At 35.8% G+C, this 72,089-nt stretch overlaps 1 protein-coding gene across 1 annotated transcript; it reads right to left on the bottom strand.

Moving 5' to 3' along the window:
• Nucleotides 1–47,362: 47,362 nt before the first annotated feature.
• LOC149532712 (protein translation factor SUI1 homolog 1-like) lies at nucleotides 47,363–50,120 on the bottom strand. Its single transcript, XM_089806465.1, has 3 exons — nucleotides 49,935–50,120; nucleotides 48,769–49,022; nucleotides 47,363–47,668 (listed from the first exon to the last, which is right to left on the bottom strand). Exons 1-3 carry the CDS (start codon nucleotides 49,969–49,971, stop codon nucleotides 47,624–47,626), a joined length of 336 nt encoding a protein of 111 aa, XP_089662591.1. The 5' UTR covers nucleotides 49,972–50,120; the 3' UTR covers nucleotides 47,363–47,623.
• Between the last annotated feature and the right edge of the window lie 21,969 nt (nucleotides 50,121–72,089).

Here is a 72,089-nt window from a genome sequence, read left to right on the forward strand (position 1 = left end):
TTCTTGCAACATGGTGCAGGATAGTCATGTGAACATAAGCAATACAAGTAGGACGGATTCTTGTAGTTCCATTCCTATAGAAGCTTAATTACTGAAGGTTGCATTAAGAAACATGGTGAAGACCAAGATAAAAGAAATATGTGGATGATTTTATCAAGGTATGCATGTAGCTAGATAGCTACAACACATCAACTTTTTCTTTAAAAAAAACATGATCTGGGATTCTGGTACAAGAAATACAAGAGAATTTCTACATGCTTTTGAAGAAGCCAAGGTGTGGTAGAATACTGGTGGCTATGAGCAAGGTGTTAAGATCCCTGAAATGAGCTACCCAAGAACACCAAAATTCATTAATTTCCAAATTCTAACAGTCGTCCAAATAGCGAGGTTCAAGAAGATGGTCACCTACAGTCTTTTAAGCTTGGATGGATATGTATTGCTATTTTTCATGCTTACTATTCAGTATAGAAATTCTTTCCTACTTCTGGTTTAATATAATAAATATGATATGATTGTGCACTTTTTTTTAACACTTTAACAGTTAGTGAAACTACCATGATAAGTGCTAGGCACTTAATGTGATGCATGATTGACAAACTACAATGGATGGTCCATAGAAAAGTTCATTGCTTACAGATTTTCATTAATGACAGACATGACTGGAATTATTCTGAGTATAAATAAAATCCAAAATCAAAAGAACTAGAGAAAGCAAACATCACCACAAGAGCTTACACACATATACTGAGCAAAAACTTATGTATGGGTGAGAACTCTAGCAAAAGGTGATCTATGACTTAGATCCCAATTCCAATGGTAATTTATAGGTCTATCCTTCTAGGGTTTACTATAAGCTTAAATCACACTCTGATAGCCCCTACAACCTCTACAATGGTCTTACAAGCTCAATCCCCTGTGACTTGTTCAGACAGTCAATTCTGGAACTCACTAAAATTCAAAAATAGCTACTCTAGGTCCCATTTTGTACCCTTAGATTGCCTAGCATTCCCAACTTGGGTGTAAAATTACAACAATGAAAAAAAGTTGAAGTCATATGAATTGAGAGAAAAAAAAGAGAAATGAGATGCCATGGGTTGTTTAGGTTGCTTAAACAAATACTATGAAAACAAAACAATTAATCATTTGCACTGTTCTCAAACTCCAAATCTTAATTAGCTTTCCTTGATGCAACAATTCATCCTAACTACTAAATTCAAAATTGCAGACCTTATCTGTAGCCAAATTCAATCCTATAAAATTCCAAGAATGTCATCCTCCCAATACAAGTGATACCTAATTCCAATATTGACAACAAAAGATGACAATCTGCATTAGAGAAATCTATACATGGGATAATCTGCAAATTCAATGTCATTTCTTGGAGCTTTTCTTATATAGTATAATTTTTTATATAAGACCAATGCATTCATTACACAAATCATGCTTCAAAACCATAAGAAAGTAAAGATTCAATAATGCAAACTTACTCTTTGTCTCCTAGTTTGATTTCACTACCACCATATTCAGGTAGAAGAACATGATCACCTTCCTTCAAGCTAACAGGAATGATGTTGCCTTCCTTACTGCAAGCCCCTGGTCCAACTGCTACAACCCTTTTCCTAAATGAACCAAACCTTGAGCAATGTGGACCTACAATATATCTATTTATGTCAGATTTCCTGAATTAATATTTGGTAGACATTGTTAAACTTAGAAAATAAAATTGCAACATCAACATTAATAATTGGCAATATAGCATACACTGAATAGAAGGCTGGGATCTTTGTAATAATAGATCGATAGATTTCATAGCATGCCAGCTATTTGGGCATTATTTGTTCTAGCACCAATTAATCCTAGAAAGATTACAAAGAAATATTATAACAAATACCACTCACCATAGCAACTTCTAAATTGGTATCATGACTAAGCCTACTCAAATTATCCATCACATTGACCTAATATAGATGTTTACATGTCAGATTTCAACAATAAACTTCTATCACATAAATAATCAAGCAAAATAAGGGGCCAAGAATTAAGTATTTAAGCAAATGGAATGACAAAACAATGAACATTACTTTTGGATTTGATATTGACAATAGGCCTAGAGCCAATGGGATTTCTCTTATAATATTCTTCTCTCCATACTGCAGGAGATACTGCAAAGAATGAATGGCCATTTCAAGTCCTAGTTCTTCAGCCATTGCAACTAATGCAATTCCAATTACAGCTGGTGCCTGATGACTTTCACCCTTCTCGAGGTGTTCTTCGCATTCCTAAAAGACTTTGTACCTAATGGGAGAAAAATAGTTTACAAGATAATTAAAACTTAAATTGAAATGCGGGAAATATGGGTATACTACATACAGTATTTTATCTTGCCAAGTTCAAGCTGATCAACAAGCACCTTGAGAACATTGCCCGTGCTAGCATATGCACAAGACTCCAACGTGACTTGACAATATTTTGAGATCTTCTCATTGAATTTTTTTGCCACTTCCAAAGTTGCATCCACATTTTCTTGTTTATTTTAACAATGGAAGATTAAATTTTATAAAGCAAAAAAAATAATCATGTAAAACACTACACATCTAATGACTTAGATATTTAATTTAAAAGCTATCAAAATAAGAAAACCTATCAAAAAAATCATGCAACATCATTGGAATCATGCCATATGTATTTTTTATATATGCACTAAAATGTCATTGACTGGAAATTTTCTTCATTCAGGCCTAAAATATCAATTCCAACTATTCTTAGTTCTCTGAGTTTCTTTTGCTCTAAAGTTAAAAGTAAGACTATGCAACAAAGGTAGTTTAAAACTATAATAATGGAACCCCATTGGAAATGATCTTTGCATTCATGGGGGACGCTTGACTATGGGTTGCTGAATATTAGAGAGAAATTATCACATATCCTTGTACATTACTATTTTATATGGCCATTTTGTGTGTTATACTTCATTTCATAATCTAAAATATATGAATGTTAAAAACCTTTAAACATTTTCCAAGATATGATCATTTATAGGCCATGGTCTCCTAGATAAATATTTGATCTCATACAATAACTATGAAAGTTAAATAGTTCATGCACTTTACCCTACTACTAGAGTAAGCCCTGCATAATTTTAAACTCTTGTGAAGACAAAATCAATTTCCCTTTATTGATTCCCCATTCAAACATGGTGTAGTTTCCCTTAACTGATCCCCATTTGAAGGTAGTATAGTCCATATTGTTCACTTTTATGTGTGATTCTTAGATACCATAGGTGTATTGTATTGTTCATGAATGCTTCTTTACTTGACTAACCAGTGTATCATCTCATGACCTATGTGAAATTGAGCTAAGAAAAGATAGGAAGACTTGTGCATTGAGTTCACACTCCAATAGACTACATCTGTGCTGAGTTTTTTCTTTTCTCTTCTAATATATGCAATACAGCCTAGCTATTCTATCTAGAAGAAACATAATAGCAATACAAATTTTTAATAGAAAAGAGTCTTATAAATATTACAATGACAAATTTTCTTCTTTTCTCTTGATCCTGGTAAAAACATTAAACTTTCATCCAAAGTTATTTATGCTACATAACATGACCCACATCTGCAAACAGACATGTAATTGGCACAATAAAAACTATTCCTACATAATTCAAATATATTTAAAAATATGTTACAAGCACATACAATCATAGGTACAATGAAAAGAGGGTACAGTAGCATGTGGGGAGATAGCAGAAGTACAGTCTTGAGGGGACTAAAATAAAGACTGTCCAAGCAGATAGAGACATAGTTGAAACAGCTATGGTGATTTCCCCAAGGGCAGAAGTTAAGATTTCTAATAAATATTTGAGTGTTTTGCATGCAAGTAACAAGAAGAGAGGGCATTTTACACTAGGAGATTTCATTCCTAAGCAGCATATGCAGAAATATGGAGTAAAAGAGACCATCCATGCGAGATAATGTTCTTGGGACAAGAACAACTTTCAAGGTGGTGAATTTGATGCAAGGGCATCATATGCTCTTCTTAGACACATTGGAGATCTAGGTCATCAAAGAGATCATGGAGCATCTCATGATATCAATTGGTCAATTCTACAGTCAACCATGGCTTTTGAAAGCATGAAAGGATATGGTTTTGTATAATGTATTGGTTGATTCCAATGTTGAAGAATTGTAATTGATCCTTGGAATGGGATCTAGTGGTTTTTTAAGGTAGAGAAGTCATTAGTTAGGGTCTAGTATTATGTCATAACAACCTCAAGTCATTTCATAAGTTAAAACAGCCAATAAGTCCCTTTAGATATAGTTTTTTTCTTTTCAAAATTCAAATTTTGTATGTAACGGCTATAAGAGCCATTTTGGAGGAAAACCTTCAAATTTGAATTTTATAAATGGATAGGTAGTGAAATGAATTGGAGTTAGTTAAGGAGGTTGAGAACTAACTCGTGAACATATATATATATGTGTTGGTATGGCCTGTACCTTAATATAGTACGGACTGTCATAGAATTTGCAATAAAAAGTGCTTTATTTCAAGAGTAAATTGAAGTTTTCTTGGTTTTGGGAGTATTCTTTCATGTTGGAATGATTGGTAACATCTTGGTAGACATGTTTTAAGATTCCTTACTTCGTTTTACTTTAATATTTGAAGTTTTGTTCATCAAAAACTCGTACTGTTGGCTATAGCAAGCTATTTTAAAGCAATTTTGAAGTTTTTTTTCCAATAAAACATGCTCATTCCATGAAATGTTCACTGTTTCTTGATGGAATGATGTTTATTTGACATGTAAAATGATTTCTAACTTTGTGATGAACAACTAATTTGAAGATTTGGTGGCCACCAAGCAAATACTTGTGAAAAGAAAGTGTAAATTGAAGGGTACAGACCTACAGCAAAGGATTTTCCTTAATGAGGGTAGTGTTTAAGTTTTGAATCATGTTCACAATGTTGAAACATTGATGTTTACATCTTTAATTGGTCCAAGAAGTTTGGCACGTGGGAGATCTAGCAAGCCCTAGATAAAAGGGTTTCAAGAGGGCAAATTAGGGCTTTTGGGGTTAGAAAGCTCTTAGAATGAAATTGGTTGGGAAATCCTCTAATTGGGGACATTTTATGAGCCTCTACAAATTTTGGAGTCAAGACATTAAGTATTCCTATTGGTTTCGTTGTAATTGCATCACTCTTACATTGTTGAAAATAGGGGAAACATGAAAAGTTCATTGATATTTGCCAAAGGAAGTATACCTTAGTTTTACATATGTTTTGTATAAGGATAAAGGGTATCTAAAAAATCCATTTATTCAAGGAGTCTTTTGGGAAAAAAAAAAGTTATTCACCTATTTTTCTTGCTGCTGTCACAGAATTGAAAAGTTGCATTGACAATATTTGGGTGCATTGTGCATTTTTGCTTAAAAGGTGTTGAAACTCAAAGGTGATGCTTGGTACATGTTAGATAGACCAAAACAAACCTATTGAAGCTTTAAAACCTCCTAGAGTTGACCATTTGCAGGATTTGACCATCAAGACCTAGAAGGGTCACTTGGCACATTGCTACAATCTTGCTCATTTTGGGTTATTTCTTGGTTCACCACTCTATCCTCTACATCAATTAGGACTAGTTACCCCATAGTATTGGAAAGACTTGTAACATATTATTTATCAAGGTATCAAAAACAAAGATGAATACTTCACATTGAGTATGAGTATCAAGACATTCATTCGCAAGTGGATATAATATATTAATCAAGATCAACATTTCCCCAATAAGTGTCATCAACTACCAATTGATATCGTGGTATAAGTAGAGTTTTGGTTTAGAATTATTCTCTTATAATCAAATCATGAGTGAATAGTCCCTTATTCTTTGAATATATATAGAGCAAGGACATTAGAGGTATAAACTGCCAGCACTACAAGTATACAAGTAAATATCAAAGGAAGAGTCAATAACTAATATTTCCATCCATAGATATTTGAACAATTCTTTCCATAAAACATTATAAAGAGTCTGATCTGTTAGTAAGACTAGAAGATTATATTTGAAGGAGATTCTAAAATAAGATTCAGTGAGTAGATTATTATACACTAACTACATCAAGTCCTTAGTCCTTAGTATTCAGTCATTTAATCAGCTTAAAAAAATATGCTCTCATGCAAGGTCAGGCTACAAAAATACCTAGCACTTTCAATGCTAAGTAAGATAATGTAAATCATACAAAACAAAATCAAATCCTGTAGGAAAACTCTGGTTCTCACCAAAACATAAAGGCACTCCAAGAATTTAGTCTTCTAACAACTTAAAACAACACCATATCTATTAGTTCCCACTTTCCATACTCTAAATATTTAATGTGCATGCAAATTGAATCAGAATACTACAACTTGAAATAAGGCTAATAAAAAAGTCTACCAAGTTCATAGCATGTAAAAATGTAAATGCAAAATACCTAATTGGCATATTATAAGAGATGTTGAGCTCTTCTTTTAACCAATTGACAACTAACTTCAAAGATGAGATAGAGATCAAGAGGTCAAAAACACAACCAAAATGAAGCTTGGCATGCTTAAGAAAAGATTGAAATTCAATTATACATTGAAAATAGCAAACAATAGTCTAACCTTTGAAAAATTTGGGGCTACATAAAGCCTTGAATAATGTTTACTAATAGATGCAATTCATTTGCTGACATTCCATTGACTCATTCTAACAATTGCAATGCAAAACATAATATCAAAAACCCCTAGTTACACTGCCCTGAGAGACAGGTGATAGTAGAATGGGGGACAAGTTTTCGAGACAAGAGGACTGAGGGGTCTTCATTTGGGGATGACAGATGGTGGTGGTGGGGACAAGGTTGTGTATACTATACATATGGCACTTAAAATGCTAGTTATGACAAGATGTATTTCAGCATAAGATATAGAGATGTAAAAGAGTAAATACTTAAAGATTGCATTAAATTCAAGGTTCACTTGATAATCATACTACTAAATAATACCTCCAGTCAACACGAAGAGTTTGGGGGCGGGGTGGGGAAGTGTTTTAAACTACTCTTAATTAATTTTCCTTCCTTCAAACTTTAGAACTCCTTCAGCAAGCCCTTGAAACCTAAAAACATTTAGTAGACCCAACTGTCTCTCTCAATGATGATAAAATTTTATTGAAGGAATATTCTTGAAGAACTACAATAATAGTTGGTTGCTGACTAAGAACGGGCCCTAGATAGACACTAGTCATATTAAAATTAATTTACTTCAGGATTGAAGATGTTTGGTGATCAAATGCGTATGGGGGGATCTGTTATGAAGTGTTTATGCAATTATTTTGTTCTAGTGATATGGTTAGAGGTCTTGTTGAACATGCCCTAGATTAGTGACCCCAAAACCAAGGGTTTGGTGGAAAATGTGTTGTGTAAAGGGTAGAACCTTAAAATCTTGAAAATCTATTGTTTCTCAACCCCTAGAAGGACTGTTTCACCCTTTGGAATTGTAGGGTTGAGTGGAGTTGTGGGTTGCTGTGTAAAATTGGAGAATTAGGCCTAGTGTGGATAGGCTAGGGGTATTGGATCTTGGGTATGGTCTGAAAGAGTTGATATTGAAACTTAGGGAGGATGTATAGATCCCAAAAGGGTATCTTAATCAGGTTTTAGTTTCCCTAGTTGTTTGGGAACTATTGGAGAGAAATACAAATTAGTGACTAGTGAGGGCTACTAGCTTTAAGGCTAGATATGAATGTTGGGTAAGAGATTAGTTGTACAAAATGAATGGATGGATGGAACATGGTGGAAAGGCCATGAGGAGATGATTCACAAAGGAAGAATGAAGGTTGAAGCCTTGGAAGAAGTTATGGTGTTTGGGAAACTCTAAGTGCACTTGGGTTAGCCTGGAAGGTAAGTCCTTGAGGAGACATTGGAGTAAAGAGTTGTTGCTAAATGAATGGATTTTCTATCTGATATGAAGAAGATGGATACCACATACCACCTCTGCATGATAGACTAAGAGTGCATTGTGCTTGTTATGGCGCTTGGGAATGTAGTTTCTTCATGTGATGCATTGGTCTTGGGGATCAATCTCGGTTGGGTGTCAATGTTGGGATTTCTCAACAAGAAGTAATGGAACTGGTTTAGATTCACTAGAGTGACCTTGGAAGATATAAGGATGAAAATTTTAGACGTTTAGGTGTTATTCACCATTTGACTAGTCACTTTGTGTCCCTGTTTCATCTAGAGATTGATTGGGACAAGATTCTCAATAAGGATTGGAGCATTGATCAAATTGGTACACTTAAGATCATTGCTTGGAAATCCTTGGTGAAGGAATCCTCATTCCTTTAATTGTGAACTTATTGGTTTGTTGCAGACCAGCCACACCACTCTGTAGTTTTCCCTAATACTAGAGAGTTGGCAAGTTCTTCTTGGCCAAGGTGGGGAGAGTTCATAGTCTCAGACTCGTGCAGGCTTCTTCCAACCACTTCTGAGGCAATCTGGACTAAGGCATTACTCAAAATTCATGCTAAGACTATAGGCCACTCCTATGCTTTGAATAGAGTGTTGAAATTGGTGATATTAGAATGTATTTCACAAATTCATGTTATGGACAGCAATAGTCGTGGATCATTTTAGACCTACCACATGCGAAGTGTCCATTTTATGTTAGTTTGAGCTTCACTTGGTTTCAAGAATACTATAATATTATCTACTTAACAAGGCCAACCACATGAAGGTGGAAGCTCATCTGGCCTCACCCCCTCCCCCTAACATCAATCTAAAGTACCCATTATCATCTAATTACATACTTCATTCATTCATTCATCCATTCATGAACTATAACATTCAATCAATACAATCACATATCATTCATTAATATGATATAAAATTCATTAATACACAATACTAATCAAGACTTCATTAAGACATAAAAATATTCATTGACATAAAATAAAAAATTAGTATTAATATGCATCATTCATACATAATTACTTAAAACAAAGTTCTTTCATTATCCAACAAGGTTTATCAAAGAAGATTTTTAAAACATCATTTCTTCTTTTTGTTTTTCTGAGCTCTCTTAAGAAAAGTGCTCATAGGAGCATCCATATTTGCATCATTCTCCTCCTCTTCTGGCACGTGTAATGTCAAATTACAATGGCACCTTCTCTTTGGAGGAGCAGGAGTTTGCTACACTAAAGGGGGCTTTGTTGCAAGAACAAGTGAATGGGATAAATTGGCATACTCTTTTTTCTTTTTTAACTGTTACCAGTCTATAATAGAGTACTAGTACAACATAACATGCATTTTTCTTACCTGAAAATGCCACATCATGTACATTAACATTTTGATCCACCGCCACATCAACATGTTGAACAGTTGGAACATGTTCCACTTCTTCGACATGATGTTCAACATGCTCTGAAATATTCAAAAAAAGGATACATGTCAAATTGCAATTGAAGATGTTAAATTGTATTCATAATTGCATAATTAATTTCCAATAGAAAATTAATACCTCCACCACTATAATGCACATTATGGCCTTCATCACGAGAAGGTTCTATGGTAGGATATGAAGGCTGCAATAAAATGTTATGCACATTGTTATGTAGTCAATTTACGTTCAAAACTAATACCAAAAAAGAAAAGGATCAACTATTCAATTTCATTTACTTTTCATCTAACCAATTTACCTATGAGATATCATTTGGTGAACTAGATTCTTGGGCAAGGCTTACATATTCTTCACATAGGCGTGTAGCCACGACTTTATAGCCTTCCTTCAAGGCAAGTTTTCTATCTTCATCTGTGACCTCCACATTGAATTCTGTGCCCTATATTTTTTGCTTAATATCATTAGTTTTGTATGTATGGTTTCACTAAACAAAATTGTTTGCAACATTATATTAAAAAAAAAAATTTATATCATTGCTCCTACTTACAAGTTGAGACTGGAGATTCATATAGCCACTAGAGCCAAGTTTGTGTTGGCCAAACTTTTCTAGTCTTGCTTTTGTAGCCATGAATGTGTCCTGCAATCTATGAACAATTTCAAACATCTTAGATTATAAATTTACAAATATGAATAATTAGTGCATGATTACAATGTACTTAATACTATCATGACATACCTCTTTTTGCCATGTGTTGCTTCATTATCTCTATCTTCACATAGCCTTTTCTCCTTTGCATCTTCTACTATTTCATTCCACTCCATTGGTGGAATCATAGGAGGACGGTCGTACTTTGGGTTATCCTTAAGAGCCCTTCTATATTGATCCCTCATAGTCTTTATATGCTTTGCTACTCTTTTGAGAAGTAGGCCATTGTCAAAAATGTTTTTTCCAAATTTCTCGTCAAAAGATGCAATGAGATGATTTTTTAATTCCATGGCTTGTAAATTCCACCTTTTTAAAAACAAATAGATTGTTAGATCAATAACTTTAATATATTACAATAAATGGAAGAAAATAAAAATTATGTAGCAATGATATGAAACTACGTACCTTTTACGTATGGTGGGTCCAAATAGTCCCAATGTAATATGAAAAAGATGTTCAAAGAAAACAGTATTACCTACAAAAACATAAAGGATTTATCAGTCCAAAATGAGTAATATTAAAATAAATTAAATTTACACTTTAAATAAAAATAATTTTAAAGCACCTGGAAGCTTTCGTTCTTTTAACAGAAACATAGTTTTCTTATTCAGCAATAATGTCCCTTCATATGAACCATTACTAATCACACGAACTGCTCCAGGAAATGGATCAACTTCAGTAGTACTGCTCTCTGCTGGTCCATGAACTGAAACATCGTGACAATTAAAGCAGACACCAAATGAATTAAAGCATACTTATGGATATAATCAAATTGAAGAAATTGACTAGCAAAAATGTTTTTTCCTCGCATTCCATTAAGGATTTAATTCAGGATTTGCTTTCCATTTATCTTACTAATAAGGTCACATTTTTGGAAAATCATTCATTCTAGACAATGTACCTTGATTTTGTGAATATATTTGTAAAGTAATCTCTGGAAGCAGAAAAGCAGTTAGAGTTTCTAGTGGGTAGAAATAAGAGACAACCTAACACCTATTCTTTGGAAGAAGCAATGGTAGTTGCACAACACCATGATGTAATAGTTGGTACTTCAAAACACCATGTGGCCAATAGCTGTTACATTTTCCAAAACATGATGTCTGATATTGGACTAGATAGTGTCGGATATGTTTCCATGAAGCGTTGTGGTGCAAGACACCTAACCAATGAGGTAGGGGAACAAGTATCTATGAGGCAAGAGAAAAAGTACCTATGATGCAAGACACCTTGCCACTCCATAAAAGGGATAATTTGAGTAGTTAGGGTGTTAGAATAAAGGTTTGGTCCATACTTTACTAGGTGGCCCATGTTTTGTAATAAAGGCTCATGTATGTAAGGTCCATTAGCACTTTGGTGTGTTTATAAACCAAGTGGCTCAATGGGACCAAGAGGCCTTAGAATAGGGTGTTTGAGTCAATATAGGCCAATTTTATGGTTTTTGAACTTGTTGAGTTCATTAGGTAGTCAGATTTGCAAAAATGCAAAAAGTTGCATAAAAAAGTTGCTGACAACTTTTAAAAATGTTGCTCGATATTGTTTAAAAGTTGTTATTGTTTGTTTTAAGTTAGGGAATGGATACTTGGATGTTCCAATGGTCCTATAGGCCTCTATATATATCATGTGTCTATATATATCATGTGTGATCTCAGAAGGTGAGGGAGATCAGGTTCTACTCGATGCTTGGAGAAAATGAATAAAAAACCTTCGATTTATTGGTAATTTTGCCATTACAGTGGGTTGTATGGTTTCGTATGGTACTATTATGATTGCTAAGTGTGTGGATTAGTTGTAGGGGTTTGTTCATAATTTTTTTGGCTTTGATTTGACATAAATTGGAGTTGGGTTTTGCAAGTTATCAGCATTTTACTAATAAGGGGTATGAACAGCCCTATTTTCTACGGCCTTGTACAGATGCAGCCCTAACTTGTAAATCCACCAATGGAAACCTCTAAAACTGAGGGATATTCAATTTAAGGGACCTAGGAACATTATTCTAGGAGTTGGAGGTGTGGTGAGAAGGGAAAGTATTTTTCCTAGCTGGCCCTAGGTCAAGCAAGACCATGTGCTTGACTAGTTTTTGCAAGTAGAATGGTGACAATCATATTGGGAAGCACTATTGACCAATGCAAGTGCTGAATCTAGTTGCAAATTGATGTTTTAAGGATTTCCATAAGTAATTGGGGTCTTGGGAACTCACCTTTTCCATTCTTCCTTGAAGCCCTAGCCTAACTTGATCAACTAGGCCTAGGTACCAAGAAGCAGTTTGGGGGTGTTGGAGCAAGATTTGCCTAAGAAACTTTTGGATCCTTAGTAAGTGCCTAAAGAGGTGCTTGGAGTGGTGGAGAAGTCCCTATTCCATTGAGGGATAGCTAGTGAAAATACAAGAAATTAGATTGGAAAGGCTACAAGGATTGTAGGCCTAGAAGTGAAAAGGTGTGTTCTGGGTTTGGTGGATTCCAAACTAACAGTAGATTGTGGTTGGACTGCATGTCATGTTTTCTATCACCATTTATTGTGTCAGTGGGTGAAGTTTTTGAAGTGGATTGCCCATTTGGGCTCAGTAGTTGTGTATACCCGGTGTGGGTAAAGGGACTTGTGCTAAGTCCTAGTATCCTATGTTGGATTGTGAAAGCCATTAGAAGTCTAGTGACCAATGCTATAATTGTGGTTTAGTTCACTACCATTCATGTAATTCTAGAAAGATCATGAAGGTTGCACTGGCACTAAATCCAAATAAACCACACTATTTATGTGATTCTTGTTTTGCCAAATTGAAAAAAGCATTAGAACTAGAAATGGTATCTTATAATAACAACCAAAACATGCTTCCTAGGAATTTGAATGATATATGAGATAGACCAAAAAAATCAAAAAGAAAAGGTTCAAAGACACAATTTACAACTCTAGAAGTAAAGACCCAAGGCGATAATTTTTTAGTGGGTTGCAGGAAGGTGATCCTAGAGCATGTGTAATGGCTTATTGTTAATAGGAAGAAAGTTGATTTTTGGTATGTACAAACCCAAGCAGTTGAACTTAGCAGCTCTAAAAGCATGTGTAGTAGGTTAAAATATGGGCAACCTTAACTTGTAGGTTGATGTATGGTAGTAGTTTCAATATTGTTCCAGCAATAGATGTTAATCTTGCAGAATAAATACTGGATCAAATTTGAGTTGCACCTTGGATTTCAGGCATATTGCATGTATTATGAGTTAAGTTGAATTTACAATATCTAGTTTTGTACAAAAAAATGTCATAGCATCCATGCATTGGATGGAATAAGACCCTGGGTAGGCATTTCATTTGAGTTTGTTGGATGTAATTTATAAGATTTTGTCGAACTCCTGAAAATATGTCCGTGCTGGGATAGTCAGTTGCTAGGAAGAGTATTTGGGCACCTTTGATGCTCGGGAACTCCATGTGCGAAGATATTTAGGTCAAAGTTTTTTAGATTTTCTCTAATCCATCTTTTTTAAAGTATCTATTCATCTTGATGCTAAAATGTATGCAATTACTATAAAACTAATTATTATTTTATTTTGCTCTATATCAGTATGGGAGTATGTGAGTGTGAGTGCTTTTATGAATGCATGTCACTTGCATGACTGGGATTGTATATAGTTATGCTTATTTAGCTTTGATTTAAGTCAAAAATATGTGGGCTGTGACAGTTTAAATGTAATGTATTTAAGACAAGTGCTTGGGTAGGACTGCATATGTTAGGAATTGGGCTCATCTTTTTTTGTTAGGGGATGCTTTAGGTAGCCATGCGTCACACCTTCCTATACCTTTATTATTACATTTCTAGTTGGGTATGTGTGTTTTCATAGTTTTATGAGATTACTTAAGGAGTGGCAATGCTTCTAGAATCATGTAGTCTGGAATGAGATGAATGTTGTTTAAGCATCTACACATGAAGAATTAAAATTTCCATCCTTTAAAATAAGGGAAGACGCTTACGGTGGAGGCAATTATGAAGGGTTGTGGTGTAAGACAAGGTTGTCCGCTATTCAATTTTTTTGGATAAAAAGATGGAACGCAAACTTTAATGGATGCTTTTTCTTCGATCTTGCTGTGTAAGTTGAATATTTTTCAAAGAGATCATTCTTTTCTTATCAAAATTTATTTTTCTTACTACATGCCCACTATCTTAGCAGGCGCCTTGTCAGAAATTATTATTTTTGGAAGAATATAGGTTTTTAAATTTTTTTGACTTGTTAAGATATTAGCTTTACTAGCCTCTATAGTGCAAGATTTTCATGTAACCCTCTTGTTAATGATATGTTTCTCTCATGCTGTTTTGTCTAGAATACCAATTATTTGTTCTAAACAAAGTTATAGGACGAAGAAAGAAAATTTTCTTGTTTAGATAGAGGGAAATGACAATTGAGATGACACTATGCAACCATATCAACTGAAATTCTGAAGCTCATGTGGTAGTTGTTTGTATGCATGACCTTAGATGTTTAGATTAGAAATGATAGATAGCAGCAAGGTTAAGCCACTGTACAACTTAATGCAAGTGTGCATCTATGCTCTAAAATATAAGAAGCAACTTGGTGGGAGACAAATATCCAATCTAAGGTGAGTTTGACTCGTAGAGCTTGTGACCTGGATACAATCTCCTTAGTTTTCTATCTTCATCGCTTTTTGTTGTTCTATAGATACTACTACTAGCATACTTTACATATTTAAAAAACTATGTAAAATATGCTGGGAGATTTAAAAAAACTTAAAGATTTTATGTCTGTAATCACATGATTGTAGATAACTGGAATCATGAAAAGAATAATGTGTCTATAGGAAATATTAGTTCTCTTCAAGCTTCATAATCGATATATCTCTCAAAATATTATAATATTTTATATTTAAGGGCATATTAAGATAAAATCTCAAATTTATGATTAATATTTTTTTTTAAACAAAATTTGATGAGTGCTATCAAAAAGGGGATAGTGTCTGATACATCTACACATAGTGCCAAATTGTAGATTCCTAGAAAACACTATATATTCCTGCCAATTTGTTGCCAATCTCCACCATTCTAACACCATTTGCAAAAAACAACCAATTATCCACTAAATCTAACAACCTTTAAAGGGGCAAAATTATTATTGATCACTCGTATCCAGTATACCCCCAAGCATTAACAATGAAGTTCTTCTTTTCAATTGCAGCTCACTCTTTAGTAGAAGCCAGGGACTCAAAATCAGAGCCCATCTCATCCGTCATGTAGAAATTGTTGTTAAAGTAAATACCTAGAATGCAGATGGAACTCCTCTCATATAGATCGGTGATCGCATTTGCAAAATCTTGAACCAAACCATCAATCTTCTCAATGATGCTCTCTTTCAAATCAATGACATCAGTTAGTAAACAGAGGAAAAACCATCACACCAATGATTATTTCCTCCCAGGAAAACTCAAAAAAGTTCCTAAATCTTCCCCGCACTATTTGAGTGGCATTAAATAATATACTACACTAGGCCAAGAGAAATTCTTCCCTACACATGCAACTCAAAATGGAATTGGTGCACCATCTTCTTGCATCCTCACAACACTCCAAAAAAACCACACTCTCTAGATTGGAATGTTACTCTATCGTCTCTTTATACCACATTCAAGTTCATTTGTAACACTTGATAAACTTTGCCAGACCTGTGTTGGCACCCAATTTGACACAAAATTCAGCCAAAGATAGATTTCAGCTTGAATCATCACCAAAACTGGAATCAATCAATAGATTGGATGCCTTGAAGCATATTTGGAATCTACAACAATCTTACCACATACAGCTATGGGAGAAATGATTAAGCAGGGTATACGGCTACCACTAAAATCTACAAAAATTGCCCATTGTTACCATGAAGCTTCTACTCTGTTTCAAGCAGCAATATTCCTTGCAGTCTAGGCCATAGTAATATCTGAACCTGAAACTACTAATTCCTCTTGACAAACCCCAACAATAGCATGTAGATCTACAACCTTATTAGCCTCTCTGTATGTGCTTTAAAGTAATGACTTCAAACTCCAAAAGAATATCCCTAGCAATTTGGACCCAATTACTTAGCTTGCAATTATGAATTGAACCACAGATCATTGCTCGGATACAAATTTGTGAATCTCCCTCTATGTCAACAACTTGACTACCTTTATCTCGGCACAATCTTAAGCCCAGTATGAAAGCCTCAAATTCAACTTCATTATTGGAAACTACACCTAATATTTTTGAGGATGGTCATTCACACTCATCATTTCAATTCTAAATGATACATCCAGTGCCTCCATATCCCAAATTCCCTTTAGCTACTGCATCAATGTTCAATTTCCATCTGTGGAATTTGGGGTAGCACCATACTACCTGCATATGATGAATCATGTTTTTGGACAGCAGAAATGCAGCCTAGTTTAAATATACCCACTCCTTCTGAATCCATTCTTCTCACTTGGAGAACTTGGTGTCCTTGATTTTAATTCTAGCACTGGCCATTTCTAGAATTTCCTAAATAATTATGGTAATCAGAGCCTCCCAAGACATCTCTTTCTCTTAAAAATTCTATGGTTCTATTCCTTCCAGTTATTCCAAATGAGCGAGAAGGAGCAATGGTCCAAATGGAAGCCCACATTACATTTCTACACATTAGACCATCCTTGTAAGAACTATAATAGGCATCTAGGTCTAGGCTCCATCCATATCAATGTACTTTGAAGCCAGTTCCAACACTCGTCAGTGAACTCAATTTAAAAATAAGTGATCAGCTGGATCCACATCCCTTTTACATAAGACACACCAGGAGGGACCATGAATGCCCACATTATTCAGCCTATCCATGGTTAAGCACCTTTTATGTATCACCATCCATTAGAATGTATGAGCATTAGGAGAGCTGATTGATCCCAACATAAGATTAGGGCCATTCCATTGCTCTTTCCTGCTCCTCTTGTATCTTGTATTGACCAGGTTTGGCCCCACACCAAATAATTTCATCCTTTTGATTACATGGAATGCACTTATGCCCCCAAGTTCTATTGTAAGCTTATTTTCAAGATCATTCGGGAGATCCAAAAGCTTAGTATCTATGTATTGATGTGAGGTTTGTTCCACTACAACATATAGAATATGTTAGATTTTGATGATTGATTAGGGAAATCTTGTACACTCTCCATAATTCCTTGGCGGAGTTTAAGGATGGGCCAAGCCTCGAGAAATTTTTTTTGGGGATAGATTATCAACTTTTTTGGGCTGACATGTTGTAACCAATGCTAACCCTAAAGAGGAAAATATACTTATGGATATCCTAACAAAGGGACACAACCTCGTGAATGACACTTTGTAACCCCCAAATAAAATATATAAAAACATCAATCCGAGAATGGGATAGGTACCAACCAGCAAAAAAGTAGGAAAAATAAGTTCATGGGCAGTGATTAATACTCCCCAAGCATTTGAACTAATATTGCCACCAACAAGGAATACATGTGCTTACATGGCTAGGATCTACTAAAGTCTCCCATATAAATAATACCTATAGACACTGTATTCAAACGTAAAGAAGGAATATGTGCAGATATAAAGGAATATGCTGACACAAATTGAAAAGGAAAGTCGATGCAAACTTAATAGAGAAGTATAAAGAGATGAAAAAGTTTGAAGGTGAATCAAGAGAGAATTAATGGAGAAGAAAGAATAGGAAAGTGACTCCTTCAAAGGGAAAGGTCGTGTCTCTCCCAAAAGGTGGTAATTGAGAAAGGTTGCGACTCTTTTGTAAGGGGGTAGCTATAAAAGGTTTTGACTCTTTCAAAGGGCATAAAGGATGAAGAGTTGTAATAATGAAAGGTTTTGACTCTCCCATCATGAAGATATAAATAGGGGGGAAAGACTTCTTTTGAAGGCATGGAAGACTGGATAATCATAAGATAACCATAGTAAATTCTAGCCTAAGATATAAGATAGTTCTGATATGCATAAAGGGAGCATAGGAATTAAGGAAGGATTGATGGAAGAAGGGAGGGGAAGATAGTAAGGAAGTACCTTCATTTGGTCAACAATGATGAAGAGTTTGACCTTATTTGAAGGGTGGTAATTGTGAAAGGCTATGACCAATGCAAGGGGCACATGTGGTGAAGAGAAGTGACTCTTACATTGTAAGATATAAAGAAGAGGTTTCATTTGAGGAGGGCATCCAAGGGAGATAAAGTTGGGGAATAACATATTGATCTAAAGTGGTGATTCAATTTTTATGACATGTGTTGAACCTTCCATGAATAATATATAAAAGAAGAAAACTTTTTTATGATCATTTACCAATCATCAGTTCCAAATACATTAAATCAACACACAATCATCACTCCTCAATTTATGAATTACGACATTCATTTAGTCAGCATTCACTAACTATCAAATTGTCAAATCAAAGGAAATCATTCTATCATTCATCAAACATCAGTTGGGAATCAAACAGACTTGCAATCAATTTTTCAATTAATTCAATCAGTTTATAGTAATCATTCAATCATCCTGAGTGAATAAAGAAATATAAAAGACAAGAAGACCATATGATTTAGATTATTGGGTATTCTTAGTTAGTCTTTGTGTACATTTTAGGAACATAAATTATAATAGGTAATTTTATATGTAGATTGTAGACATTTCTATAGACTTATCTGCATCTGTATATCAATGATCTTATATGCATTTTATAACTATTTGATTTAGCAATGATAGGTATATTGATGGTATAATGACTTAATATAAAAAAAATATGTAAAGATGTTATGTTCCTAATTGCTATATCAATAAAGGTCAGTAAAATGAGGTAGTTGCCCTTGAGAGAATGGTAATGTGGTCACCCTCTAAGTGGACCACCTCATGGTTGTGATTGGGGAGTCCCCATAAGGCCAAAGGGGGACAACTGGACTACCTTTCGGCTTAGGAAGGATAAAATTTTGGGTTACGATGTTGTATGAAGGCCACAAGGCATTAACCATGCAAAATTATAGAAATACACAAGGGATGGAACACACATTTGAAAGGCACACACATGCACAGAAGTGCAATATTGGCCTGCTTGATTCTATTTTTGGGAGAGTTTATAGATCCCTTGCTTATCCCTTCAAATCTCTTTGAATGGAATACATCTTATTGTTATAGCTTTACCTTGTGCACTAGTAGGATCAAATCTCTGATGCCAATTGTGAAGTCTTCTTTTGGGATTACCCTTAATCACAAATTCAATAAAAATAAGAAACATATTATAGTTCGAGATATAACTTATCATAAAGAATGTAAAATCAGGATATATCCTTGTTGAAATCTTGGAATCATGCTAGATGATTATTGAAGATACAATTTATAAAAAAAAATTATTAGTTCTAGGGTCTAAGAAAATATATTTATAATCATCTTAATCATATAACATATATAACTTATTATGTGTTTAACCACAATGAGGCTTGGATACAGAGACATGATAGGGTGCTTGAAATGATCATCTACCCTAGACCCAAGAGCAGATATACTATCCCTCTTGAACCTCAAGTGACCTTCTATCCATCCTTCATGAGATGGGGTAACTACTGAACCCTGTGTTAGTTTACCCCGTTGTATTTCCTCCCACCTTGCTATGATTGATTGTTACCATTTAGTGAATAAGCTAGAAATTCAACATCTTTGCTTATATCTAACTATATATGATGTTATGAATCAAATATATTTCTTTTGTACACATATTATTGCTTATATTGATAGCTAAGGAATTGTGCAATTGTTTCACCATACTAAGTATTGGTTATATCTTATATCTCCTCTTAAACTATTGTAAAAGACTTAGCGGAATAGTAGTTGAAGTCATCGTATAGTGATCCATTCTATACAATGTGAGTCATATGGGTACAAAGAGGAGAGTGTCACCACTCTGTACATATATGGGTGTCTCATACGCTATGAAGTGGCAAGTGTGTGCAGGTTGAGGTGAGTCCTATGAGGCATTGTTGTATACTGTGAAGTAGTCATACAAGAAATATCATCCACCAGTACATCACATATTGCATTGGAATACCGGGTTCAATTATTCTTATGTGGAATACATCAAGAAAATATTAAAGATATATCCATCCAAACCACAAATGAATGATAGTGCTATTGCCTACAATAAATATTGGTTTCTGATTCTGATTTTGATCGATGTTATGAATTTTTCTGCTCTTATTAGCACCAATGCTTATTAGATTTCTTTCCTTGATCCTTTTCCCATTATGGTATTCTCCCATATATATCTTAATATCTCCTTGAAAGCAGACATATTTTTGGAAGTTGACTCTTTTTCAGGCATAGGTACAATCTTTAATAAGTTGTTGCCCCCTCAGTATTGATTTTTATTTTTATTTCAAAGTAATAACATTTAGCCATCTCTTTACTCTTATGATTATAAGTTATAATCCTTTGTCAAAATCCTTGCTATATATATTATTAACAAGGACTGTAATCTTCTTTTTTCAACGTTTGTTAAGGGCTGCCAATCCTAGTTTAGCAGAGCATAACAGTCTGCCTTTACAAGATTGCTTGTCCATTAAGCAAGTTTAATGTAGGATTATCATGCACAACTTTAAATAGGAATACTTTTGGTGTATGCAACTTTCAACTTTATTGGGAGTCTAATTTGAAATCCATATCTTTGTGGGGCTACTCTGATATTATATCAAGTTGCTAATTTGAACTAGGATATGTTTTGCATGTACATTAAATGGAGGTATCTCAACGACAATCAAGAGTTGGATCTTGGTAAGGTTCAAAGTTACTCATCCTTTAAGAGGAAGGACAAAGTTACATTACATAATTTTGATAAGAATTGATTTTTTCATGAATGAAATAAATTAGTTAGATAATCATGATGATGAGAGACACAAATATTGTGGAGATGATCAATGATGGAATCTGGGGTATCCTGATTTTGGAGTGATTTCTCATAGTTCCTTTGATTTTGGATAATGGTAAGGAATCATATTATTGGCAGTAGTTGATCCCTTCTAGGCCTGATGCTTAATATGATGAGCTTATTCATTTTCATACCACACATCTTGCTATTGTACTCAAAATTGCTAGTTAGTCTTGTATGATGAACCTTTCTTGATCACCCATTATCTCATTTTCTTTTCATTCTTGAATTAATTAATCAAATGGATACCACATCTATAAAAAAAAACTTCAACTATAAAACAAAACTTCAATCAAATGTATTATGATTAATCAAATGTCAATCTATAAAACAAAACTTCAACTCGCCTTTGTAACGCTAGAAAGGAGACTCTTCAACGTTTCTAGCTATTATTTAATCCTTTCATGCTACCTTCTTTCTAAAATCTCTTTCAATGTATCAACTTTGAAGCATTCACAAGCTCTCCTTTGCTACAATCAAGCACCAAAGAACCCAAGATGTCAAACCCTATTGGTGCTAAAGCTATAGAACCCGTTTGGCGCGTACTCCTGGCCACGAAACAAAGTGTAGAAAATGGTTGAGTGCACGAGCTGTCTCCTGGGTCACGTAACAATGAGATTAGGGTGGCAAACAACACTTTTTTCAATTTTGACATAGTGTGAGCCCGTTTTGGTCAAAATTTTGACCAACTTGGGCTCACATTTAACAAAAAGTATATGTTTCTTTGCACATTTTGACCAAATTGACCCCAATTTATTAGATGGTCAAAATTTTTGGTCAAAAATTGGGGTCAAATGTACTAGTGGGTGACCAATACAAACTCAAATATTGGAGGAGCTAACATTCCCTCCTAGGGGATCACAAATGTGGAAGTCTATGTTGGATTTCAAAAATACCATCACTAAAAGATTAACATGAAATCTAGGTAATGGAGAACAAGATTTTTTCAGGTTAGGTTCTTGGAGGGGGGGAAGGGGAGGGGAGCAAGGGAGGTGGCCAGGGGAACGATATCCAACTTTATGAAAGTTTTCAAGGCTATTACATTTGAATACTTGATCACATATAAAATCTAATTACATCTACAAATGTAATTGCATCTTTCATTAATTCAATTTTACTACAAGTTATCATTTTCTTTATCATTATTTTTACATCTCAATTTCAAGGTTGATTTCTCAATCTAGAGCTTGAACAAGGAAAGCCCTCATCAAACCAAAATAAAAATAAAGTTTTACTATGTAGGGCTATGATAGCTAAATTGAAACCACATATCTAAAAACCACTCACCGAAATATTTTTGAAGAAGTTGGGTTAACTTTGCTACTATGTCCCAAGAACATGTCCATCTTACTATGAAGTGTTCAGACACTTTACCACTAGATTAATATCTTCCTAGAGGCCTGAGAAAATAATAACTTTAGAGTTTTTTTGTTGTGATCATGAATTCACAGTTGGAAATTTTATCACATGTTCATATATGCTATTCTCATATTGAAAAGACAGATTCCCTTGCACATCTTAAGGCAAGTAATTTATCATTCATTTAACTCTTTAGTATATACCTATTTCCATATCTTAATTGGGTTGGTTACATATATTTAGCACCACAATCTATCTTGCACCTTGTATTTAATCAATTAGCTCAATTCCACATTTAAATTTAAATTCTTACATCACATTTAACATTGCATGAAAGAAGACTTGCTTGTGTACTCCTTTAATGTAATTTGGGTTTAGTATTGACATCTCTTTATCACTTTGCGTTTGGTTAATCTAGCTTGAGTTATATTGAGAGTTGTGTTTGGAAGCCCCTCTTTCTCTTATATTCAATGTTAGTGTGAAGTGGATTCATTATCTTATTAAGTACTTCAATATCTCCACCAAACAATGAATAACCTTTACATACCATTCTTGTTTTTTTTCTTACCACTTCTCCTTTCTCATTCATTTTATTTGTGGATATTCAATCAGCTCCTACAACATTATTGTATTTAGGCCTAGGACTAATTCCCATGTATTGTTCTTTTCAATCTATTCATATTTTCTTTCATAGCATTAATCCATGATTAATCTTTGCATGCTTTATCAATATTCTTAGGCTCAATTTACAAAGTCAAACAAATATCATTTCTCATTCTTCATTTTGTCATTACTCCACTACTTGCATTACCAATAATATTATTATTAGGATGATTCAAAGAAACATACTTTGGTTTTCTTCGTTCTTCTCTAGATTCATCAAGTTAAACATGAATTCCATTGTTAGTTTCAAATAATAGTTCATGCTCTACATTCTTATTTTGTATTGATCTCTTACTTGTGCTTTCTTTATTTATATCATCATCTCTAGTAGTAAATACTTTACTCTAAAATGCTCTTTTTTGTTTTTCCATTACATTCTCCTTACACATAATGTCTTAGGTAAATCTTTGTCCACATTGGAATTACTTACCTTCACTATGTTATCAAAATCTCTTATGCCATAACTAGTTGTCATCAAATTTTGTAATAAAATAACTTATCTCATAGACATTTAACTGAAATACATTACGTGTGGTCCTAGTACTAGTTGTGATCTCAATTCCTTCCTTATCCTTGATTGAACATTTCTTATCATTGAATTGTATTTGGTAACCCTTATTTACAAGTTGGCCAACACTTAGCAAATAATGTTTTTAGACCATCAACAAATAATACATCATAAGTGTTAGTCTTACCATCAAGTGACAATAATCCTTTTCCTTTGATTAAGAAAGGTGTATTTTCAGCACCTCTTTAGAATTAACTTGCACAATAGAAAAAAGTTATAAAATATTATATAAATACTTGATAATAACTGAGAGTAATAGGCTACTTCGAGGGGAAAACATCCAAATATCTCCAATGAAAACACACTTCACAATATGATCTTGAAATAAGCCTCACAACCTCCTATATATACCTAATTATGCTTAGGATGAATAGACACAACCCTACATAACACCTAGGCCAACCTACCTACCTAAGTAATAATATAATAATGATAAAATTTCTTAATTAAGTATTAAGATAGCCACATTTTGACTATTCATAACCCTATATACACCAATATTAAGGGTGTAGCATGCCCCCTCTCTTAAAAGAAGCATTATCCTCAATTCTAACCAGGTGTGGATTCTTTTGAATGAACTCCTCATCCTCCCATGTGGCCTCTTCAACTAGTAAGTTCTTCCATTGGATGAGATATTGGGTGAGTTTTCTATTCCTCAACTTCTACATGCATGTTTGAAGAATGCACTCTGGTTCTAAAATTATTCTTCCTTCTTCATCAAGCTCTAGTGGTACTGTTTGCGTAGTAATACTCTGCCCAATTACCTTATTCAAACAAGAAACATGAAAAATTGGATGTATCTTTGTTTTTGGTGGCAACTCTAGCTTGTAGGCAACACAACCAATCTTTTGATGATTTGGTATGGTCCATAATATCTTGTAGACAACTTATTATTCTTTTTTTGTTGATTTATTGAGGTTTTTTTATAAGGTTGCAATCTCAAGAAGACCAAATCCCCAACTTCAAAATTTCTTTCACTAGATGTTAGTTCACTTGTTGTTTCATTCAATTTTTTGTCATAGCTAAATTCTCCTTAGGTCTTGAAAGTACCTCTTGTTGATGAAGCAAGTGGTCCTCTACTGCCTAAACTCTTGGTGACACCTTTAATGATGATGTGATGGAAGGAGGATGATATCCATAAAGTGCAAAAAATGGAGACATTTTTTATGAGCTATGAAAAGAAGTATTGTACCACCATTCTGTAAGAGGTAGCTAGTCTACCCATTGAGATTCATTCTTTAAAGTGAAACAACATAGATATCCTTCTAAACATTTATTAACAACCTCAGTTTTCCCATCTAATTGGGGATGCTATGAGGAACTATGAGCCAATTGAGTACCCAAACATTAGAATAAATCTTTCCAAAAGTGATTGGTAAAGATAGGATCATGATCACTAATAATAACCTTAGGTATACCATGTAGCTTTTGGATATTCTCCAAGAAAACCATTTCCACTATACTTGTTGTAAAAGGATGTGATAATGCAATAAAATGTGCATATTTAGTGAGGTGATCAACTACTACCATGATAACATTATGAGCTTTAGATTTGGGAAGCCATGTGATGAAGTCCATGGATACCTCTTCCCAACGTTGTCTAGGAATAGATAATGGCTGCAAGAGACCTGGTGTCTTAACTGTCTCCCCCTTATTTCTTTGACAAACCAAACATTTGGCCACAAATTTTTGAACATCACCTTTTAGCCCTTCCCAAAAAAAAATTTGCTTGACCTAATGATATGTCTTCAGTAATCCTAAATGACAACCAATTTTGGACTCATGTAGTTTTGTGAGAATCTTGTGTTTAAGAGTAGAATTCTTGCAAAATACAACCACTCTTTATACCAAAGAATATCCCCCTTTACACAAAATTTATCTAAACTACTAGGGTCACTTTTTACTTGTTGGATGAGATTACTTGTTGCGACATCATTTTGCCACTTTTCTTTGGCTTCTTCCACCCAATTTTCTTGTAATATTCAAAGGGCACACAATAAGGCTTCATCTTTTTCATCCTTCCTCGAAGTGCATCAACCACAATATTTTTCTTTCCTTTCTTGTATACAATTTTAAAGTCATATCCCAACATCTTAGTGACCCATTTTTGTTGCTCTTCCAAAGATAGTCTTTGTTCCAAAAAATACTTTAGGCTATCATGATCTGTCTTAACCTTGAAGTGTCGAGCCATTAAATAAGGCCTCCATTTTTTAACTGCATGAAGGATTGCTATCATTTCCTTCTAATAAATAGGTTTGAGCTGATTTTTACCTTTGTATTGATGGCTCTCAAAAGTAATTGGTCAGCCTTCTTGCATGATAATTACTCCTATCCCATTTCTAGAAGCATCACATTCCACAATGATTTCCTTGGTGAAGTCCAAAGTGGCAAGCACTGGAGTTGTACACATAGCCTTCTTCAATTTCTCAAAAGTTACATTAGCATATTCATTCCAATGAAAAGAATCCTTCTTCAGTAGACTGGTGAAGGGTGCAACTAAATGACCATAATTCTTCATATATCTTCTATAGTACCCTATCAATCCCTAGAATTCCCTCAGCTTCTTAATGGTTTTTGGAATAGGTCATTCCACGATAGCCTCAACTTTGTTAGGGTCCACCTTTACTCCTTTATGTGAAACTATGTTTCCCAAATACTCCACCTCCTTAAGACCAAAAGCACACTTGGATGGCTTAGCATAAAGTTGACAATCTTCAAGTAATTGTAATGCTTGATCTACACGTTGCAAATGTTCTTCCCAAGTCTTGCTATAAATTAATATATCATCAAAAAACACTAACACAAACTTTCTCAAGAACTTCTTAAAAATTGAATACATCAAACTTTGAAATGTAGATGGTGCATTGGTAAGACCGAATGACATCACCAAAAATTCATAATGAATCTTATGAGTTTGAAAAGTTGTCTTACAAATATCTTCCTCCTTAATCCAAATTTGGTGATAACCTGATCTAAGATCTAACTTGTTAAAATACATAGCTCCATTTAATTCATCTAGCAAATCATCTATGACTAGAATAGGAAATTTATATTTGATGGTGTACTTGTTGAGCGCTCTATAATCTGGACACATGCGTCAAGTTTCATCCTTCTTACGTACCATCACTATAGGTGAGGAGTAAGCACTTTGGCTATGCTTGATAATTCCTGCCTCTAGGATTTACTCAAAAAAAAAATTCTATCTCACTTTTTTGTATGTGTGGGTACCTATAAGGCTTGATGTTAGGTGGCCAGCTCCCTAGAACTAGTTGTATGGCATGGTCACGATCCATCTTAAGAGGAAGTCCTTTAGGCATATCTCCAAGAATCACTGAGAAATGATGAATTATTGCTTGAAAATCTAGATGAGTAAGAGCATTAGATTGAGAGACTTCTAATGAACATAGTTGAGCCACAAATCCATTCACTCCTTTTGTAAGAAACTTTTGCATTTGATGAGATCTTACCATCTATGGGGATTTTTCCTTCAACCCCCTTAGCTCCACTATTAGAGTAAACAATTAATTTACTAATTATTTATTCTATTACTTAAGCTTACTTAGGTAAATGCATTCATTAGTTGTAGTCTAGGAGTTTGTTATAAGTTCTTGACAATACAGGAGTTTGTTCTCTTCTAAGTCATACTTATCCTCTCACATTGTTCGAGGACTTTCCACCTAATGTGGATGTATGCTTAGTTGTCACACTTATCTCCTAGTGTCTTCTAGCTTCTTCTAAAAAATTCCTGGAGCTCTTTATATTCGGCTCCCTCATTGTATTTCAACATAACAACATCACTTATAGCATATTGTAAATACATATTTTCTTGTGTTGCAATATCTTCTTCTCTCTCATGTTTGTTTATGGTTTTTCCCTTGCTCTACGTTATTCCTTCCTTGGCTTCCCTTTGACAGGTTTTCGCATGCAGGTGATCATGGGCATCTTCAGAGTTCAATTTCATCAACTCCAACATGGCATCAGAGCCTCCCTACTGCTACTTCATTGAAGGATTTTTGAAGTCATGATTCGAAGACACAAACCCTAGTTTGTTTGTGCTTTTTTCTTCAAATCAGGGGAACAACAAATTTTTGGAGCACTTTCAAGCCAAATGGATGCTGCCATTGGATTTAGAAGGAAATTTTCAGCTAGGATCTATATAAAATTTGTCAATTTTGGAGACAAAACTCTAGGAGGCCAAAACATTTTGGTTGTAGGAGGTTCTGTATGACTGTATGAACAATTTCAGGCTTAAAATTTTTTTAAAAATTAAAACAAGCAGGCGCTACCATTGTGCCACTGTGTAGCCACCATCGTGCCACCTGTGCATGGCCCACAACGTCCATAGTAGGCAGTACCACCCCGGGCATTGCCTCCTCCTTTCCACAGCCTCAGTGCTCAGCTCCGCCGGCAACGACACCACCACTGCTGCTCCAGCACTGTCGACTCCATGCTCCACCTGAGCGCCTCCTCCTCTAGGCTGTGCTTCCCTATATCTCCACTCCGCCAGTGGCCCCTCTAGTTTCGCTGCCCCTATGGCCCCCCTTGCACTGTCAGCAAGTCTAGCTCAGCGGGTCACCTAGTCAGCGAGTGACACGTGGCGATTCTACCACATGACGCATGCCACATCAGCTTGTTTGCCACATGGCACTACCATGTGGCCTTCTTTTTTGCATTGATGGCTGATAGGACATCAATTTTAATGTCGTAGATTGCTGACATCAGCATGACATCATCCCTACATCAGCCCTTGTACCTCTCCTAGGTCCTTTTTGACCTACCTTCCATTTTTTGGCCATAACTTGAGCATATGGAGGTATTTTTTGGATCCAAAGAAGCACCAAAAAGCTGGTTCTGAGACAAAGACATTGGTGTAGGTATTTTTAGATTTTGATGCTTTTTTATTGCCCATTTTTTTAGTTGAAGTCCGAAGTTGTGTTTTTTACTCTGGCTTGCATATCTTTTGCATCCCATGTCAATTTTTTGAAAACTTTATATTTTTGGAAAGCTGGTTTTGTCACCATTTCAGAAATGTGGTCCTCTTCCTTCGTTTTTGGCCCATGCTCTTTCTATCACATTTTTGACATCTTTGCTATATGGTGGATATCTTGAGTCTTTTAGGCCTGAGGATCGTTTTCCTGGCATGGTTCCTTTTGTTTTAGGTCGTACTTTGTTTTGTTGCAGCTTGTTTTTGGTTTTGATCATTGTAGCTATCATTTTGAATAACTTCTAATAAAGTGCCACTCTTGCATTCTAGGGGTCATGAACGTTGCTTTGAGTCAGTTGTACTTGCACTATTTTCATAAAGCACCATGGGGGGATAGTTGTTTGTTGTTTTAGGCATTCTCCCTTTGTCAAGTGAGTGTCCCTTCTATGACATTAGCCCCATTCAGCGTCAGTGTGACCATGTCTCTATAGGTGTCTGTACCTCTTCCTCTCTCGTCGTTCTTCATTCATCAGCAGGAGACATTGGCCCATCTTCTCAGTTGCCTATCATCACGCCCCATCTGCATTAAGGGGGGTTATGTTGTTGTTCTAATGCATCTGTGGTTTGATGGTTTGTTAGTGTGAGCTATGTATTCAGTGGTTGATCCTATATACAAGGCAATTGCAGTGGCTAGCTACCTATGCATTTCGGTGAGATGGATCATCTACCATATAGACACGCTCGGTTCATGCCTTCTTCTTCCATTGAGGTTCTTCAGATCAACAGTTTGGCAGATTTTGCGGCTTCTTCTTGCTTCAATGGTGCTCTTCATGATCACTCCTTGTTCCTATTTTAAGGGACATTTCCCTAGTTGGAGGCTTCCTCGGTTCTTCACTAGGTTCTTACCTCTTTTTTGGGGGAGGGTTTTTCCCACGTGGTTTTCTCTCTTTCCCCATTTTTAGAGGTTGCATTTCTTTGCATTTGTACATGGGTACCTAACATATCCTTGTTGTCAAGACCCATTCGGCATTTCATCTTAGTTTTGGGAGCTTAAGGCATTCCCCTAAGTTGCACTTAAGGGGGGGTGTTAGAGTAAATAATTAATTTACTAATTATTTATTCTATTACTTAAGCTTACTTAGGTAAATGCATTCATTAGTTGTAGTCTAGGAGTTTTTTATAATTTGTTGACAATACGGGAGTTTTTTCTCTCCTAAGTCATACTTATCCTCTCACATTGTTCGAGGACTTTCCACCTAATGTGGATGTATGCTTAGTTGTCACACTTATCTCCTAGCGTCTTCTAGCTTCTTCTAGGAGATTCCTGGAGCTCTTTATATTCAGGCTCCCTTATTGTATTTCAACATAACAACATCATGTATAGCATATTGTAAATACATATTTTCTTGTGTTGCAATATCTTCTTCTCTCTCATGTCCGTTTAGGGTTTTTCCCTTGCTCCATGCTCTTCCTTCCTCAACTTCGCTTTGATAGGTTTTTGCATGCAGGTGATCTTGGGCATCTTCAGAGTTGGATTTCATCAACTCCAACATCCACTACCTTTCTTTTTTATTGAAATCTCATGAATAGTTCTTGGAAGTTCATCTTAATTATTCCCAATGTAGTAAGCCATTGTACATGCAAAACAATATATGTTGCACCCATGGATATTGCATACATTGGGGTATCAAGTTGATAATATCCCATGGATAATTTGATGCTATGACACTTTCCTGAACAATTAATTGTGCCCCCATGTACAATCAAAACTTGAAACTCTAGGGTTGGATATATAAAACAATTTAGAAGAGTTTCCAATTTATGAAATTATGAGTACTGCTTGAGTCAATTAATATTGTTACTTTTTGCTTCTTTAAGAAACCCACTACCTTGAGAGTTTATGGTGCACTAAAACCTGAAAGCGCATGACAAGAAATGATTGGTTGAGAATCATGTGATTCCTCACCCAACTCCCTATCCTCCTCTAATATGGATTCATCCTCTTCTTCCTCACTTGTACCTTCAATATAGAACAATTTATTTTCACTACATTTATGTCCTTGACTATATTTTCTATCACAATTGAAACACAACCATTTTCCTCTTCTCTCCTCAATTTTTTGTGGAGTCAACCTAGTAGGTTGAGGAAGAGAAGGTGTTGAATATCCTTTTTCTCTTGTCACATTAGCCCCTTGCTTTCTAAGAAACAAGAACTTTTCCTCTACCTTGTGTGCCAATATAAAAAACTCATTTACTAAGTTAGGACAAAACATGTGTACCTCATGTTGAATGTGATCCTTGAGACCACCCAAGAAAAAATCATTCAAGCTCTCCTTTGTAATTGTATCCACTCTTAAGGATAGATTTTGGAATTTTTGAATATAATCCTTAATTGATCCTGTTTGTTGAAGCTTAGCAAGTTGGCTAAAAAAGTCTTTTGTCACACTATTGCTATATTGTGATTGGAGTTCTTCTGTAAAAAATGACCATGATACAATGAGACCCTTTTTCATCCTATGAGTACAAAGCAAATGATACCAAATGAATTAATTTGGTTCTAGATATAAGGAAGCCATCGTGACCTTTTATCCATATGGGGTTTGATGTACTTCAAAAGAATTATCCATTTGATTTATCCATGTTAGAGGATCCTTGTCATCAAATTTTTGCATATCCACCTTTGGAAAAAAATTCCTAGATCTTGTAGGAGTATTAAAATTTGTGTCATTATTAGTTGACTTGAAGGTTTCACCTTGATTGCTTGAGAGCTCCTTTCTTATTTCATTCATATAAGTTCTTAACATGCTTCGTATATCTGATATATCTCCTCATAGGTCACACATATCCCTATTAACCTCTTCCTTGAACTTACTTAGTTCCTCATTGGGATTACTATCCTCTGTTGTTTTCCAATCTTGATCAGAGGATTTCCCCGGTGTGGTAGCATTCTTTTTGCATATTGTTGAAGGCCCCGTCATGATGGAAACCAATATTTTTGAAATAAATCACACAAATGAAATGTAAATTCTCTAATTTATTTATCACTATAACTTCCTAGGGCCAATATACCCTTGGAAAAAATTCAAAAAAATTAGCAAATTTGTTGCCTTTAGAGAGAATTTTCCTAATTTTACAATATCTTGCCTATTTTTTCTTCAATTTCTCCAAGCTTTGAAATTTAGGCTCCTCTACTATATATTCAAAAACCCAATACAAGTTATACTCCAATTTGGAAAGATGTGAGAGATATAAAGATCTCAATAATTTGTGTAGAAATAGTAATTCAGCAATAATTTACTCAAATTTACTCCAATTCCTCTAATTCTTTAGGCATGTTCAATGCATGAAAATCATTCAATTATCTAAGAGTGCAATCCATGAGACATGCAATAAATGCTTGAGCATGCAAATGTTGACTAATAATTCAAACAAGTATATACAAAAAATATTAGCCTAAAATAATATGACTTGGTATGCAATTTGGTGTAACTTAAGTGTTTTCTGATACCACAAATGCAAAAATTAACTATCAAATGTTGACTAAAAATTTAGAGAGGTATAAACATAAAATATTAGCCTAAAATAATATGACTCGGTATGCAATTTGGTGCACTTTTTGTATTTTCTAATACCACTATATTTTCTTATACCACAAATGGAATTCATTTTTTTAACTATCTTTGATTCCTCAACTAGGTTTATCAAAAAATAGGCCTAGCAAACCTATGTCTAAAGGTTGAGTTATTAGTGGACTAGAAAATGACCACATTTAACATAGCACAATTGAAATTGCAGCTACAAGATAAACTATAATTCTTATGCAATAGAAGAACTCAACTATACACAAACACAAATATAGCATACATGCAACTTATAGGTCAAGAAAAAAAAAGGAGAGAATAAAGGCAACATGTATCAACAATTTGAGGATTATCAATTCATAATCACCTTATCCATTAATGATTAGATTGGAAAATTTAAGTTGTGTTGTGACTAAGAATTTATTTTTTACATACTCATGCAATCTTGAGCTCAACAAAAATTACAAAATTTTAATTTTTTGGATGAGTAGTCCATTCCTATTAATTTAAAATATAAAGTTACATATTCACACAAAGGGGTTGGGGATACATGACCCCCCTACATTAGTCACTCAACACCAAGGTCAGAAAACTAGAACAATCAACTATCCATAAAAAAAAAATTGTTTTAAAATCCTTCAGGATATAGAGCAGTGCCAGTTCAGGGAGGAGGATCGTGTCTATCATCAAAACCCCACACACTAATAGGGTTAGGAGGTGGGTTTGGAAGAGACCACCCATCATCATCATTCATTTATTTATCTTCTTCTTCCCTTAATTGCAAGCGCCAACCAAGGAAACCATTTAGCATTGGTGGTAAAGGGCCACCCAAAAGCAACAACTAGAGTAGTAACAAGAGAGCAACCAAACCCATGCTGAGGAGAGGTAGAGCGGCAATGTCACCCATCCCCACCTCCACCCGAAGAGTGGTAGGGGGCCTAGGATTATGGGGTTTGTGAGCATGGTCAGTAGAGGAAGCAGTTGGTAGCACCCATGCCATCATACATGGGCATTTCCCTAATGCTCAAGAAGTTCTTAAAGGTGATAAATCTCCAAGAAAACTTTATTTGCCTACACTTGAATCTGTAACATCACATTATTACAATACATGTTTTAGTGGACATAGAAACATGAGTATCCATAAGAACTTGATTGAAATAAAAGTATTCCTATCTTTCCATTTAGTGAAAATGATCTCCATCCTAAAAGAATGTCAAACTTGAGCATATTGTGAGGAATCTAGGTCAGGTCCCCCAACAAGGCCATATGTCAAGTAAATTGTTTAGGTTTGAAAGGTAAAAAAAAATCATGTATCCAACTCCCAAAATGTTGAGCTCTCTAGAAAAAATAGAAAATATGCATGAAAGTCTTTGACTAATTTTTAAAAGGGTATCGGGATTAGGAATCCCTAGATGCTTGAGTCTAGAACCCATGAGAAAACCTTTATATAAAATACAATAAGAAAAATGGGCAATTTTAGGTTCTACGGTAGCAGATCACATAGAAAGGAACTTAAGTCGCCAAGTTTCTAGAGTAGAATTCAAATGTCATCATAGATTAAGGGTGGCAACCATAGGAAAATTAGAAACCAGCCAATTATAACCCAAGTTGAGCTTATAACTGGAGAAAGGAGTACATGAAAACCATTTCCAATCTTTCCACCGAGGCTTAACAAAAGGAACACCGAGCTTATGAATTAGCTACTAAGGTAAGGCAGAGACTAGTAAGTCAAAAGTTTTATGATTTGGACCAGACAAATGAAATTGGACCTACATATCATCCCAAGAATAGAGGCTCATAGTATATCTAGAGAAATTATCCCAAGGAGTCTAGATGTCATGCTTGTGAAAACATAGAGCATCAACTCATGGAAGCTTGGCAAGAGGAAATACTTGCATATGAAAAAGAGAGGAACACCAAATGTTTTGTTGATTCATTGAAATCCCATCTCAAAAAAAATTCCTATCCCAATGAATCTAGGGCATGACAGCTTCCTAGGCTCTTGAGATACTTTTGGCAACAAAAGTGTCTTGGATCTGAATTGGCTCTTTCATAATGAAAAGGGTTTGAAAAGAAATCCCCTTCCAAGTTAGCCTATGCACCAGAAAACTAGAAGAGATACAATGATGAAGAAAAAATTTCCAAGCATCATTGGCAGTAAGAGCATGAATAACCCATTTGGAACATTAAGTCAAACCTTTCTTTTGGGTGATTAAAAAGGGTCAATACCTATAAAGTCCTTGGGCAAAAAAAAATCCTAGGCCACTCTATGCAACCCACGCTTATCACTAGAGGCCCAAAGAAAGTCTCTGAGAAGACCACTCAAGCTTCAGGTGGGAGGCTTTGAAGGAGCCTAACAAGAATAATAAACATGAGTAGCAACAAGGACTTTGGAGAAATTTTGGAACTTAACTACCAACAAAAGTGACTTTGTGATCCAATATTCAAGCTTCTTTATCCGAGTAAGAACTACATTCTAGAGATCCAACGAAATCACCTGGAAGGAAAAAGAAATGCCAATAAATCAAAATATTTCACCATGATGAATATGTTTCCATCCAAACTAGAAGAGTCACTGAGGATCTGAAAGAAATGACTAGCAATAACAAAGGGTTTTGTGTCATTGAATAGCTAACCTAGAAGTAAGAAAAAAATCATCGAGGCACTGAAGAGTAGCTTTTACATTCTTCTCATCTTCCACTAGACTAAGGAAGGAATCATCCACAAAATAATCATTAGCTAATTGGGCATATGACTCGGGCGGGAAAACTCCTCTAATAGAATTAGTTGGGATAGCATTAGCAAGTAAGTACCCAAACCCTTTTGCAATAATGACATAGAGAGGAGCTAATGTACACCCCTAGTGAATAGATCTACAAATCCTAAAAGATTGAGAGTGCCTACCACAAATGATAATGCAAGCAAAGGCATCACACAAAAACATTTGCACAAATTGAATAAAAGTAGGTCGAAAGCCAAGAGCTTTGAGTATAGCAAAGAATGAAAGGCCATTAAATTAGTTGTAAGCTTTAGCAAAGTCTATTTTGAGAAAAGTAGTTAGTTTCTTAGATTTCTTAGCCCACTCAAGACTTTCCTAGACAACAATAACATTTTCAAGGATGTAATGGGACTTGATAAAACCATACTACTCAGGACAGATCACTCAAGGTAGGATGTGACGAATCTTGAGGACTAAGGCCTTAGCTAGAAATGATCTTGTAGGAGACATCAAGCAATGTAATAGGTCTCCAATTACATGTATCTTCAGGATCCCTTGTTTCAAGATGAATTTGATGTTGCCTTTTTTGATAATAGGAGACATTAAGCATTGTAATGGGTCTCCAATTATATTAGGATCCTTTGCATTCAGAAGGAATTTGGCCTTTCCTTTGTGATAATCTCTCCCAAAGACAGGACATGGTAGGCCTCCAAATAGACATTGTGCAGATCGGGACTAACAATATGCCACATAGCCTTGTAAAATTCACAAGGAAAGCCATCACAAATCAGGGCTTTGTCATCAACCATTGTGTAGACAACCTTTTAAGTCTTGTAAAGTAAGCTTATGGTCACAAAATGTCTGATGCTTAGGAGCAAGGCGAAAAGGGATAATAGCTAAGAAATATTACAAGGCTTGGTCCATGGTAGAAAAATTCCCTTACACAAAGAACACATGCTCATAATGGTGGACAAAAGTTTGAAGAATGTTAGGAAGTTCAGTAAGAACGACCTAACCTACTTTGATTTATGAATACCAATCGAATTATGATGGGCGCTAAGGGCTTGGATAAACTATTTGGAGGCTTGGTCTCTAACCTTAAACCAGTGAAGATGAGCCTTCCTTTCAGCACCCCTATCAATATAGTTATCAACAATCCACTTCTAGTGTTGAGCTTGAGCAAGTTGGACTTAGAAATTTGTATCAAACAAATTCATGACTAAGGCTTTAGTAGCAGTAGTAAGATCCTTGACAAGAGTCTTGTAAGATCTTCATTGAAATATTGAAAGTTTCATGCCATAAATACATAGGAACATCACAGTACAATCTAATGAATCATTCCACCATTGAATCCATCCAAAATGAAATTGGGGCTAGGGTTCTATATTCCACACACATTGGATATGGGCTAGCATAGATTGATGATGCAACAATGATGTGTTAAGGTAGAATTGAGTCTTGGAAGGACATGGTTGAGTTTTTTTCCATATAATAGAAAAAGTGATGGGATAGTGGTATGATAATGTCAAATTGACCAACAAACTTATAGGTAATTCCTTTTCAATAGGAAAAGGAGGAAACATATTGAATCGAGATCATAGCACACTCAAGCCTCTTAAATACTCTGTTAGAACCAGTTATAAAGTTACACCAAGTGTGCCAAATACCATAATTGAACAATGACAATTCATATTGGGATAAAAAAAGAACTAATTTATTGTCCATTTAGTACCAACCTACTTTCTCTTGAACTGTCCAACAAAAAGTGATGTAGGAGCACCCTAGGGTTTTACTCAAAGCCCTAGTTAAGTTTCAAGTTCATGATCAAGGAGTGGATCACATCAAATAAGTGCATTGAGGACCTCAGGCTCATTCATACGATATTCCAAAGTTCACACCTAGACAAGCAGTTAAACTCTTTAGCCATGCGAAGTTGCGCAAGTAGTTGAGTCTCTAGTTTTGCAAGTTCGCAACAGTCAGCTAAGGGAAAGTTTTAAGATGTACAAAGTGATGAAAGAGTGAAGAAAAATGGTGTGCACATGATCGCAACCTTAAGTGATTAACAATTCAGGAAGCCTGCGAAGCTATGAAGAAAGGAAAGATAATAGTTTCACATTTCTAGTAGAAAATTTCAGGTCAGCCTAGTAGCAATGAAGCAGCGATCAAAGGAAACAAGGTAGTTCACAACCTCACAACCCAAAATAGCTAAGCCATGTAAACCACATCGAAGCTGCACTCAAGGGTTTCGCAACATCGCAAGTGTTAAGTGACAGTTAGTGAAGTTAGCTGTGAAGCCATGCTTAGAACCTTTCACAAGATTGCAGCTCAAGTAATCCACATTTCGCAAGGTTGCAAGGTTGAAAAGGTAGTTAGTGAAGTCAGTCGCAAAGATGCAATCAAAACCTTTTCAAAAGGTTGTAGGAGTCAAGAGACAATTAAGGAGAATAGCTGTGAAGTTGTGCAAGTCTACATTCGCATGGTCGCAAGGGTAAACAAGAAGTTAAGAGAATGGGTAGTAAAGTTGTGCTAAGAAATTTTCACATGGTTGCAAGGTAGAGTAAGCAGTCAGGGAAAAGAGGTGTGAATCCGCGACCAATGTTCACAGTGTCACAATGATGAAGCAGACAGTTAGAGGATAAGTCATGAAGGTGTTAAGAAGATAGTTAGCACAACATTGAAAGTTGGAACACAGTTAAGGAAGAAAGAAGTGTGAAGAAGCAAGAAAGACTTGTTCACAATGTTGCAACCATAAAAGTCAAAAAGAGAAAGATACGCGGAAAGGAAAAGAACACGTCAACTAAGAAATTGTTATGAAGTAGAAAGAAGTTGTAGAGTCAGAAAAAGATAGTTGAACAAGGAATCTTGATGATTTATTGAAAAATCTGGCATGGAGATAAAAGCTTAAGGTTCTTGGATGGCACAGAGAGAGAGTAGAAGAATTAGAAGAATTGTAGGAAACAAAGTAGAGCTAGCAGGGAGTTACTTTCTAGTAGATAGAAGTTTTCAATGTAATGTGATTTTCAAAATTCAATAAAAGATAGTTTTAATGTGTTAATCAATTTCAATCTATAATTTGTTTTATGTTGGTAAAGCTTATTAGATTAGAATTATGTTATGTAGGAGTAGCCAAATAAATGGATTCTTCTTGACCTCTGTGTTCAGTCAAATGGACTTCTGGAGTCAAGAAGAATTCTTTGTACATATGTTCTTTTCTTTTCTGTATGTGTGTGTGGTGGAGCTATCTCTAAATTCAAGCAAGGCTTAGCCAAGCAAGTCATGTCTCAGTTAGGAAACTTGTAGAGATAGGAGAAAAAAGTAGAGAGAGAATGATTGATCTTTATCAATCATGAGAAGTAGTGGTTTGATAGTCTTTTCGACGGGTAGGAAGACTTGAGAAAGGGAAGAGATTAATTCCTCTAATACTAGGGTCAAGTAGTAACTCTAGGAGCCCAAGAGTGAGTCCAAGGAGTTCTAGAAGAGAGTAGAACTCAGGGTAGAAGGCGAACCTCCCCATCAAAGTGGTATCAGAGCCATAAGATTTGTGGCTTGTGTGGTATGTTGTATATTCCTAAATTTTTTGGGTCTTCAAAGATGGTGACCAATGCTAAATTGGTTAGGAGGTAGATGAACAAAAGAAACTCCTAGAAGAGAAAATTGAGATCCTCGATGAGGCCATAGAGGAGATGAAAGACAAGTTAAAAGAGATGGAAGATGCAGCCCAAGTAAAAGAAAATGAATACCTTAAAAAAGGTAAAGGGAATGTAGATTTTTAGGATGAAATACCTGAGCCAAATCCTCCACTTGGTGAAGGTGAAATATTCATCAAAGCCCTCAAGGCATTTGGAGGAAAGAGCCTAGAGAATGTCTCATTGTTCCATGGAAAGATGGATGTTGAGGTAGTCCTAAAATGGATTGAGAGTATAGAAAACTACTCTGAATGTGAAGAGACAACAGAGGCTCAAAAGGTGATATTTGCAAAATCTAGATTAAAAGGACAAGTACTTACTTGGTGGATGTTTGCGCAAGAAGAAAGAGAAAGTGAAGGGAAGAAACCAATAGCTAGTTGGAAGGTTATGTTGGCAAAGATAAAAGAAACCTGTTTGCCAGAGGATTATGAGATTTAGTTACACAAGAAAAGGTAGAATCTCAAGCAAAAGGATCTTGATGTGGCTACCTACACTGAAGAATTTCAAAATTTGGCTCTAAGGTCGAGGGTATAGGAGACAAAGAGTATCAAGGTGGAAATGTATTTGAATGGCCTTAAGTGGTCTATTTAAGATGAGTTGAGCTTATTTAGTCTCACCACATTACAGAGTTGTTTTCAAATGGCTAGAAAAGTGGAAGTCAAGGAAAAAAGGGAACTCAAGTTCCAAGAACAGAGGCAGAGGCAGAGATTTCAGAGGAGGTTCTAGTGGGAGGACCAATGAGCAAAGAAACTATGGTGATTCCAAATGGAATGAGCAAGAAAATAGTCAAAGAGGTGGCTCAAATAGAGGAAGAGGATCTAACAATGGTAGTAGAGGTAGAAATGACAACAACAATAAAGGTTCACACTTCAACAATATGAAATGTTACAACTATTGCAAGTTGGGGCATCCTGCCTACAGATGTCCAGAGAAAGAATCAACATTGTCTCATGGAGAGAAGAAGATAAACTACATCCAAGAGGAGAAAAAATCCAAAGTAGGATAAGTGGATCTTGATGTAGAGAAAGGTGAGAACCTCATGTTGAGGAGAGTTTTAGTAAAAGAACCTATAAAGGAGGAACCCAAGCAAAGAAGAGCACTATTTAGAACCACTTGCAAAATATTAGGCAAGTTGTGCAAGGTGATTATAGACTTAGGGTCTACTGACAATGTCATGTCAAAGGAAGCAATATAGAATTGGAGTAGCAAAAATACCACATGTGAGTCCTTATAGAGTGACTTGGTTGAATAAAGGGCAAAACATCATGGTAAACGAACAAGTATGGGTAGACATCACTATTGGAAAGTATCAAGATAGGATCTTATGTGACGTACTCCTCATTGACGCTTGTCGTGTATTATTAGGAAGACCATGGTAGTATGACAAAGAAGCAGTACATCATGGAAAAGAGAACAAATATTCTTTCAAAAAGGATGGAGTTACTTATAGGATATAGTCCATAGTGGAAGAAGAAAAGATAGAGAAGGTTATTGCCAAAACACTTTTGATGAGTGGGAAAGAAAAAGACCTGAAAGAATTCCTAAAAGACCTAAAAGAAGAAGAAGTTAGGTTTGTTGTCCTGATGAAGCCCAAAGAAGAAGTGAAGAAACCTAGTGTCTTACCAGTGGAGGTACAAGTTGTATTAGATCATTTTTGGGATATCATTACTGATGGTACACTATCCACACTACCCCCACACAGAGCAATAAGTCATCAGATAGATTTTGTGCCAGGAGTTTCATTGCCAAACAAAGCTTCTTACAAGATGACTACGGAACAGAACAAGGAGATTGCCATGAAGATTCAAGAAATGCTAGATCAAGGATTGATCAAAGAAAACATCATCCCATATGCAGTACCAGTTGTGCTAGCATCTAAGAAAGGAGGTAAGTGGAGACTTTGTACTAATTCTAGAGCTATAAATAAGATAACCATAAGATATAGGTTTCCTATCCTAGAATAGAAGATTTGATGGATTGTCTAGGCAGTGCATAGTACTTCTCTAAAATAGATTTAAAAAGTGGGCACTACCAAATTAGAATGAAGGAAGGTGACGATTGGAAGACAACATTTAAAACCAATGAAGGGTTATATGAATGGTTAGTCATGTCATTTGGTCTTCTAAATGCACCAAGCACATTTATGAGACTAATGAATGAATTGTTGAAGTATTACATTGGTAATTATGTGGTAGTTTACCTAGATGATATTTTGGTTTATAGTAAGAGCAAGGAAGAACATCTCAGACATTTGGAAATTGTCTTGAGAAGATTACAAGAAGAGAAACTGACCAAAAACCTTGAAAAATGTGAATTCATGAGAGAAGAACTAGTCTACCTTGGATTTGTCGTATCACATGGTAAGTTTAAGATAGATGAACACAAGGTCAAAGCAATTTTAACTTGGCATACACCAAAGACAGGTACAACTATCAAAAGTTTTCATAATTTGGCACAATTTTATAAAAAGTTCATCAGAAACTCTAATGAGATATGTGCTCCTATTATAGACACTATCAAAGGAGGAATAAAGATAGTTTGTGTGGACAAAAAGGGTAGATGAAGGATTTGAAATATTGAAGAAAGAGGTAGCTACTAAACCAATCTTGGTACTACCTAGTTTTGAAAATTTGTTTACAGTAGAGTGTGAAGCAAGCAACATTGTTGCTGGAGTAGTCTTAAGTCAAGAGAGAAGACCTGTAGCATTTTTTAGTAAAAGATAGAATGAAGCAAAATCAAGGTATTCTTCCTATGATCTTGAATTATATGTATTAATGCAAGCACTTAGGAAATGGAGACATTATTTGTTGCCCAAAGAATTTATGGTTTTCACAGACAATCAAGGCTTAAGCTTTATCAATTCACAAGAGAAGAAAAGTTTGAGGCACATTAAATGGCTATAATTTTTTTAGTCTTGTACTTTCACCATTAAGCACAAGAAAGGTGTCAATGACAAAGTAGCAGATGCATTAAGCAGAATATTGCTAACAGTGCAAGAGATTCAGTTGAAAAGCATTGGAGTAGAGGAATTCAAAGATCTCTATGAAGGAGATGAAGATTTATCAGAAGCTTACAAGGTGTGCTCATCTTTTGAAAATCATTTTTATAGTGAGTTTGTTAATTATACATTGCAGAATGGTTTATTGTTTAAGGACAATCTGCTTTGTGTTCCAAAAGGTTCAATGAGAGAACCTTATCCAAGAGAAACATAATGGATTTTTGAGTCAACACTTTGGATTGAACAAAACCCTAGATCTTGTAAGTAGATATTATTATTGACCTAGGATGCAAAGATGTGAGAAAGTATGTTGAACATTATACCATTTGTCAGAAAGTAAAAAGAACCTCATCAAATGTTGGTTTGTATCAACCATTACCCATACCTGATAGACCTTAGGAATGTTTAAGTATGGATTTCATTGTGGGGTTACCAAGAACTAAAACTGATTTTGATAATGTGTGTGTGTAGTAGTGGATAGGTTCAACAAAATGAGTCATTTCATACCTTGTAAAACCACTCACGATGCAAGCTCCATCACATATTTATTTTTCAAAGTAGTTAGAATTCATGGATTACCAGTCAGTATAGTGTCTGATAGAGATGTCAAATTCATGGGTCATTTCTAGAAAACATTATGGAGGAGATTGGGAACAAATTTGTCTCACAGCTCTGCATACCATCCTTAGGTTGATGGTCAAACTGAAGTGATAAATAGAGTACTTGGAATCCTCTCATATGCTTAACAAATGAATATAATGACAATATCAAAAGGACTACTAGCAAGAGTCCATTCCAAATTATTTATGGAAGACACCCCAGAGGAGTTTGTGAACTCAAAGAGGTTAAAGAACATGGATCAAACAGTAGACATGCTAAAGATTTTTCTCAATCCATGAAAGAAATACACGAATAGGTAAATAGAACTCTGATAGAGGAAAATTAGAAATTGAAGGAAAATGTGGATGAAGAAGAGATGTGCAATTTCAAGTTGGAGACTTGGTATTAGTGCATCTAAACAAATCCAAATTACACAAAGGAATGTCGAGCAAGCTATAGATGAGAAGAATTGGTCCCTGCCGAATTCTAGAGAAGCATGGACAAAATGCTTATAAAATTGATTTACTAAAGGAATTTGGGTTATCACCAGTCTTCAATGTGAGAGACCTAATTGCCTACAATGGACCTTAGATTCTAGAAGATACTCAGAATGCAGAAATGGAGAGAGACATCCAGGAAATCAAGATACTAGCACAACAAAAGTTGCAAGGAGAAAAGATATTGGATTCTAGGGTGAAGAAAATGAGAAGACATCAAGTATACATGGAGTATCTCGTTCAATGGAAGGGATTACCTACTACGAAGGCTACATGGATCAACAAAGAAGACTTCAAAAAATGAGGCATTAGTCTAGCATTTTTGTTGACTAATCCAACTTAGTCTCTTTTTTGCAGAGGGGGAGTATGGTGCAAGAGCACCCTAGGGTTTTACTCCAAGCCCTAGTTGAGTTTCGAGTTTGTGATCTAGGAGTGGATCGCATCGAATAAGTGCTCAGAATGCAGAAATGGAGAGAGACATCCAGGATATCAAGATACTAGCACAACAAAAGTTGCAAGGAGAAAAGATAATGGATTCTAGGGTGAAGAAAATGAGAAGACATCAAGTATACATGGAGTATCTCGTTCAATGGAAGGGATTACCTACTATGGAGGCTACATGGATCAACAAAGAAGACTTCAAGAAATGAGACATTAGTCCAACAGAGGGGGAGTATGGTGCAAGAGCACCCTAGGGTTTTACTCCAAGCCCTAGTTGAGTTTCGAGTTTGTGATCGAGGAGTGGATCACATCGAATAAGTGCATGGATGACCTCAAGCTCATTCATACAATATTCACAAGTTCCCAGCCAGATAAGCAGTTAAGCTCTTTAGCCATGCAAAGTTGTGCAAGCAGTTAAGTCTCTAGTTTCCTAAGTTCGCAACAATTAGCTAAGGGAAAGTGTTCAAACGTGCAAAGTGGCGAAAGAGTGAAGAAAAATGGTGAGTGCATGATCGCAACCTTAAGTGATTAACAGTTCAAGAAGCTTGCAAAGCTGCGAAGTAAGGAAAGACAATAGCTTCGCATCGTCGCCAGCAAAAAATGTCAAGTCAGTCTAGCAGCGACAAAGTAGCGATCAAAGAAAACAAGGTAGTTCGCAACCTCACAACTTGAAACAACTAAGCCATGTAAATTGTATTGAAGATGCACTCAAGGGTTTCCCAACATCGCAAGTGTTAAGTGACAGTCAGTGAAGTCGACAGCAAAGTCGCGCTCAGAACCTTTTGCAAGGTCACAACTTCAGTAATCCACGTTTCGCAAGGTCACAAGGTTGAAAACGAAGTTAGTGAAGTTAGCTGCAAAGACATGATCAAAAACTTTTCGCAAGGTCGCAGGAGTCAAGTCAGTCAAGAACAACTATAAAGCCACACAAGTCTATGTTTGCATGGTCACAGGGGTAAACAAGCAATTAAGATAATGAGCATCAAAGTTACGCTAAGATGTTTTCACACGATCGCAAGGTAGAGTAAGTAGTCAGGGAAAATGGTGTAAAGCCACGACCAATGTTCGCAGTGTTGCAACGATGAAGCAGACAGTTAGAGGATAAGTTGCGAAAGCGTAAAGGTGTTAAGAAGACAGCTAGCACAATGTCACAACTTAGAACACACTTAAGGAAGAAAGAAGTGTGAAGAAGCGAGAAAGACTTGTTCCCAACGTCACAGCCGAAAAAGTCAAAAAGAGAAAGAATACGTAGAGAAAGGAAAAGGACACATCAGCCAATAAACTATTATGAAGTAGAACAAAGTTGTAGAGACGAAAAAAGGTGGTTGAACGTCGAATCTTGATGATTTGCTGAATAAACTGGCATGGAGATAAAAGCTTAAGGTTCTTGAATAGCACAGAGAGAGAGTAGAAAGAAGAATTAGAAGAATTGTAGGAAACAATGTAGAGCTAGCAAGGAGTTACTTTCTAGTAGATAGAAGTTTTCATGTAATGTGATTTTTAAAATTCAACAAAAAATAGTTCCAATGTGTTAATCAGATTCAATCTATAATCTGTTACTTGTTGGTGAAGCTTAGTAGATTAGAATTGTGTTACGTAAGAGTAGCCAAATAAATGGATTTTTCTTGACTTCTGCATTCAATCAAATGGACTTTTGGAGTCGAGAAGAATCCTCTATACATATGTTATTTTCATTTTCTTTTTTGTATGTGTGTGTGGTGGAGCTAGCTCTAAATTTAAGCAAGGCCTAGGCGAGCAAGACTTGTCTCAGTTAGGAAACTTATAGAGAGAGGATGATTGATCTTTATCAATCATGAGAAGTAGTGATTTGATAAGACTTTTCGGTGGATAAGAAGCCTTGAGAAGGGGAAGAGATTAGTTCCTCTAATACTATGGTCGAGTAGTAACCCTAGATGCTCAAGAGCGAGTCTGAGGAGTTCTAGAAGAGAATAGAATGTAGGGTGGAAGGCGACCCTCCCCATCAAAAAGACACAAACCCATCTTTATCTGAAGCCACCTGAACTGAATTGAGGTCCACAAATACCCTAGGTGGCAGATTATCAACAAGACAATGCTAAAGATGTGACTAGTCAACACATCATTAGAGGCATAAACATTAGCAATCCTGAAAGAATGATTCTTAACAAATCCAAACTGCTCTTGCATGAAGTCAGAACCATGATTACAAAGTGCTAATGAGGTGAAAGAAGAATAGCAAGACCGCCTCAACTACATTCATGCTGGAGCTAACAAGCCAAATCACATAACAAGATGCATTGAGTAGAGTAATTTTTACCTACTAAAGGCAAAGAACATCCAAATTACCAATCCTCTTAACACGTATCACAAACAAAATACTTTTGTAGAAGTCAACGAGACCTTGAACATTTCATGAGAGGAAGTCCATCATGAGAAATCTTGCATGTCATCCTTGTCTTCGGGAGGAGAAACTATTGTGCAATAAAGGAACAATAAAAATGAAGTTGACGAAACTATTGTGCAATAAAGGAACAATAAAAATGAAGTTGACGAAAGAATCCTTACCATCAACAGACCACGCTTAGCAAAGCCACCATCTATAGCCTCCATAAACCCAAGAAGGACTACAAGAGAATCACAAAGTGGTAGAGGTACTAATTAGCTAAAGTTACTTTAGCTAAGAAGACCTCAAATATAAATGCAAAACATCTTTACCTGCAATAGGGGTCCAAAACATCGGGTTAGTCAAGGTTTGAAACAACTACATGATGTGAGAAGCAATAGTATGTGCATGGTACATGGCTTACAAGCGCCGAAACCATGTTCAACTTGGGAGCCAAAGGTTTCTTGCCTTTTGCAAACAATCGTTGTCTATTCTTCCTTTTTGATCGCATCAACCAACCAGGGACCACCATCCTTTGCATCCTTAATGTCCTTGGTGGGTTGTTTAATATGAGGGGTAACCAACAGAAAATCCTTGATCCTATGTTACGTATTGGGCAGTTGAGATACAAAACCTTTGAGGTGAAAGTATTGTTACCCACCTCAATCTCCGTAGTTTCCTCAAGATCATGCAAAAAGTTCAAGCTCAATGTAAAAAAAAGTGGTCAGAGTCAATATAGATCACCAGACCAGGGAACTCAACCCCCCAAGGATTTTTTTAATCAGACTATAAAGTCTGAGGACCAACATTGGAAAACAAGCCATGTCCATTGAATGGTACATCCCATGCAAACCAGAAAAACCCCTTACTAAGGCTTTGCTGTCTCAAGGCGAATGTCATGATGAGGCGACCAAGAATTTAAATATAACCCCCATAAATATTCCTTCAATAAAAAGATAAACCATGCAGAAAGACATAATCATGCACAATGATTTTGTCTAATATAGCTTCACAACAATTATGAAAGTACTCGGAAGTGTTCAAATTTTGTGAAGTACCATAAAAATTTATTTTATTACTTTTTCTCATACTTTCTGAAGTAACTGATCAAATTTCTATTTCATTAATTTTAAATTTTGCAAGACAAATCATAATTATTATACTCGAGTCATTCTAAAGTGTTCTCATTAGAACAGAAATTTAATGAAATTGTTAGCAAGTGAAATTGTTAACATCTGGATCACTGCTCTCATAATCCACTTCAGAAGATATAAATATTATATCAATTTTCCAATAACAGGAAAAAAATCTCAAAATTCATACTCATGGATGAAATTTTTACAAATATTTTGACTTAGTTAAACCTTTCAATAATTGTTAAATCTTTCTCGCCATGTTCCCTTGGTGGCCAGTTTATTTTGTTCACTGCATATTCTTCATTGGAAATCATGCCTATGCGCACCCTATGTTGATTCGACTACAAACAATCATATGCAGTAGGCTCTGTTTTATATACGTTGAAGCTTGTTTTGGACATAGTTCTAATATTATGCACATTGGTCTTTGCTATCATAGTTCTAAGAGGCTGGTCTTCACCTGCGAGAATGTTCTATTGTGATTGAGAGAAAAAAATATTATATAGTGATGGGAGGAGCAAAACAGTTTCAATGCGGACATTTTTGTACCTCTAAAACTAACACCTTATACTACAAATATTTGTCTAAGGTTGAAGATTGTCATAACTGTAACTAAAATTCATTTTTATATTTATTAAATAGACTATAAACCAAGCATTTTTTCTTTTTCTTTTTCTTTTTTGGAAAATAGAAAGCTGCCTTCATTAACAATTTATTTTCAGCCATGTAAGCACTTCAAAAGTTAAATAGAATCATGTTCAAAACAAAAAAACCACCATTGATAATAGCCAGATATTGAAATTGATAAATACTTAATTGCATTCATAGCAAATACACATCTTTCCTCATATTCCATCTACTCACACTGTCCATGTCCGTTACCAACCTAACACCATGACAAACCAATACAAACCCCAAGCCTCAACAAAGCTCTCTGCACGCAAAACCTCATCAAACTTATCTTATTCCTAAAAGCATTCGACTATAGTTCGATATACCTATAATAATTATAAGGCATCCAGCGTATCAGTTTTAATTCTCTTTCAGCTCCAACACTCAAAAACCATGCATCTTCACTCTATCCTTCTTCACCAAGCCAGCCTGCAACAACCAACAATGTTCACACAAACAAATGATTAACAGACGTGAACTATAAATATAAATTATAAATATCAGAGTTTCTTCTCCCACAACAGAATGAGAGGAAAAAAATAAATATACAAAGATAAATATAAATTATAAATATCAGAGTTTCTTCTCCCACAACAGAATCGGAGGAAAAAAATAGATATACAAAGATTATTCACCTCATATCATGAATCAGAACTATTGTTTTAGTAAGATCATTGATCGACAATTCATGGTATCTCTTCCACCCATTAAGAGATTGAAGATAACAATTGCCCATTAAGAACTTCGAAATAACAATTCAACTAATAATTCAGGAATCTTGGACTGGACTTGATAGAAGATAAATCGAATTCGATTGGGAGATCATAGTTCGGTTGTGGACAATATTTGACAGTACGATTGTAGACGTGTGATTTCAGAGTATGTTTGTAGACTGGAGATAATAATTCAACCTTTTGTAGAAGATCCCATAGTAGAAACGCCCATGATCACCCTAAGAGGAGGGAGAAAATTACTACAAACCAAACAAGATAAAAGGAATGGTGAACACCATGATTCAATCATGAATCTGACTTCCTACAGCCATCCAAATATTGGAAATAGTAATCTACATTGTGGATCAGAACATTTTCAGTCTGATTCAAACTGAGGACCAGACATAACGAATCAGACTGTTCATCAGAATTCCTAACCATCATAAATTAGAGATGATGATTCAGATTCTGGATCAGAAAATCTCACCCACATCAATAAAATTAGAGATGATAATTCAAATTGTGGATCAGAATTTCTAGTTATCAGGAAATTAGAGATAATGATTCAGATTGTGGATCAGAATATCTCACACACGGCAGAAAAAATTGCATATAATAATCAAGCTAATAAATCAGAATTCTGCCACCCACTACGAAATTGGTCAAACACAGTTTCAAATATTTCAGATTGGGGATAAAAATCATTACACCCATTAAGAAACCGGAGAAAACCATTCATATAACGAGTCAGAATTCCGACACCAACTAAAAAAACTGAGGAAATAAAAACTCAGATTAAAAAACAGAATTCCTTACACTCAATAGGAAGTTGGAGACGTTCTTCCTCTGATCACCCTGAAGCTGAATAACCTTACCAAGCTCTTTATCCAGCACAACAGAACCATTACAGCAGAAATCCTTCTTAAAATCCTTAAGAATCTTATTATAATTATAGTGGACTCCAAGGCCCTGAACAGTAGTTATGCACTTCCTGCCGTTACGCTGCTGAACACGGACATGAACATACTCTTCCCCGCTCGAATCTTCAACCTCTGTCTCCTTGAACGGATCTGATACAACAACAATCACAAACCCCTTTCTGTTAACCATACCGCCAAACAAACTCAACTCTCCAAAAAATATCTGGGCAAGAACAAGAAAACAGAAACAAACCCTCTGAACAAAAATAAGAAATATTACAAACCCTGAATACCAATTTCTATTAATAAATCCCCAAAACAAAGAACACTCTCACAAAACAGATCTAAGCAAGAACAAGGCCTAAAAAACAATTACAGACCCCTTTCTGATAACCGAACCCCCAAAACAAACAAAACCCTCCCGAAATAGATTTGGGCGAGAACACGGAAGCAAAAACAAACCCTCAAAACAAAGTTCTGAACAAAAATAAGAAAAAATACAAGTCCTGAACACCAATTTCTGTTTCTAAACCCCCAAAACAAAGAAATCTCTCCAAAAACAGATCTGAGTAAGAACAAGGACAAAAAACCAATCACAGAACCCTTTCTGCTAACCGAACTCCCAAAACAAACGAAACCCTCCCGAAATAGATCTGAGCAAGAACAAGTAAACAAAGACAAACCTTCAATACAAAGTTCTGTACATAAAAAAGACAAATTACAAGCCCTAAACACCAATTTCTGTTAATAAACACCCCAAAACAAAGAAAACTCTCCCAAAACAGATCTGAACAAAAATAAGAAAAATTATAAGCCCTGAACACCAATTTCTTTTAATAAACCCCCAAAACAGATCTGAGCGAGAACAAGGACACAAAAAAACAAACCCATGGACAAAGTTTTGAACAACAATAAGAAAAGTTGCAAGCCCTGAACAACAATTTCTGCTCACAAACCCCCAAAACAAAGATAACTCTCCCAAAAAAGATCCGAGCAAAAACAAGGAATAAATAAATAAGTAACTCTAAAAACAAAGTTGCGATCAGGAATAAGAGAGCTTACCAAAAGGGCTGAGACCATCAGCAATCAAATGTGACATCAAGTAGTTTTCGAGCACTGCTTCTGTCTCCTGACTGAAAATCTCAGACCCACAATCGATCTGCCTCAACCTGGCTTTCTGTAAGTTTTGAAAATGGGCCAACAAAAGCCAGAACAAGGCAACGAGCTTGAAGAATGCGAGTGGGGAATGGAGAGCAAGAAGAACGCGATCGAACAATTTATAGGATTTTTGAGTCGGCGAGAGATTGAATTGGATCAGATTTGCACTGTCTAATCGAAATCAGATTTGTTTGAAGTTGCGGGTGGTCAATGGCGGTTGTGTATGGTTTATATGCGTGAAAACTGAGAAATGTGGGTTTGCCTTCACCTGATTCCAGCGAGGGATATCCAGGTGTCCATCTTGATGGGCCCACCAGTCATGATTCCACGTATTTTATTGGAATTTCCTTGGATGGTCCAAAGAAACTTCTGTGGTGCTTAAACTATGGACCCAACCAGTAAATATCCATAATATAAATGATACTTGCTCCACTACGAAGGCATCTAGAAGCTTGTGGTTTGTATAGCTTTGGAAAGATAGAAAAAGATATTTAAGAAAAATATCTATTCTACTTAGTTAAAGTAATTATGCAAGCATAGCTTAGTTTGATAAGTAGGAAATTTCCACGACAAGTCAGACTATGATATTGTTATGAGGATTTAGCTGTGATTTTGAGTCAAACTCATTGACCCATGTTTCATGAGTAGTGATTCAACAAGAATCCATCTCTCATGAGAATAAATGGAACACTTAGCATTCATTGGATCTAGGTGATGCTCACAAGGGTGAAGCACCGAGACTTCCTCGGAGGTCACCCATCCCAATACAACTCCAACTGGAGCGTGCTTAACTAAGAAGTTTCCTCCATGGCTAAACCCAAAGATTGCAACCCCATTTGCAAAACCTTCACCAAGTGTTGTGCCTTATGAACCATTCATTAGAAAGCTCCTTAAGCTCATCAATTGATAAGTAGGAAATTTCCATAGCAAGTCAAACTATGATATTGCTATCAGGATTTAGCTGTGATTTTGAGTCAAACTCATTGACCCATGTTTCATGAGTAGTGATTCAACAAGAATCCATCTCTCATGAGAATAAATGGAACACTTAGCACTCATTGGATCTAGGTGATGCTCACAAGGGTGAAGCACTGAGACTTCCTAGGAGGTCACCCATCCCAATACAACTCCAGCTTGAGCGCGCCTAACTACGAAGTTTCCTCCATGGCTAAACCCAAAGCTTGCAACCCCATTTGCAAAACCTTCACCAAGTGTTGTGCCTTATGAACCATTCATTAGAAAGCCCCTTAAGCTCATCAATTGATAAGTAGGAAATTTCCATAGCAAGTCAAACTATGATATTGCTATCAAGATTTAGCTATGATTTTGAGTCAAACTCATTGACCCATGTTTCATGAGTAGTGATTCAACAAGAATCCATCTCTCATGAGAATAAATGGAACACTTAGCACTCATTGGATCTAGGTGATGTTCACAGGGGTGAAGCACCGGGAGGTCACCCATCCTAGTACTACTCCAGCTTGAGCGCGCTTAACTGCGGAGTTTCCTCCATGGCTAAGCCCAAAACTTGCAACCCCATTTGCAAAACCTTTACCAAGTGTTGTGCCTTATGAACCATTCATTAGAAAGCCCCTTAAGCTCATCAATTGATAAGTAGAAAATTTCCACAGCAAGTCAAACTATGATATTGCTATTAGGATTTAGCTATGATTTTGAGTCAAACTCATTGACCCCTATTTCATGAGTAGTGATTCAACAAGAATCCATCTCTCATGAGAATAAATGGAACACTTAGCACTTATTAGATCTAGGTGATGCTCACAAGGGTGAAGCACCGAGGCTTACCGGGAGGTCACCAATCCCAGTACTACTCTAGCTTGAGCGTGCTTAACTACGAAGTTTCCTCCATGGCTAAACCCAAAGCTTGCAACCCCATTTGCAAAACCTTCACCAAGTGTTGTGCCTTATGAACCATTCATTAGAAAGCCCCTTAAGCTCATCAATTGATAAGTAGGAAATTTCCACAGCAAGTCAGACTATGATATTGCTATCAGGATTTAGCTATGATTTTGAGTCAAACTCACTGACCCATGTTTCATGAGTAGTGATTCAACAAGAATCCATCTCTCATGAGAATAAATGGAACACTTAGCACTCATTGGATCTAGGTGATGCTCACAAGGGTGAAGCACCGGGACTTCTCAGGAGGCCACCCATCCCAGTACTACTCCAGCTTGAGTGCACTTAACTATGGAGTTTCCTACATGGCTAAACCCAAAGCTTGCAACCCCATTTGAAAAACCTTCACCAAGTGTTGTGCCTTATGAACCATTCATTAGAAAGCCCCTTAAGCTCATCAATTGATAAGTAGGAAATTTCCACAGCAAGTCAAACTATGATATTGCTATCAAGATTTAGCTATGATTTTGAGTCAAACTCAGTGACCTTGGATTCTCATCAATTGATAAGTAGGAAATTTCCATAGCAAGTCAAACTATGATATTGCTATCAGGATTTAGCTGTGATTTTGAGTCAAACTCGTTGACTTTGGATTAGGAAATTTCCACAACAAGTCTCTCGTGAGAATAAATGGAACACTTAGCACTCATTGGATCTAGGTGATGCTCATAAGGGTGAAGCATCGGGACTTCCTAGGAGGTCACCCATCCCAGTACTACTCTAGCTTGAGCGCACTTAACTACGAAGTCTCCTCCATGGCTAAACCCGAAGCTTGCAACCCCATTTGCAAAACCTTCACCAAGTGTTGTGCCCTATGAACCATTCATTAGAAAGCCCCTTAAGCTCATCAATTGATAAGTAGGAAAATTCCATTGCAAGTCAAACTATGATATTGCTATCAAGATTTAGCTATGATTTTGAGTCAAACTCATTGACCCATGTTTCATGAGTAGTGATTCAACAAGAATCCATCTCTCATGAGAATAAATGGAACACTCAGCACTCATTGGATCTTGGTGATGCTCACAGGGGTAAAGCACTGGGACTTCCCAAGAGGCCACCCATCCCAGTAATACTCTAGCATGAGCGCACTTAACTATGGAGTTTCCTCCATGGCTAAACCCAAATCTTGCAACCCCATTTGCAAAACCTTCACCAAGTGTTGTGCCTTATGAACCATTTATTAGAAAGCCCCTTAAGCTCATCAATTGATAAGTAGGAAATTTCCATAGCAAGTCAAACTATGATATTGCTATCAAGATTTAGTTGTGATTTTGAGTCAAACTCATTGACCTTGGATTCTCATCAATTGATAAGTAGGAAATTTCCACAGCAAGTCAAACTATGATATTGCTATTAGGATTTAGCTGTGATTTTGGGTCAAACTCATTGACTTTGGATTAGGAAATTTCCACGGCAAACCTCTCATGAGAATAAATGGAACACTTAGCACTCATTGGATCTAGGTGATGCTCATAGGGGTGAAGCACCGAGACTTCCTAGGAGGTCACCCATCACAGTACTACTCCAAATTGAGCACACTTAACTATGGAGTTTCCTCCATGGCTAAACCCAAAGCTTGTAACCCCATTTGCAAAACCTTCACCAAGTGTTGTGCCTTACAAACCATTCATTAGAAAGCCCCTTAAGCTCATCAATTCATAAGTAGGAAATTTCCACAGCAAGTCAAAGTATGATATTGCTATCAGGATTTAGTTGTGATTTTGAGTCAAACTCATTGAAATTGGATTAGGAAATTTCCACAACAAGTCTCTCATGAGAATAAATGGAACACTTAGCACTTATTAGATCTAGGTGATGCTCATAGGGGTGAAACACTAGGACTTCTCGAGAGGTCACCCATCCCAGTACTACTCTAGCTTGAGCGTGCTTAACTATAGAGTTTCCTCCATGGCTAAACCCAAAGCTTGCAACCCCATTTGCAAAACCTTCACCAAGTGTTGTGCCTTATGAACCATTCATTAGAAAGCCCCTTAAGCTCATCAATTGATAAGTAGGAAATTTCCACAACAAGTCAAACTATGATATTGCTATCACGATTTAGCTGTGATTTTGTGTCAAACTCATTGACCCATGTTTCATGAGTAGTGATTCAACAAGAATCCATCTCTCATGAGAATAAATGGAACACTTAGCACTCATCGGATCTAGGTGATGCTCATAGGGGTGAAGCATCGAGACTTCCTAGGAGGTCACCCATCCTAGTACTACTCCAGCTTGAGCACTCTTAACTACGGAGTTTCCTCCACGACTAAACCCAAAGCTTGCAACCCCATTTGCAAAACCTTCACTAAGTGTTGTTCCTTATGACCCATTCATTAGAAAGCCCCTTAAGCTCATCAATTGATAAGTAGGAAATTTCCACAGCAAGTCAAACTATGATATTGCTATCAGGATTTAGCTGTGATTTTGAGTCAAACTCATTGACCCATGTTTCATGAGTAGTGATTCAACAAGAATCCATCTCTCATGAGAATAAATGGAACACTTAACACTCATTGGATCTAGGTGATGCTCAAAGGGGTGAAGCACCGAGACTTCTTGGGCGGTCACCCATCCCAGTACTACTCCAGCTTGAGCGCGCTTAACTATGGAGTTTCCTCCATGGCTAAACCCAAAGCTTGCAACCCCATTTGCAAAACCTTCACCAAGTGTTGTGCCTTATGAACCATTCATTAGAAAGCCCCTTAAGCTCATCAATTGATAAGTAGGAAATTTCCACAACAAATCAAACTATGATATTGCTATCAGGATATAGCTTAGTTTGTTAAGGGGTTTTTTGGATTAGTTTATGGAGCTTTTAAGATTGATGTTATTTAGTGGCTTGTTCTTGTTCAATTTGTGAGTCATGTCTAAAGGTTATAATGGGTTCGATTAACATAATGATTTATTTTGAATACTAAAAACAAGAGCTTTGTTCAAGCTTGAGTCCCTACCTTATGTGGGAAGAATGAAGCAGGGTTATTGTTTGTCAATGGTGAAATGTTAAGATACAGTAAAAAAAAAGTAACTAAATAGTATAAGGTAATAAAGAGTCGAGATGTTGTTTAGCTAAATTTGTAGGTTGTTTATGAAGTGAAAATAGATCCAATGCATTTGATTTGAATGTCTTTAATGATTTAGCAGTAAGCTTTGCATATAAAATCAGCAAAACATTGAATTTGTCAAATTTTTAAGTTAGTAACATGTATTATATGTGAGGCAAAAATAATTATATAATGGTAATGGTAAAAGTGCAATATAGAAGCAACAATGATAAATTATTTCTATACATAGTAATAGTAATTAACTAGTATTTGAACTACAAATATCAGAACCTCTTAATAAATGATGGGACCCTAATATACATTTGTAATAAAAAATTCATACAAATTTTAAAATTTGTCTTTTTTTGTAAAAAATGAAAATTAAAAATTTAAAGTAAAAAATTTAGTAATATTGAATCTGAAAGATGAAAAAGTTCACAGTTTAGATATTGGTTATAGAAGTATTTAAATTTTCAATATTTTTAGTGTAAATGTTTTAGATATTGGTTATAGAAGTATTTAAACTTTCAATATTTTTGGTGTAAATGTTGATTAGGTGATATGTAAAAGTAATTGAACACATCGTGGAGATTTTTGAGAAATTGTAACAGTAAGGGATGTTTGAATTATGGGATTATATTCCTTTGACATTTCTCAAAACCTAGATAAATTCTTTCATCAAATCAGCATTTGAGATCTATTTATTTAAGCATTGCCTATTTGAATCCTTCCAATAAAAAAAAGTTATAATCAAATATAACAATAATAATTATATTGATGAAAAGTTGAATCAAAATATACTCCAAAGGTATTTACTAATATTAATGTCAAACAACCAAAAAGAAATCTACATGTACACTAAGTATAACCATCCATCATAGAAATACAAGAACAGATAGAAAGGAACATCTGCACAAACACATCCAACAATGGCATTTGACGGTCGGATCTCAATGGCATAAGAAAAAGCACTACCACTCGACCTCATGGAACATAGATGGCCCACTCCCACTGGCTGAGGAGATAGTCTCAAGTCCCAAACAAGATAACAAACTCAAAAGTCAAAAACTAACATCTAGGTTCAAGGAATCACTTGAAAGAAAACTATCTCAAAGGGTACCAAGACACAAGTATCAACTAATCCCAGAGGCAACAATGACAGGTAGGAAATCTACTATGCAAGTGGGCAAGTGTCATCGAACGAACCAACTCTAGGGTTACTCGACTAGTCTTTTAATCCTCTGACCCCCTAGTGACTGTATGCGGCACTAGTATCATTTCGTACTAACAAGGCATACTAATGAGTCAACTCTAAAGTTACCTGGTTAGTCTTTTAATCCTTCGACCCCTTAGTGACTTTCGTGGTACCAATATCTTGTTAATTCATTTTAAACCCATTTAATGAAATGCTATCACTTATTAAATAACCTACAATGGGTTACCTAGGCAGCCACTTTGGGCCCTGACCTCCATTGCAAGCCACTTCCCACCTTAAACAAGCAACTGACAAGTATTGAAAAACACTGAACATAATCACAGATTCCACCAATACAATCATCCTAACAGATTTGATCCCAAAATCAAGTATACATAAACTAATCCATGTCATAACATGACATCACCAAGAACAAATCATACAAACACCCCAGTCCTATAAAAGCGACTAGAAAGCAATCCAAATATAACTGATCGAAAACTAAAAGGTTATATTAGATAGGTCACACCATTCACCTCAGTTTCACACAAGAACCACTACTACATTTGACCTCATTTTTCTACCAAAATTTTTGACCATCAACTAAAAAAGTTTAAGTCCGTTAGAATGTAGAAGACAAAAATTTCTTTTTTTTACATCCAAGCCCCGTGTTGGTCAAAATTTTGACCAACATATATAGGGTGAAATGTGTTGGTCAAAATTTTGACCAACACGAGGCTTAGATGTAAAAACCAAAAACATTTCTTGTTTGTTATTTTTCGCGCACACAGGATCATTCACATTTTATTGGAGTTGGGCGCCATCACTAGACAAAAAATCGATGCTCTGCCCTTGCTTGCTTACGGCTTGACAAGGACAGTAGCAATTTCTTAGATATATGAAGGGTGAAAGATTACTCTTGTCGCTGGATATCTATAGATTAAAAGAGGGTTTATATCAGTGCAGATTGCCAGTTATCATGCAAATGCAAGGAGGTTTAAGCAATTAAAAATTGTCGTAGAGTTGAATCAATACTAAGTCATCCAATAAGGTAAAGATGTTTGGAGTACACTAAAGTAGAGAACTTGGTTTGAAGCTAAATCTCTCACAAGTAGCCGGTATTGATGCCAATGTAGTTTCTTCATTTTGTTGAGATTGATATAATTTTAATTTGTGATCCTTTGTTTTCTTTGTATTCACAGCAAAAACAAGAAAGGCTTCACAAGATAGAGGAGAAAAGAATATATTTACAATTATACGATGCCATGGAAGCACTTGATCACATTTGCAGAGATGGTTGTCACACAATAGGACCCCACAACAAAGATGTAGATGATACTATGGGACCTTGCAATTTCCCAGCATGCAAAGGCCTTGAATCTTTAGTTAGACATTTTTCTGGGTGCAAGACATGAGTCCCTAGTGGATGTGTTCACTGTAAAAGAATGTGGAAACTTCTTGAACTTCATTCAAGAATGTGTTATGAGCCAAATGTATGCAAGGTTCCTCTGTGTAGGTACAGACAGGGTTTTTGTTATTAAATGTACAAATGGTATTATTACATTTTCTAGAAGCATACTTCTTTTTGTCATAGATGATCAGAGTATATCTTCATGCAGGCATTTTAAAGAAAAAGTGAAACAACAAAGTAAGAAGGATGAAGTGAAATGGAAGGTACTGGTGAGCAAAGTACAGGCAGCTAAAAGAGTTGTCAACGCCTTTTCATCAACTGCCACTGTATAAAGATCAGCTTTCTTACAACACTGTACTAGTTTCTTGTATTATAATTTTTTTACCAATTTAGGTTTTTGCTTCATATGAGTCTTTTCTGATTTTACAATGTGCCAAATTGAGTTCAATATTGCCTACTAACTCAAAAGATGTAGAGATAGTATCTTGGCTATCTTGGAGGGTCTTGTGTTAATAAAAGTTGGATGGCATTATGAGAGGCTATTTTTATCTAATAGTTCATTTCTTATAGTTTGTAGCAATTGATTATCATATATTCAATCAGAAGAAACTAGTCTTTAGAGAACTATACAATTTTATTTTGGTTGTTTGTGTTTGAATGTCAAGCTCTAAAAGTTTCTGCACTTAACAGGTTGTACTAAAACAAATACCCTGAATGTCCATGGGCACTGTGGATGACAATGGCTTACATTGTTTGTTATGCACTGTAAGAGTCGATGATGATAATATCAGTCCTATAAGTAGTCCTATCAATAAAATACTAACACAGTTGATCCTTATACATTGCACCTAAGCTAAGAACAGGTGGCCAACATATTTGCATTAATTTTTAGCTGATTACAACATGGTGCTTAAACCATCGTGCTCTAGATCTAGGAACATTTTGATTAAGCCTTCCTTCTGCTTGGTTCAAACCCACCTTAAGGTCTAAAATTTGATTCTAGCTTATAGAAAGCAATCATTTAGCCCATTTGGCTCTCACTTATTATTGACAGGTACATGGGTTGTACATCTTGGGCTTGGATTGCAGCTTATACTTTAGTGGTCAATTGGACTCTTTGTAATAGTGTGATGTTTCCTTAATCGGAGTCACTTTGATGTGGAGATTGTATCTAAGTTGGGTAGTAGTTTCTCATTGAGACCATTTTTTGTTGTCTTAGTGAGTTGTGCAACAATCTTTGCATATTTTTCCTTTCATTTTCAAATTTATGTGCAAATAAGAATTGTAATATTCCCCATTGAAGTGATAATGAGTTATGTAAAACAATCCTTTTATCACATAGTGTTCAGCTTTTCAATTGGGTCATTTTACAGGGTTCATGCACTATTTTGTCTATGATTGCAATGCTTCCTCTTGGAAAAATTTTCTTCTTCCATGTTTTACTCATAAGAAAGGTTGATAATCTTGTCAAAAGTTTGATTTGAAATATTGATATTTTCTATATTCAACTTTTTGGTATTCCTTCTATTATATGATGAATGTGTTTTATGCTTATTTCCTTTGGTTGAAATGCCAATAATAGGGTGTCAGCACATATGATTACATTGTTGCAATGAGGGAGCAAGAGCAGCAAAATATGGGAGGAGCACAAAGCCCACAAATGTCAATGACAATTTCAATGTCAGGATTGAGTCATTCAAGTTCTATGAGTGCATTACACGATGGGTCCTGGTGCACTCCACCACGCCTTTTTGTAGAGGACCAAGTTTGAATCTACAATCTTTGAGACAAATGCACTATGCACATGTTATTCATATTTTATGTCAATAGATCTATATAACTTACTACACCAGTTTGGTGATTTGCAGTTCTTTGTGTTGCCAAGAGATAGTGTCATGCCATCCATCAAGGTAGATAATCGAAATATAAAGAGGAAACCCAATGAATAGACAGTGCAAAAGGATAAAGGATCTGTAAAGATTAGCACTTGGGCACTGGATTGAATGAATGTAGAAGAGGTTTCAAGGATTGCTACACAAGAAAGGAAAAACTCAAAAGTTCTATGTCCTATATCCAAGCAAAAAGGCATGCCAGTGATAGAGACAAATAGTAGTTTGGAAAGCAGCAGCAGAGATCTAAGCACATAGATCTATTCTAATTCTAAAAATCATAGACAAATGAATAAATGTGGCAGATCACAATTAGCTCTCCAAGCGGTAGGCAACAAGCCTCTACTTCCCATTGTGACTAGTAATTCAACTATGCTTTTCAAACCTCTAATTTTGCCATCTAGCACCAACCTTAAGAGCCTTCCAGGTGATCTATGTTGTTTAAATCTCTCTCAAATATTGCTTATTCATTTGTTGCTATTGTCAGTCCCAATTGCAGGGAAAAATTTATCAATTTACCCCTTGTACCACAATTATCCTAGTATAGCCATGATAGTCAAACAGTGAAGGTTGAACTTCTTTTGAGATTCTCATGCATGGCTCTGAATACATTCTTGTCACATTAAATGAATAGACAACTATTTTTGCTAAGACCACATTTTCAGTCTACTAGTCTTTTGTTTGTTTATGATCCATAGTGTTAGTTTATAGTTACTAAATTATAATATTAGCTTATCCACCACCTATGAGCATCATCTAATTGCAACGAGAGCTAAGTGGTCCATTCATTCTCATGAGAGATGATTCCTTGTGAACTATTACTCATGAAACATGGGTCAATGAGTTTGACTTAAAATGTACAAAGTTGAATCTACAGTGAATTCTGCTCAAGGTTTTGGCATTGTGAAGTGTAGCCTAGTTCTTTATGTGCCAATGGCAATATTGAGAATGCTAAGAGATGACATGGTTACTCTCGTTGATGTTATTTCTTTCTTGATAAATATATCTATTGCATTTTCCTTGGTTTGTTAAATGGGAAGTAATCTAAGGGGAGAACACTTCGTTATTTTTCCCAATAAGTGTTTTTATAAATATAAAATGATAGGATTATTTAGACTTGCACAATACACCAAATTTTTCTTTGCTTCAATTATTGAACACAACAATTTTGTGATATCCCTGCAAATATGTTAACAATATTGAGATGAATCTTTTTCATTCATTAATTTCTCAGAGAGATTAATAGTCTCATTTGGCATGTGAATGAGTTCTAAGGTTGCATGTAATCTGTTTTGCAAGCTTGCCCAAGGCTGATGAAGGGGAATCTCTCTTGTCTATGCAGTGAAACACACCCACCTGGCATTTCCCAGCATGTTGGAGTAGGTATTTTATTTAGTTTTAATATTTTTTCTTGTCTCTCAAATGGGCATGTGCATTTATCACTCGAGCGCATTCTGTTCAACTATTGTTATTATTTTGTGTCATGAATTCTTTAGGTGTTGTTAAGCCATTTTGGATGGCATGAAATCCTAAGTAATAAAGCATGCATATTATTTTTGTTTATTATTCTTTGCTTTTTTCCATAGCTATGTGACACTTAAGTTGTTTAATAAATTAATATTATAGTCAGAAGGTTTGGCACTGATGGTTTGGGAGGTAATATTGGTTAAAATTTTGTTGCTACAATAATGCATTAACTCACAAACCTATATTTCAGTGTTTCACAACCTCACATAGGGTGGCCTCCAAGTTATGGGCTTTTTCAATCATAATTAGTCATTTATTTATTCACTAGTGCAGGATGCCTCTGCAGTAAAGAGGTTTCAGACCAAAAACATTTAAAAGTGTTTGTTGATTACTATTCAACTCATTGATTACTCTAGTTACCAAAAGATTGTCAATCCAAATTATGAATTACATGTAACTGGATTATATAATTTATTCTCCACAAATCATATTCAACCATTATTATTATTTAGTTTCTTTTAAAAGCTTGAACTATTATTTTCGTGCTATAACTGAAACTAAAACATGAGTAAAAGAGGACAATGGTAACAGTTATACATATTTTAGAAAGCTAGTGTAAGAGAAGGGATAGAGAAAAGATAGAATAAGCCATGGGGAGCAAGCACAAATAGCATTAGGTCAAAGAGTATCTTGGGTTTGAATCATAATAGGGTCTTGAATGTGCCTTCTTACTTTGGCTTGAGTATTAGATTAATTTATTTCCCATAAAAAAATTGTGCAAGATGTAAAATGCTTTTCATTTTCTTTTCTGGAACCTTTGGTTTGAAAAACAACATATGAGTGTGATATTGCATGATGTTCCAATTTTTAAAGGTTCCCTTAAGTTCATTATTCTAGGTTTTGAAAAATTATAGAGGTTTTTGTACCCTTTCAGAAGTATTATCTATCTTGTTTCCTTGGTGTTTTCTCTACTCAAGAACTGTAGAATGATTTAGATCTCATTATCCAATCTTGAAGGAGTGCTTTATATTACTAGCTAAAATGGATGATTCTATGGGTGAAAAAAAACATGCTGCACAAAATGTCTTCTCTAAGGATTTTCTGCAGAACTTCTCAAAAAAATACTCCACAGGAAGAAACTGAGAATGGCTCAGAAAAGCCATCTGATTCTAATTTGCCTTCAAAAACAATGGCTAGTTCTATGAGGGCACCCCTTTGCCTAATTTTTCAACAACAATAGAAACTTCCTGGTCTTTGTACAGAGAATTTCTATGGTTCTCGAAGATTTGATGGAACTCCCACCAAAACCAAAGGGAAAGGTTGTGGAAAGGCTGATGATTCAAAGTTACCTCCTTTTACATCACCACAAAAGAACGGATCTGTACCATCCTTAACTACAAATGTGAATAACAGAAACAGGTTTGGCTGGGCATAAAGACATGAAACCAATATCACTAATGGAACTGCAAACCATTTGGACAACTCACAACCTCCTACTTTTCTAAGTTACTCGAGTGTGTATGATAGTGTAGGTGTATTTGTGGTGTTGTTGAGATACATGCTATGCCATCTTAGAGCATGGTGAAGTTCTAGATATACTCAACAGGTATCACAAGTAGTTAGAAGCAATCAAGTATTTGTATCCACTACCACAAACCATGGATGGTATTTGGTTGTAGTGTAGGAAGACATGTATATGGTTCAGGTAAAGTTGTTTGGTGAACAACTTTTGACCATGTGTGAGCAACAAGGATTAATTATGTGTGGTTATTATTCATTCAATGTGCAATATGCTAACTTCATGGTATACATAAAGTAGATTTTTTTGCATGACAATGACCTTGCTGTGCAAGGTATTGATGCAACCCAAGCTTACAAGTATGCTATGTAAGGTAATGGCATTGTGCAAGTAGCAACTATGTTGTGCAATACAATAGTCATGATGTGCAAATACAACTATCTCCCTACAGTCGTGCATGCCATTAGATGTTCCAAGAAATGTTGCAAGAGGTTGTATGCAATGTTACTCCAACCTTATCAAGTAAGTCCTTTCTAGATCTGCCTATGAAAATTATAGGATTGTTCACATTGATTAAATGACTAGGTTAAATGCTATTGCTTGTATGGCTTGAGTTGTTCAAGTGGCAGTGAGTGAAGTGGACTACCTTCTTCTTGGTGAAGTAGTACATGGATGATGAGGGTAGTTTCTGGTTGCTCTATGCTTTCTTTGTGGGTGATGGTGTTAATTTATTGGCGTATATTTTCTTGGTATTGTGGACTGCCATGATTCTTCTTTGATTTGTGAAAGCTCCTAAATCCATAGTTGCACGATCTAAGACCTCAACAAGATTTCCAATTTGGGTTTCTTCCAAGTGCTATAATTATCTTGAATTTAGTTTTTTAGGAGATAATGATATACTGACACAGTATGAATGTTTTGATGTTATTTTATTGTAACATCTTCTTCTGCAATTGGAATCAATAAACTCATATCAATATGCATTAAGAGTAGAGTGGAATTAATTGAAATGCTTCACATTTGGTCTGGTAATGAACTGATAAGCTATATTAGAAGTTAGCTTCTATTTTAAAGCCCTTGTTAATGTGTTGAGGTACAAGTTGGCAGCAAATTTTTATCACTTTTGTAAATTAAAAAATTTGGTATGACCTCACAAATTACTAAGTTGGGCATGGCAAGAAAATGAAAACTTCTTGGGTAGCATTTTGGTGACAATTTTTGAGGATTTTACTAAAAAAACCCTTTTTCTTTTTAAATTTTTTTTTTTTTTTTAATGGCAACTTCTAGTATTTTTTAGGGAAGTAATTTAGTATCTTTCAAATGAAAAGTAATTATAAGTTTGTCAATGGATGATTGATAAGACTGATTTTAAGTTGTAAACGGTTATTTGGGGAAGCTGGAAAGCTAGCATAATATTTCATTTTGAGTTTTGAAATTGAAACTTTACCAAAATGCTTCCAGTTTTGGTGATTTTCTGAGCCATTCTTGGAATTTTGTTGTGAAGTCTCTCTGTATTGTCTCTAATGATATTGCATAATATCCAACAAGTGAGATACTACTTTAGCTGGAGCAGCATCTAATATTAGAATCACCTTTTTTCTTATTTTTCTTCTTTAATCACTATCTCTATACTACTAAGTGTTTTCCTATCCCACACCCTTTTATCAAGATAACACATGTACACTATCTAGACTCTTGGTATATGTACCAAGTACTAGTAGGCCTATCCCATATTGGGTACTTGCCTGGGTACGTACCCTGCAACCAAAAATGTCACATCAGCTCACAAATTCCACCCCCCTTGGAAAACGTTAGAAAACTACCATGTAGATTAAAATGTATGATATTTTTTTTAGTTTTACATTTGCATATTAGCTTGTTGTTTATCAAGCTTAATTCAATATGTAATCAATTAGAATCTTTGATACAATATTTAGTATCAGTAAACTGTTAAACATTTTCTGATTTTCACTGTTCAAGTTAGAAGTGGAAGTTTATCATTTTTAATATGTCATCATATGATTTATGATCTTCTTATTCATATATAAAGTTTTCCTTCTTTTTTATGCATCAAAAGTTTTAACATTCAACATATATATTTTGCCTCGTGAATCATATTTTTAGATCTTCTATGAAATATAAAATCTATATTTAATTTTTTTTTAGGCAACCACATACCCACTTTCCCTATTTTGAAAGATAACTATACCTATACCTGTACCTATACCCGTAACTATAAGCTATGAGTTCTATGGGAAGAGCAAAAAATGACAATTAAGAGAGAGAGATTCAGGTCAAAATCAACTTTAAAATATCTAGTTTGTGCTCTGCTCTATCTATACACCTATTCTATGACATCCTCGTACTTTTTCCTACATAAATCACAGTTGTCCCTGGATTGTGAAAATTGTTGGTCCTAACAGCATTTCTAAAATAAATATCAAGTTAGCCACTTGCTGTTTCAAGGATGGCCCTAGCAACTTGTGTTTTGCATTCAACAACAAATTAGGCTTTAATAATCTTCACATAGCATTTATTCCTTCTGTATTGGTGATTGATTTAGCCTTGTGTAGGGCTTATTTAATCTCATTTAGCATACTTATTCATGTCTATTTAGTACCTCTACTTATTCATGTCTATTTAGTTCTATTAATTTTATCCATTTTATCAAGGCACTGATTATATATGCTCTTATGGAAGCTGCTTGGTAACCCCAGATTTAATTACATTTTGTAAAAAATTAAGAACAAACCTTGTTGGTTGATTATATTTATTTTTTGAACCTAAGAAAGTATGCTTGCTTGCAAATTCCAATGCCTAAAACCAAGCACAAATGAAATGAAGTTTGTTTCACCAAAGGTAAATAGCTCTCTACCAAATGCTTCCATATATTTTAGAATGGTGTAGGTTCCAATTTTAAACAACTTGTTATTTTTCTTTCCAAATTTGGATTGTGTTTTCATTGTGTTTGTATTAGATATTCCCTACTACTTCTAGGAAGCTTAAAGTGTGTTGGTGCATTGATATTACTAATGAAGGCATAACTTTATATCGTAAGAAACTCATACTACATGCCATTTCCATTAATTTATCTTGAATTTCAAGTAGACTACCAAAAAAGAAGTGATTTAACAAATAAACTCTAAACCAATTAAGATGTGGCAGTAAGATAAAGTGAATATTGTGTACAAAGAAGCTAATGCATTTTATATCAGAGTTTATGGTGCTCCATGCCACAAGAATTGTTAGGTTTTCTATTCTCCTTAGAAGGTGAGAAATCTCTTATCACAATTGTGCTGGGTCCCATATCATATCTGTTCTTGCTAATTAAACTACAAGTTTTTGCTTAGTAAACTTTTGATAATTAATAGTTATAATTAAGCAATTAGCAAAGCCATACATATTAAGCTCTATCTTTCTTTAATAGTCCTCTCCTTCTAACTGCAAATTCAGAATGCATGCTTACATTATATTATTCCATTCCATCATGTGAATTTGGTGTGATTATGTGATATAGGTAAAACATATTCAAAACTTGATGGTGGCCATTTTCAATGTTTTCACCTTTTTGGTACTTTTGTGGAATTACTGTGATAAGAAAAAGGAAATCCGAAATGATACCAACAAAGCAAGAATCCCAAGTATAACATTTCTTACTGTAGGCAATTATGGTTATTGTTGTCACTTAGATTTGCACCCTTGTCCAAAGCCTATGCATGAGGACAACCTAGTGAAACATGGAAACAACCTCCAAGCTATGGGACTTGAACTATGAGGTTGAGTCTCTGGAGAAGGTTGGCTTCCTCTTACTATCAGGATGCACCTAACTACTCTTGGAGAGGAAAAGGGAGAAGGAGAGCATGAAAGCAAATCTACCTAATCTAATCTAAAGAGGTGATGCACCAAAATAGAGTGTTCAGACCAAACTCTGCCCATATATGCACTATTTAACCAGAATGAAACTAAGGATATACACATTCAGACTTGCTTTAATCTAATAATCACATTCAGATCAGAAAACCAAGATGAATGACACAAGGAAGGAGAGATTCACTTATATTATCATTCATAGGCCAAGGAGTTACAATCATGCAGATCATAGATCTCTACAAAACATCAGTAAGAGGCAAAGAGTTCTTGCACTTCACACCAATGGCTGAAAGAGATAAGGAAAAAATCTTGTAGTTCAAAGGCAAAGGGAATTTTACACTAGAATTGTAGAGCAACAACAGAGAACAACAGAGAATGATCGACCCTTACAAAATTCACAAAAATTGCCTTTATAGTTTAGACATAACTAAGATTTTCCCTCCAAAACTATCCTGCAAGCACCGCCATCAAGGCTCTACCAAGAACAATCATGGGGATCTGAAGAAATTTGATCTAAGTATAGCTTTTGGTACCACAAAATCTGACTGTTAACTAAAATAGGGCCTTGAGAAGACAAAGGCGATGCCATAACTGTGCTTTGACCAAGTAGATGGATTAGATCGGGGCAGTAGAGTGTCTTTGCATGCTTTACATTCACTTCGGGTGGTTGGAATTGATCATGAAGATCAGATTCGCAAAAAACCTCAATTTCTCATCATTTTTGGTGCTTGAATCAGCAAGGGTAGCAAGTCAACATAACCCTGGCACCAGAATGAGCCATGTGGACCAATGACCTCTTTCCTTTCTGCCACCTCGTAAGGTCTTCTCGAGTTGACCACCCCTTTCATTACTAACCACGCCATCTTCTCAAACTCCAACTATGACGGTCACGTTAACTATTGATTGCTAATCATTAATGCAACTGGACCCACTGGGACACATGTCACCAAGGTGCTATGTCACTATGCATATCTTCTGAGCACTTTTCCATAGCGAGATAGGACCCACTATGGATCCAGACTAATCTGACGATCATGAAGACTCATCGTAATACTGCGCTATCTCCTTAAACTTCTAGGCCCACGAAACAACTCAACACACTTGGCATCTGACTCGACCCGAACTGGTACCGTCCCTGCAATTTTCATAACACTTGACCCCACCCTGCCACACATCGCTAAGGCGCTATGTCACTATGGGTAACATCCTCGTAGCTTTCCATAGCGCGATAGCGCCTACCATCGATTTCCTTAGATCTGGCGATGAACAACAAATTTTTACAACTGCACACTGAGCTGGCTGAATGGACCAATGAAATATCACCACTGTACTGTGACCCACCTAACAACTGCCATGTACCAACCTCCACCATAATGAGAACTGGCCACATGCCAACCTATCTGACAAGTCCTCACAGGGTCCACATTCTACACAGTCATACCTCAGCCAATGAAAAGTTTGATCAACTGCCAATGTGTGCCAAAATTCATCATTGATATTTGATGGGGCATACTTGGGACCCACCATCTTCTCGATGTTGCCATAATATCATTTTCTGTTTGGGCGCTATGTCGCTAACAGCGAGGAACATAAATTTTTCAATAGCACCATAGTTCCCACCATGGATGGAATAAAACTCGGTGCCAAAGAAATAACCAAGAAAAGGAGGACCCACCTACCATGTGGCAAAAAGGTGCTATGTCGCTATGGGTATCCTCTGTGCAACTTCCCATAGCGAGATAGCGCTAGCCCTAGATCTTCCTCAATCATTGATCGTGAACTTGCGGGCTCGCAGAAACATTAAAATGTGCAGGGAAAGAAATATCATAAGGTTAGCATTTAATTTTTTCGATATTCCTAGGGATGTTTAAAATAACATTAAACCGGGAAGTGACCATTGGGTGGGCAGTATTTAAAATTCAAATATTTTGTGGGGGGGCACAATATGTAACATTTCTAGTGACTCACAGGGGATGCTAGCCCACTATGCATAAGACCAGTGGCCTAAAGCATCCATTGGGCTACAAAGTCATAAAAATATGTAGATTCTGAGCACTGTGAAACCCTAACCCTACCTTTGAGAGAACCCTGAAACCTCTATCTTTGTAACTAGAACTAGAGACCAAAACCTCCCTCTGCAACCTTCAAAATTTCAAAACTTGCTATCTCATAGAGACAATCCTGTGCTCGTGCACTTCTTGGAAAAGCAGGGAAAAAATTGGAAATGAAACTAAGCTAATTATGTACATGGAATCTCAAACCCTTAGAAACATGGCTTGAGATGGATCCCATTGACTGGGATAGGCAGAATCTCACCACTAGGCCTGCTTAACTGAAAAACATTGGCCTGTTTGCAACTGATAATCAAATAGGGGCCACTCCACAATGCATCAAACTTTGAATGTCTTCCTGGTTTTTCCCTATCTGCATCCCATTTCAGAACCAAATCTCCCTCCCTGAAGATTCTGACCCTAGCCTTCTTGTCAAAACTCTTTTTTACTTGTTGTTGGTGTGTTTCTAGGGTCTGCATGGCTTGATTTCTTTTCTCTTCTAGTTCCATCAGCTCTGCCATTCTTATTGTCATGGCATCATCTTCAATCAATTCTAGCTGATGAGCTAGCTCTAGGGATGGGAATTCCAATGAAATTGGAAGCCTTGCTTCTCTACCATAGACTAACACAAATGGTGAATTCCCTATTGACCTTTTAGGCGTTATTCTGTCAGCCCACAGTGCAGTCTTCAATTTTTTATGCCAACACCTTTGGTTAGCTTCTATTGTCCTTTTCATGATCCTAATTAGGTTCTTGTTGGAGGACTTAGCCAAACCATTACCCTGAGGATAGTAATTTGAGGATGTGCTCAAATAGATATTATGATCCACTGCCCATGCACAAATCTGAGCTCCAACAAAAGACTTTGCATTATATGAAATAATGGTTGAAGGGGCACCAAACCTAGTCACAATTCCATCAAGGAACTTAACAACTAAAGATTCAATGGCATCCTTCAATGCAATTGCCTCTGTCCATCTAGTGAAGTAATCTGTAGTAGCTAGAATCCACTTGTGACCAGAACTAGAAGAAGGATTGATAGGGCCTATGAAATCCAATCCCCATTGAGCAAAGGGTTGATCCACCTATATAGGATGAAGGGGAAGAGCTGCAAGCCTTTGTTTTCTATAGAAGAAGGCACATTTTTCACACTTCCTCACATACCTATGACAATTATGAAATAGGGATGGCCAATAATAACTAGCCCTCATGATCTTCATTGCAATTGTTCTAGCTGAGAAGTGACCACCATCAGGACCATCATAAAGTTCTTTGATCATTCTTTCAGCCTGGTCTGTATCAAGGAATCTTAATAGGGCTCCATTAAAATCTTTTCTAAAGAGGACACCATCAACTATGACATATGGAATTGACTGTAATCTATACTATCTCCTTTTAGTTCCGTCTAATCCTTGAGGGTATCCGTTGCCTAATAAGAAATTCATCATATCATCCATCCAACTCCTTGGGTCACCATTTCTCACCTCTTGTTGCTCTGTTAGTATCATAGCAGCTTCCTCATCAGGTTCCTGAGATGATAGCATCTGTTTACACAATCCCTTACCTCTTACCAGCTTGGTAATTTGAATGTCAATATCATATTCCATCACTTTAGTAATCCAGCCAGCTCTTTTCTCACTAATATCTTTGCTCAAAAGGAAATCCTTCACACTAGCATGGGGTACTAACAAATGAATCTTAAAATGAGACAGGAGGTGTCTAAATTTCTTTAAAGCTCTGATGATTGCAAGGGCTTGCTTCTCTACATAGCTGTATTTATCTTCATATTCTTTGAGCGCTTCACTAAAGAAAGTTATGGGCTGCTCATCACCTTGATCATATCTTTCAGTCAGGACAAGAGAAATGCTTGAATCACCACCTAGGGTATAAAGGATGAAATCTTTCTCAAAATTTGGATTCATGAGAATAGGGGCCAAGGCTATGGCTGCCTTGATCTCTTCAAAACTTTCCTTCCCTTCCTTGGTCCATGCAAAGACCATGCCTTTCTTGAGCATAGATGTAAGAGGTTTCACCATGGTAGCAAGATTTGAGATAAATCTTCTCACAAAATTTATCCTACCTAGGAAACTTTGCAGCCCTTTCTTGTGTTTAGGAAGAGGGAGGGCAAGTATTGCTTTTGTTCTCTCTGGATCAATAGTTAAGCCATCCTCAAATACAATATGTCCTAATAATTTTCCTTGGTTAGTAGCAAAGAAACACTTTCTTAGGTTAAGGGAAACCCCAAACTCTCTGCGTCTTAGGAATACCTGTCTTAGATGATCAAAATGATCTTCTACATCCTTTGAATACACTATAATATCATCAAGGGAAACTAGGACAAACTTGTCAATCAATCTTTTGAAGGCCATCTCCATTGCCTTCTGAAATGTAGCACCTACATTGGTTAGCCCAAATGGCATCTTATAATAAGCATAGGTACCCCATTTAGTGGTAAATGTAGTCTTGTACCTATCAGACTCTTTAACCAGCACTTGATTGTAGCCAGAAAATCCATCAAGAAATGAGAATCTCTTTGAACCACTGACCTTGGACAAAATATTCTCCTTAGAAGGGAGAGGATGGTGATCTTTAAGGGAAGCTTGGTTAAGGTCCCTAAAGTCCACACACAATCTAATTTCTCCGTTCTTCTTCCTAACAGGGACAAGGTTTGCTACCCATGATGAGTGTTTGATGGGAAAAATTATATTGGCCTCAATCAACTTGGATAGCTCCTTTCTCATTAAGGGTTCAATCTTGGGATTCACTGGTCTCTATTTTTGCTTTATTGGCTTTACATCATTAATTATATCTATGGTATGTTGAAACAACCTTGGGTCAAAACCCTTTAAGTCATCATATGTCCAGGCAAATATATCATTAAATTCTTGACATAAATGAATAAAATTTTCTTGTTCAATTTCAAAACATACCTTCCCCATATTCAAGGACTGCCCATCTGCAATCATGACTAGAATGTAGTCATCTTCATTAGCAGCTAGGTTCATGGCCCTACCCCTTGCTTGGTCATCAGAATTAAAAAAACTCTCTAAGGTACTGAGACCCTTAGGTAACTTGTTAGAACTAAGATGAATGATTTGATCACCATACTGATCCTGTAGTCTCAACTGGTTCCTGCCTGAAAACTCTGCTTCATTCTGCAAGAAGCTCACAATTTTCTCATTAGATTCAAACACTTGCCAATGGATGTTGTTATCAGGGATGGTAGGCCTTACTACCACTCTAATTTTTTGCTTCTTCTCCTCCTCAAGATTCCCTGGCACATCATAAGATGCACCTATTGCTGCAAGTCTATCAGCATATATGTTTTCCTTTCTAGGGATGCTTTGAATATTAAATGCATTAAAAACTTCAAGCAAATCCCACACCCTATTTTTATAAGACTTGAGCAAACCATTCTTGGTGGTATTCTAATTTCTCACTTGATTAACCACCAACTCACTATCTCTATATACCCTTAAGGCTTGAATTCCTCTTTTTTGAGCAAGTAGGAGGCCTTGAATCAAGGATTCATACTCGGCTACATTATTAGTGCAACTGAATTGCAGTCTAAAGGAGAAGTAGTACCTTACTTGTGCAGGAGAGATCAACATCACACCAACCCCTGATCCATTCTTATTCCTTGATCCATCAAACTACATACTCCATATCCCACTCATATCTTTTTTAGTC

Source organism: Cupressus sempervirens, chromosome 10, assembly GCF_028749045.1.
Source record: "Cupressus sempervirens isolate cs-2001-9-10 chromosome 10, ASM2874904v1, whole genome shotgun sequence".
NCBI classification, from domain to species: domain Eukaryota; kingdom Viridiplantae; phylum Streptophyta; class Pinopsida; order Cupressales; family Cupressaceae; genus Cupressus; species Cupressus sempervirens.

Bases quoted from the DNA above. Each gene is read 5' to 3' on its own strand.
- LOC149532712 (XM_089806465.1), bottom strand. From the start codon at position 49,971: ATGTCACATTTGATTGCTGATGGTCTCAGCCCTTTTG. The intron at 49,023-49,934 runs GTAAGCTCTCTT...TTGTTGTATCAG, and splicing joins TGATGGTCTCAGCCCTTTTG to ATCCGTTCAAGGAGACAGAG. The intron at 47,669-48,768 runs GTAAGGAATTCT...TGGTTGTTGCAG, and splicing joins TCTCCAACTTCCTATTGAGT to GCTGGCTTGGTGAAGAAGGA.